Source organism: Chiloscyllium plagiosum, unplaced genomic scaffold (genome assembly GCF_037043375.1).
Source record: "Chiloscyllium plagiosum isolate Xiang-an unplaced genomic scaffold, Cpla_swu_hap1 HiC_scaffold_17, whole genome shotgun sequence".
Taxonomy (NCBI): Eukaryota; Metazoa; Chordata; class Chondrichthyes; order Orectolobiformes; family Hemiscylliidae; genus Chiloscyllium; species Chiloscyllium plagiosum.
In genome coordinates, this window is record NW_028270155.1 from 76,905,357 (window position 1) to 76,977,445 (window position 72,089).

Genomic DNA, 72,089 nt, shown 5'->3' on the forward strand with positions numbered 1-72,089 from the left:
ATTTTGAGAGTAAAAAATTGGCAAATGGGAAAATGTGAAAATTCTTCATTTTGGAAAGGAGAATAGAACAGAGTGTTAAGTTAATGTGGAGAATTTGCAACACAATTACCAGGGCAAAAGTGGGACCAATTAGAAACCAAACGAGCAACCTGTTTATGCAGTCAGTGGATGTGGGCGAGACCTTAAATGAATCCTTCATATCTGCATTCATTGCCACTGGGCTTGGGGTGGTGAAGTTCAAGAATATGTTACGATTAATAAGGAGGAGGAATTAGGAATTAGATGCTCTAGTGGACATAAAGTTGCATAAATCTCCAGGGCCCGATGAGATGTATCCTAGGCTGCTATGAGATTGCTGTAGCTTTGGCAGAGATATTTAATGCTTTGCTGATTGCAGGTGAAGTGCCAGATTACTGGGGAATAGCTAATGTGGTTCCTTTGTTCAAGGAAGGTAGGAGGGATAGGCCAGGTAATTACAGACTGGTTAGTCTGATGGCAGTTGTGAGGAATTTATTGGAAAAAATGTTCTGAGGGACAGGATTCGTCAAAACTTGGAAAGGCAGGGTTTAATCAGGGATAGTCAGCACGGATTTGTGAGAGGGAGGTTTTGTCTGTGTAATTGAAGATTCTGAAAAGGTTGATATTGATGAGCTGAGTCCAATTGATACAGTTTACACGGACTTCAGTAAGGCCTTTGATAAGGCCCCACATGGAAGACTGCTCCAAAAGGGAAGAGCATATGGCTCATTAGCCAACTCTCTATCCATACCAACATAGCTAGCACCATGGGCTCTTACTTTATAACATTATCTTTTGATAGAATCCCTACAGTGTGGGAACAGGCCAGTAGGCACAGCAAGTCCACACCAAGCCTCCAAAGAATTACCCATCCAGACTCATCCCCTTAGTCTATGTTTACCCCTGACTAATGTCCCTAACCTGCACATCCTGGACAATATAAGCAAACTAGCACGGCCAATTCACCTAACTTGCACATCTTTGGATTGTGGGAGAAAATCAAGCAGATATAGGGAGAACATGCAAACTCCACACAGACAGTTGCCTGAGGCAGGAATCGAGCCCAGGTCCCTGTGCTGTGAGGCAGCAGTGCTAACCACTGTGCTGCTGTTTTGTGATGTTCGCTCTATTCACTCTAGTTGAAACTTCTTCAAAACAGTCTATAAATTATTTAGAGCCAAGCTGAATCTGTTTGACTGGACTTGGATTTTCCAAATAGTCTGCTATTCTTTAAGAATCGATTCCAATACTTTATCAATAGTGTATGTTAGGCTAGTTGGCCTACAGTTACCCACATTTTGCCTCCCTTCCCTCTTGTACATTTGACCTGGGACATAGATTTAAAGTGATTGGTTAAAAGATTAAAGGGGAGATGAAGGAAATGATTTCTTTGCGCAGCAGAGGACAGTAGGACTCTGGAACACTCAGCCTGAAAGGGGATTTGGACCAAAAACCCTCCACTAACATAAACAGAATCCAGAAATGCATCTCAGGTGCTATAATCTGCAGGGCTATGGACCAAATGCTGGGAAGTGTGAATGACCTGGATAGCCCATTTTTTAGTTGGCACAGATATGTAGGAGGCAGCATTGTCAGTTAACATTAACCCTTTCACTCTGAGGTGAACAGGTCAGGCATGGTAACAAATCAATTCTTCCTCGGTCACCTGGATGTCAGCACCCAATTTACCTTTCAAAACAATTCCTAATAATACAATAATATAATTAAGGGGCTCTGCTAACTTGGGATAAAATAGCAAGCCTTCTTGTCTGCTTTTGCAGCATCTTTGTGCTCCCACAGTGTTACTGTAAGAGGCTGATATCACCACACTTCTGACTTTATTTGCCCTGATAACTTTCAGCTTGCAATCCTCAGCTATCCTTCAGTTAATTCATTCAACCATCACGCAGTGGCAACATGCGTGAAATCCACGAAATTCAGGAAACCAGAAAGGACTGCACCAAATCAACTGTTGAGAAATGTCTCCTAATCTTAGATCTGCAGGAGTAATATGGACACAGAGGAGGAAGAGGAAGAAAATTATACCAGTGAGAAGGAAGAGGACAAAGAGAACTCCAAATCATTGTTACTGATATTGAAAAGAACATGTTAATAATGAAATAAAAACAGAATGGTCTGGGAAACTCAGCAGGTTTGGCAACATCTTTGGAAAGTGAAACTGAATTAATATTTTGAATCTTGTTATGACTCTTATTCAGTACTCTGGGGATATTTATACCTACTCGAATTGGCACAATGTCATTCTTTGTTTCCCAGAACGATTTGTTTTAGGGACTCAACCATTCACTGCATTTATTAAGTAGTTAGATATTGGAGCAGAAACTCTCAAAGCTGACTTTACAGATAATGTAAACACTACTGGCATCGTAACCAGTATAATATAATTATAAAGTCACTTCTAATCTTAATTCATACAATGGATGGGCAAAACTGTACGCTTCTTCCTTGGATCGCATACTATCTCTAACTTCCTTTGTAAGCTATGGATTGGCCCTCTTACCCATTTTGCTTTTGTGCTGGACAGGAATAAACAGTTGTTGCAGTTTTCCCATGCATTCCTTAAATGTTTGCCATTGCCTATCTACTATCATCCCTTTAAGTAACTCTCCCCAATCTGTCAAGGCCAACTTATATCTCAAATCTTCATAGTTTCCTTTATGATGATTCAGCACACTCATCTCCAAATCAATTACCTCACTCTCCATCTTGACAAAAAGTTCTATTATGTTATGGTCGCTCATCCCCAAGGGTCTCACACAGTTAGATTAGTAATGATTCCCTTCTCATTACACAGTACCCAGTCTAGGATGGACTGCTCTCTAGTTGGTTCCTCCAAATATTGGTAAAGAAAACTATCCCACATACACTTCAGGAATTCCTCCTCTACGGCATTGTGGCTAATTTGATTTGCCCAATCTATGTGCAGAGTAAATTCACCCATGATCATTGATATGAGCTTATCGCATGCATCTCTAATTTCTGGTTTAATGCCATTCCCAACCTCACCACTGCAGTCTCTATATGACACCCACTAATGTATTTTGCCCCTTGGTATTTTTCCACCCTACCCATTGTCATACTCCACATTGTCAGGGCTACTATTGTGTTAATTTTCTCTTTAACCCACAATGCCACTCCATCACCCTTTCCTTTTTGCCTGTCCTCCCCGACTACCGAATACCCTGGGACATTCAGTTCCTATCCCTAGTCACCCTGCAGCCATGTCTCCATAATCCCAATTATATCTTACCATTTACATCTATCTGCATGATTAGCTCATCCACTTTATCGCAAATGCTTCATGCACTAATGCACAAAGCCTTTAATCTTGTCTTTTTAACATTGTTTGCCTCACACTCAATATTTTTTCACAATAGTCCTGTTTGGGTTTTGTCCTTCGTTTCTCTGCCTATCATTTTTTGTGGTCCATTTTGCATGTTTTGTTTTTGTCACTGCTCCCTCCTTCTCTGAGTCCTTACACAGGCTCTCAGTCCCCTGATATATTAGTTTAAATCTTCCACAAACACTCGAGCAAACAGTCCTCCTGGTACACACTGCTGCCACTGTGCATTGGTTGTGGAAGGTGTGAATATGAAAGGTAGTGGATGGAGAGCAAATCAAATGGATTCTTTTGAGCTGAGCAAATGCATGACTAATCTGTCAGACCGTTTTTTCAATTTTAGCATGGGCTCCCAGATGTCAGTAAGAAGGATTTTCAAATTTGACAGGGTTGGGTTTAAGAGTCGGAAAAGTACTGGCAAAGCACAACAGGTCAGGCAGCATCCAAGGAGCAGGAGACTCGAAGCTTCGGGCATAAGCCCTTCATCAGGAATGTGGTGGAGGGAGGGCGTTGAGAGATAAATAAGAGGGTGGGAGGAAAGGTAGCTTGGAAGGCAATAGATAGATGCAGGTGTGGGGTGATATTGAGAGGTGTGAGGGGAGGGTGGAGTGGATAAATGGGAAGGACAATGGACAGTAGGACAGATCATGAGGGCAATGCCAAGTTGGAAGTTTCGATCTGGGATGAGGTGGGGGGAGCGGGAATTAAGACACTCATGAAGTCAATGTTAATGTAATTTGGTTCCTTTCCAATTTAATTCCTATATTTAAACTTCTTGTGGTATTGTACAACTTTGGCTTGATAGGCGAATTCAGAGAGCAGTTATGAGTCAATCACACTACTACAGACCTGAAGTCATATTTAGGCCAGAACAGAAAAGGGTGGCAGATTTCCTTCCCTCAAGGGCAGTCAAACTCGATGGGTTTTTAATAGCAATTTAAAATCTTTTCATTGTCATCATTATGGAGGCTAACTTTTAATTTTGATTTGATTAGTTTACTTTAAATTCCACTATCTGCTATTAAAAAGGTGTCAAGAAGCACTATGTTGAGAGTGTGAAAGACATTAGCAACAAATGTTTTAAAATATATTTTTGTGGACACACAATGAATAAAGATGACCCCTGCCATAGAGACAAATTATAAAACAACATGTATATATAAAACAACACATAGATATTGAGGTTGAGTTTACCAATGAAATTCCTCTTATGGTTGAGACAAGACAGTATAAAGAAACTATACTCTATTGTGAGTTCAGTTTTCTTCAAAACTATTTTGAAATTTTTGTTGAAGTGGATTTGAACATTGTGTATAATTTGAAAGTAGAATTGTCCATTCATTACTGTAATATAATTTAGAATTGATTCTAGCAATAAATCTTCCTAAGCAGGAGTTTTTGTTTCAGATGTAAATTCTGATGAGCCAACATCTAAATAATAATATCTTAGGATATTGAACTCAGGGTTCTAAGTATTGATTAGGTAAATTTAGAAAGGAAATTATTTTCTGCTATCATATACCTATAAATATATTCCATCCTGGGATAGTGTTGCTGGTTTCAAAACATCTAGAGGGAGAAGGAAAGATCTAGTCTATAGCTGGGAAAAGCTGTTTAAGCTCCTTTCAATGATCTAAAATGTCTCTTATTTGAGTTTTTAAACTAAAAATAAGCTTGACTGGGTATGTTAACTTTACAGCAAGAGTTGTGGTAAAGATAGTCCCAGTGCATTACCTAGGCTGTGCAGTGACATTACCTCTTCACCAACATCTCCTTGGCTGGAGAGTGGGGTCAAGCAGTTAAATAGCCTATCCTCCCATGTTCCTAGTTCATCTCTGCAACATTTGCTGCTTCATTTATCCAGGTGATTTCAGTTGTTTTCAGTGTCCTGCAGTTTACTGATAGTGGAGATGTGACAGTGAGATGATTCATGGACCGAATGGCCTGTTTCACACTGTAGGGATTCCATGATTCTATGATTCATGTTCCATGAATCATAGAATCATGGAATCCCTACAGTGTGGAAATAGGGCATTCGGTCTAAAATGTCCACACCAACCCTTCGAAGAGTAACCCACCCAGACCCATTTCCCTTACCCCACTACTCTACATTTATCCCTGACTAATGCGTCTAATCTGCACATCCTTGAACACTATGGGCAATTTAGTGTGTCCAATTCACCTAACCTTCACATCCTTGGATTGAAGCAGCTGGTGCAGTGGCTCCTGTATGAAGAAGGTTGAAATTCCCAAGAGAGATTAAATAATTAAATAATCAAAATTAACTGCTTACGCACATTTGATGGGTAATCGTTTGAAAGTCGAGATCATTGAGGATTATAAATGCTCACTTGCAGGCTCGGACATCAAAACATGTACAACAACCGACAGACATAATGCCTGAGTTTATACAATCTGTTTGCTACGACGAGTTTTTTAGCAGTTTCTTTTTTAATAGTCACATTGACACATGGCAGCTACTTTAGAATCTAGAGATAGTTCGTCCTACAGAAATAGCCAGTGATTATTTCCAGGCCATGTGTCATTTCTTCCTTTGAAGTGCATGAATGTCTTTATAAGGCAAATAAATTCAGTCTGCATATATTCTATAAGCCATATGAAGTGGCACGTATTAAGGATGTAGTACCAAGAATGACTGTGACCAATGTACCTCCGGTCAATATGTCTTTCAATGCTGTTCATGTGAGTAATTGACTATTGTACCATTCAATATTTAACTCCTCAAAGCTTATAGGGGAAATTTCCAGATGAAAACTCTTGTGTTGCCCTTTACTTTAATTTTAGTTAACCACACCATCTGGTGACTTTTAACTTGAGGAACAACAGAAATATTGAGCACATTCTACCACATGGTTCCATCATCAAACCCTTGTCTCCTTCTTAACCGACAAGTCATTTCTAACTCGTTGGCTAACATCAGGAAACTAAGGGTTCGGTTGTGGTTTGATCATTAATGCAACACAAGTCCAGAGGTATACTGAACCGAGCAACTTACTTTTGTGATGAAATAATCTTTTTTGCATATAAATTTGCATTTGTTCTGTGTAAGGAGGATTTGAGCTGCAGGGAGAGGCTGAATAGGCTGGGGCTGTTTTCCCTGGAACGTTGGAGGCTGAGGGGTGACTTTATAGAACTTAATAAAATCATGAGGGACATGGATAGGGTAAATGGACAAGGTCTTTTCTCTGGGGTGGGGGAGTCCAGAACTAGAGGGCATAGATTTAGGGAAGGAGGGTAAAAATTTAAAAGGGACCTAAGGGGCAACTATTTCACGCAGAGGGTGGTGCATGTATGGAATGAGCTGCCAGCGGAAGTGGTGGAGGCTGGTACAATTAGAACATTTAAAAGGCATCTGGATGGGAATATGAATAGGAAGGGTTTAGTGGGATCACCATTACCCCCACCTCCGTCTACCTCTTGCACTCTCAGCCAGCTTCCTCCCAGCCAACCGCCCCCCCCCCCCCCCATCCATTTATCTCTCCACCCCCTTGGTTCACAGTCTCATTCTTGATGAGGGGCTTTTGCCCGAAACGTCGATTCTCCTGCTCCTCAGATGCTGCCTGACCTGTTGTGCTTTTCCAGCACCACACTCTCGACTCTAATTTCCAGCATCTGCAGTCCTCACCTTCGCCGTAGAGGGATATGGGCCAAATGCTGGTAAATGGGATTGGATTAGGTTGGGATATCTGGTCTGCATGGACGAGTTGGACCGAAGGGTCTGTTTCTGTGTTGTACATCTCTATGACTCTCTGACTCTAAGGCAGCAATTTGAATATTGCAACATTCTGGCAACAAGTTATTATATTTGTTCATGTGGCTCTGTCATGCTTAGGAACAAGGGCAGGGATTGTTGCAAAATTTTCACTAGGTCATTTCGAACAGTTCAAGTGTTACTGATCATCAGCTTTACTTAGTTGGATGGAAATAGTCGAAGGATAAAGTTGGAGCATGAAGGCAGGGGGAGATGAGGCCCCATCTCAAAAAGGCACTGCTGCAGCAGGTTCCAAGTAGTTTACGTTGATGAGATGACCTGGGAGGAATCAAAGTGCTCAGGGTAGGGTGTTGGAAATGCCTTGGCGGATTTTTGTGAGATCTTAGAAGAAGGTGTGTGTGTGTGTGCGTGCGCGCTGATGGAGTAAAATTGCAAGAAAGGGACGTGGCTGAGAAAGATAATCTTGAAGCTGGTTGACAATCAGAAATTCATGCTTCCTACTGCAAACGTAAAGGCCCATTAAAAGAATTTTTCTATCAGAAGTGAAGAGAAGTGTTCAAATTATGAACCTTGTATTCTGCCAATCTTACTTGTTGCATGTACAGTACTTACTATTTTGGGGTTCAGATTTTATTGCCTTGTTAAAATATATAAGTGTGTGAGTAAAATGGTTATTTGTATAATTTGTATTAAAATGCATTTGTTTATAATGACAAGAAGTTGTTTTATTTTCAAGGCCAGTGTAAGAAAACCCTATCTTTGTAAAGAAAGGGGAAATGAGATGAAATCCATTTTTTAAGAACTTATATAACCATTTATTCTATGTAAGCCAGCAATCTGTGAATATTGTAACATTCTGGGAACAGGACATTCCGGTGGTCGCGATGTTCAACTGTCCCAATGATTGATACCATTGCATGTACTTAAGGACAAAGTCTGGGATTATTGCAAGGTTTTCAATATGTCACACAGAATAGTTCAAGGTTAACTCAATAGTCAGTTATAGATAATTGGTGGCACGATCCCAAAAAAATGTATTGCTGCAGTAGGCTCAGAGTAGTTAGGACTCTGGAGAATTCCTGGGTGCAGGAATGCAGGTGTGGCTACATGTTGGGGTTAGGGTTCAGGAAAATTCCTGGGGACTGTCAGAACTTAGACAAAGCCATGTGCCATCAACAGCTTAGTTCAGCTGAGAGTGAGGGAGATGGAAGCCCAACAGCAGTGATTGCTTTCTGCAGTTTTAGGAGAATTGCACAGTTAGTACTCATTTAGTAAAGCTAGTTGTCTGCAAAACAAAAGCTGGAATAGAGACTATAATTTGGACTGGATTTCAGTTTCAAGAAACGATAGGAAAGGAGGGTGAACTGTCTTTCTGATGAAGAGTCACTGGATTGAAACGTTAACTCTGCTTCCTTCCCACAGATGCCACCCGGCCTGCTGATTTTCTTCATAGAGTCAGACAGCAAGGAAACAAACTCTTTGTTCCAACCAGTCCATGCCAAGTATCATGTCCAACTAAACTAATCCAACCTGCCTGTACTTGGCCCACATCCCTCCAAACATTTCTTCTTCATGTACATATCTCGATGTCTTATAAATGTTCATTCCACACACGAAAAACTCTCAGTTTTAAAAAAAATTGCCCCACCTGTCTTTTTTAAATCTTTCTCCTCTCACCTTCAAAACGTACCCCTTAGTCTTGAAATTCCCCATCCTAGGGAAAAGGCACCTGCTGTTCACCTTATCTATACCCTTCATGAATTTATAAACCTCTATGAGGTCACCCTACTACAACTTCTGTATTTACTTTAGGTCTCCAGCATCCATGGTTTTGTTTTATGAACTGCCTTGATGAAGTAGCATTTGATGGAGTTCAGAAGCTAGGTATTTGAAAAAGAAGAAGTTGCAGAGCTTCTGATGATTGTGTAAGATTCACCTTGTGTATCTGCTGTCCTTGTCCTTACTGATGGAAGTTGATTGGATTTGCAAGGTACTGAATAAGAAGCCTTGGTGAATTTCTGCAGTACATACTGCAGATGATTCTCGCTGCTGCAACTGATGCAGAGCTTCTGATGATTGTGTAAGATTCACCTTTCTTGAAAGTGATGCCACTTTCAAGTAACTATGGACCTGTATCCCAAGGTATCTCAACAACACTCTCCACGGTTGTATATTAACTGTGTAGTCATGGTTTGTCCTGCCAAAATGCAACATCTCGCATTTATCTAAATTAAATTCGCTATTTGATGTGCTGTGTGGAGTTTTTAAAATTAATCATGAAATATGGGTGTCTGTAGCTGGTCCACCATTTATTACCAATCCCTAGTTGCCCTTGAAAATAGATTCTCAGATTTATATGGCATGGAAAGAGACACTTTGGCTCAATCAGTCCATGCTGACCATGTACCATAAACTGAACTACTCCCATTTGTCTGCATTTGGCCCATATCCCTCAAAACCTTTCCAATCCATGTACCTGTTCAAATATCTTTTAACCGTTGTCATTACGCCTGCCTCCACCACTCCCTCTAGCAGCTTGTTCCATATTTGCACCACCTCTGAGTGAAATGTTCCCCCTCAGGTCCCTTTAAATACTTGCCCCTCTCACCTTAAACCTATATCCTCTGTTTCTGGACTCCCCTATCCAGGGGAAACGACCTTGGATATTCACCTTAACTCTGCCGCTCATGATTTTATAAACCTCCCAAAAGTCACCCTCAATTTCCTACACTCCTGGGAAAAAGTCCCAGCCTATCCAACTTCTTTTTATAAATCAAACCCTCCAATCTCAGTAATATAGCTGTAAATCTTATTTGCACCCTTTCCAGTTTAATAACATCTTTGCAATAATAGGGCAAGCAGAATTGTACACTAATCCAAATGTGGCCTTATCAACATATTTTACATCTGTAGCATGATAGCCCAACTCCTGTACTCAGTGCTGTGACTGGTGAAGATAAGTGTGCCAAATGCCTTCTTCACCACCCTGTCTACCCATGATGCCACTTTCAAGTAACTATGGACCTGCATCCCAAGGTATCTCAACAACACTCTCCACGGTCGGACTATTAACTGTGTAGCCATGGTTTGTCCTGCCAAAATGCAACATCTCACATTTATCTAAATTAAATTCCATCTGCCATTCCTCTGCCCAGTGGCCCAGTTGTTCACGATACCATTGTACTCTAAGAAGATGGTAGTGAACTGCTTTCTTGAATGACTGCAGTCCACGTTTTGTAGGTGGACCGAAGATGCCCTGAGGAAGAGAGTTCAAGGATTTTAACCCAGCAACAGTGAAGGAATGAGAGTATATTTCCAAGTCAGGATGGTTGCTTAGAGGGGTAACTTGGCAGTCTCATGTATCTGCTGTCCTTGTCCTTACTGATGGAAGTTGATTGGATTTGCAAGGTACTGAATAAGAAGCCTTGGTGAATTTCTGCAGTACATACTGCAGATGATTCTCTCTGCTGCAACTGAACATTGGTGCTGCAGGGAATAGGGGTTTGTGGATGTAGTGCCAGTCAAGTGTGCTGCTTTAGTCTGGATGGTGTCAAGCTTTGTGAGTAGCATACCCATCCAGGCAAGTGAGAAATATTCCATCATATTCCTGACTTGTGCCTTGTAGCTGGTGGGCAGGCTTTGGGATGTCAGGACTGAGTTGGTCACTGCAGTATTCCTAGCCTCTGATCTGCTCTTATAGCCATAGTATCAATATGGCTATTCCAGCTGAGTTTCTGCTCAATGGTGACTCCAGGATGTTATTAGTGGGAGATTCAGTGATGGTAGCACCATTAAATACCGAAGAGTTGCGGCTAGATTCTCTCTTATTGGAGATGGCCATTGTGTAGCAATCGTATGGCACAAATCTTCTTTGCCACTTTTTAGCCCAAGCCAGGAGTTAATATTTCAGATCGAGTGACTGTTCCTCAGAATCTGACCTGAAACATTAACTCTGATTTCTCTCCACAGATGCTACCAGGCCTGCTGAGCTTTTTCAGCAATTTCTGTTTTTGTTTCTGATTTACGGCATCCGCAGGTTTTGTTTTGGTTTTTATTGTTAGACTACAGTCTGCCTGTTACCCACATTTATCACGTTTTAATTCTGTATTTTAGAGAAAACGTTGTGTAATTATTGTGGATTATTTTACTTGTTAATAAAGTTTATTGTTGTTTGTTGAAAATCATAGCAGTTCTGACTTTATTTTCTTAATAATCCTATAATATCAAACTTCATCTACTTCAAGCAAACAATATTACTGATCCTTAATCAGATCAGAACATAGCTTGGTCTGGATTCATAACGTGATCTCGGGGAGAGAAAATAAACTTTCTCCTTACTAACTCAAAATTGTTGACATTTTCAATTTCAGAAGAATTGTTTGTCATATTCAATGTTTTGTTATTGGACTAGTAACGTAAGAGATGGAAATGTGTTGCTGGAAAAGCGCAGCAGGTCAGGCAGCATCTAGGGAACAGGAGAATCGACGTTTCGGGCATTAGCCCTTCTTCAGGAAAGAAGGGCTAATGCCCGAAACGTTGATTCTCCTGTTCCCTAGATGCTGCCTGACCTGCTGCGCTTTTCCAGCAACACATTTCCATCTCTGATCTCCAGCATCTGCAGACCTCACTTTCTCCTCAAAGACTAGTAACGTAAAGCGAGTGTGAGAAGTCTTGTGTTTATTTCATTTGGCGCAGTATTCGGGCAATCTGCTCTATTTTAGTTTGTGGGAGTGGAGGCAGTGGTCACAGAGATTGTGCTTTGCATCCCTTTAGCCACCAGGCGGTGGCAGAGACCAGTCATGGTGAATTCTGCCTTGCTCTCCACAGGTTTGCTGGCTGAATCGGCAGCATCTGTCCAGCATTATAGTTTCTAAACGAAGGCTGACATTAAACTAAACGGTGACTGGAAGGATACTTTCTCATCTTACCATCCAAGTGTGAACTGATGCTGCGGATCAGACTTCCTTTGTAGAAACCCACAGAATTTCTTTTTCCCAATTGGAACAGCAAACGAGCGTTTTGCAGTGGGAGCCGAGGACCAGAGATTGACCTGCCATACTAATGCAGGAGCGCACGTTGAGCTGAATATCTAAACCTGATGGCCCCTGGCTGCCTGAATTGGGCAGCCAGGATTAAACCAATGCAATGAAATAACAGTTAAATTTTATTGATACGTTACACGGCGCAGGAACTCAACTGGTTATGGGTACATTCAGGATATGTCCATTTGGGGACAGTTGTGCAATTTTACCTCAATATTGGTGACCAGTAGATTAGCTGCACCGATACCGACAGTCCTGACGCCCCACTCCTGGGAGGGGAGGTGGAATTGACATGACTCCCACTATTACTCCATTTAAGACATTGTACTCAACGTTTTGACAGCTCTGTCAATGAGTCGAAGGATATGGTGCTGGAAAAGCACAGCAGGTCAGGCAGCATCCGAGGAGCAGGTGAATCAATGTTTTGGGCATAAGCCCATCATTAGGTTCCTGATGAAGGGCTTATGCCTGAAATGTCGATTCTACTGTTCCTTGGATACTGCCTGACCTGCTGTACTTTTCCAGCACCACACTCTTGGCTCTAAATAACCTGCTTCCATGCTGTAGGGATTCAATTATTCTATGACCTGCCCTATTCTACACAACTGGCACTATTAATTTTGCTTTCTCTCTGATAGGGGATGCAATGCCAAAGAGCTTACTCGTACTAGCAGCAGGAATATGTTCCTCAGGGTTGTTGCAGTTGCTGGGATTTCTCTGGTGGCTGAATGATAGCCTCTATCTTCAGTTGTTAGGGACATCCTCCCCAGTGCAGATCCTCCTACGAGCTCTGTTGTGGTGCTGTTCTTGCCATGTTTCATCAGCTCCTGTTTGAACCCACTATTCCTCGGGATTGGGTGACTTCCAGAGGGTTTGAGCAGCAGGCAGGCGCTGTAGAAGTTCTCTGAATCTATCTTGATTACTGCTTTGCCATTTTGGACACTGATGAGAATGATGGTTCCAGGGTAATAATTTCTCAGATGAATGTTGCATGTTCATGTCTCCAAGGGGGCTCAGTTGCACACACAGGGGTGAATGGGTGGATGGGCCATTGAGAGAAGAAGAGTGTCAAATGCAATAGTGGTATGTGATCCATTAGTTACAGAAATTGACAGGCCTTTCTGTAGCCATTGAGTAACTCCAGGATGGTATGTTGTCCCCTTGGTGCCAGGATGGTACCAAACACATTCAAGAAATTCTTTTTGAGATTGTAGTCCAAATTCATACCAATGGCAGGCAGAAATAGGGATGAGAGCTTGAACGTAGTGGCACAGTGGTTAGCACTGCTGCCTCACAGCACCAGAGACCCGGGTTCAATTCCCACCTCTGGTGACTGACTGTGTGGAGTTTGCATGTTCTTCCCGTGTCTGCATGGGTTTCCTCCGGGTGCTCTGGTTTCCTCCCATAGTCCAAAGATGTGCAGGTCAGGTGAATTGGCCATGCTAAATTGCCCATAGTGTTAGGTAAGGGGTAAATGTAGGGGTATGGGTGGGTTACGCTTCGGCGGGTCGGTGTGGACTTGTTGGGCCGAAGGGCCTGTTTCCACACTGTAATCTAATGTGGGCGGCACGGTGGCACAGTGGTTAGCACTGCTGCCTCACAGCACCAGAGACCTGGGTTCAATTCCCACCTCTGGTGACTGACTGTGTGGAGTTTGCACATTCTCCCCGTGTCTGCGTGGGTTTCCTCCGGGTGCTCCGGTTTCCTCCCACAGTCCAAAGATGTACAGGTCAGGTGAATTGGCCATGCTAAATTGCCCATAGTGTTAGGTAAGGGATAAATGTAGGAGTATGGGTGGGTTGCGCTTCGGTGGGTCAGTGTGGACTTGTTGGGCCGAAGGGCCTGTTTCCACACTGTAATGTAATCTAAGTAGGAAGTTAATTGAAAAACAAGACTTCTGAGACTCTAATTTCAGGATTACACCTAATACTAAATTTGGTAACTATGGCAATTATATAGATATTCATATGAACATATGGCCAAAACAATGGCTTCTGAGGGAAGAGGTTAGATTTCTGGCTTAATTGGAACCAGTAAAATGAGGATGGATCAAACCTGAGCAGGACTAGATCTAATTATTCTAATAGGGAGATTTGCTCATATTGGGTATGGTTTAATCTATCTTCTCAGAAAGTTTGGAACCAGGGAGGAAATTCAAATAAGAAAGGATAGCCAAGCTTGAAATGTAAATGGAGTAAATGAAAGTAGAAAGGAGCAGAAATGCAAATATTAGTTCGAGTCAAAGTACAAAATAATGTGTGCAATGCACAATTAAAGGCTTTTTATGTGACTGCACATCAGATTGTCACCATGGTGAAAACATTGATGGTGTAAACAGCTGTGATCTGGTTGTCATTGTAGAGATGTGGCTGCAGGGTGACCAAGACTAGAACCTAAACATTGAAGGATATTAACAGTTAAGAAGGACAATATGCCTGAAAAGGGGTGCGTGATGCTGATAGTAATGAATGAGATCAGGATATTAGAGAGAGAGGAAGTTAGACCAAAAGATCCACAATGTTTGAGTGGATCTAAGAAACACTGGGCTGCAAATTTTGATGAAGTTTGATTATGGGAAACCACACAGTGGAGGTAATTTAGCACTTGGTATAAATAAGGGCATTAGTGGTCCATGTAAAAAGGCAGTACTTAACTGATGACTGCAATATTCATATCGTTTGTCCAGATCTAAAGATCACCAAATGTTGTGGATGACAAATCTCTAGAATATGTGCAAGATAACTTCATAGAGCAGTATGTGAGACACCAATGAGGGAATAGGCTATTTTAGATCTTATATTTTGCAAGTGGATAATTTGAAATCTTGTTATAAAAGAGGTTTTAGTGAAGAGAAACCAGAATATGATGGAATTATCTATTTATTTCTAAATACAGCTCTAAAAGCTAATTTCTTAAAATCTTAACAAGGAAAGCACTAAGGTGTGAGGGGTAAGTTGACTTTGGTAGGTTGAGGAAATGCATTAAAAGGTATGATGATAGGCAAGCAGAGATTAATATTTAAAGAAATAATATTTGGTTTGCCACAAACACAGGTTCCTTCAAGGCATGCAAACAGGACAGGGAGAATGGATAAACAGTGGTTAGCGAAGAAAGTTAAAGGTTGTGTCAGATCAAAGAAAGAAGCTTATGAAGTTACCAAAACAATGGTAAACCCGAGGATTCAAATTACTTTCGAACTCAGCAAAGCAGGATGAAGTGACAGAAAGAATAGAATGTGGGTGCAAAATAAAAAGGAATAGCAATGTACTGGAAAAATGCTTCTACGAGTATGGAGGTAGGAAAAGATTAACAAGTAAATGGTGGGTCCTTTGCAATCTGAAATAAAGAACTTATGATAGAGAATAGAGAAATTGTAGAGACGCTAAATAATTGATTTATATCTGTCTTACATAGAACTGGATGCAAATCAAACCTCTTAGATATAATAGAGACTGTAAGACCATAAAACATAGGAGCAGAATTAGGCCATTTGATCCATTGAGTCTGTTCTTCTGCTTTCTCCCCACATGAACCCTTGATCATCTTCCCAATCAAGACATAATCTATGTCTGTCTGAAATACAGACTCAATGTTTTAGCTTGCACAGCCTTCTGTGGCAATGAATTCCATAGACTACTCACTCTCTGGCTAAGAGATTCCACCAATCTCAGTCCTAAAGCGTCATCCAGTGGATAAAAAGCAGAACTGGACAAAGACATGAAAGTTAATAAATTCCTAAGATACAATAATCTATATCCCAGAGTGGTGGCGAAGAATGAGTTGCATGATGATTTTCAAAATTCTATAGATTTCGTAATGATGCTGGCATATTGGAAAGTTATAGATGTAAGTCCATTATTTAAGAAAGGAGGGAGCGAGAAAATGTAGGAGCTGTCAATCTGTTAGCCTGATAGTAGCGATTTAAAAAAAAACATTTGTGGGGTATGAGAGTTGCTGACTGGCCAGTATTTATTGCCCATTTCTAGTTGTCCTTGAGAAAGTGGTGGAGCTATCTGCTTGAACAGCGGCAGGCCACCTGCAGTGGATTGACCTACAATGCCCTTAGGGAGGGAAATCCAAGATTTTTGACCCAGTGACAGTAAAGGAATAAAGATATATTTCCAAGTCAGGATGGTGGTTGGCTTGGAGGGAAACTTGAAGGTGGTGATGTTCTCATGCATCAGTTGCCCTTAACCTCCTAGATAGAAGTGGTCATGGGTTGGAAGGCACTGTCTCAGGATCTGTGGTGAATTTCTGCAGTGCATCTTGTAGAAAGTACACATTGCTGCTACAAGTGGATGCTTGTGGATGTAATGTCAGTCAAAGAGGCTGCTTTGTCCTGGATGGTGTCAATCTTCTTGAATGTTATTGGAGCTGCACCCATGCTGGCAAGTGGGGTGCATTCCATCACACTCCAGAGTTGTACCTTGTTGATGATGAACAGGCTTTGGGGAGTTAGGAGGTGAGTACTTGCCACAGTAGTCCTAGCCTCTGAACTGTTCTTTTAGACACTGTTTATTACTGAGTCCAGTTGAGTTTCTGATCAATGATAATTCCCAGGATGTTGGTAGTGGGACATTCAGTGATGGTGACAACATTGAATGTCAAGGGACAGTGGTTAGATTGTTTCTTATTGGAGATGGTCATAGCCTGGCATTTGTGTGGCATGAATGTTACATCTCATTTGTCAGCCCAGGCCTGGACGTTATCCAGATCTTGTTACATTTGAATATGAACTGCTTCAGTATCTGAGGAGTTCAGAATGGTGGAGAATATTGTGCGATCATTGGCCAGTGTTCCAACTCCTGACCATATGATGGAGGGAAGGTCATCGATAAAGCAGCTGAAGATGGTTGGGCCTAGGAAACAACTCTGAGGAACTCCTGCAGAGATATTGTGGACACAGGATGACTGATCTCCAACAGCCATGACCACGTGCCAAGTATGACTCTATCCACTGGAGAGTTTACCTTGTGATACCTATTGATTCCAATTCTGCTAGAACTCCTTGATGACACACTTTGGTTGAATGTAGCCTTGATATCAAGGGCTATCACTCTTACCTCACCTCTGGAATTCAGCTCCTTTTGTCCATGTTTGAACCAAGACTGAAATATCATTAGGAGCAGAGTGGCCCTGCCAGAATCCACACTGGGAGTCACTGTCCAGGTTATTGCTGAGCAGATGCTTCTTGATAGCACTGTTGATGACACCTTCCATGACTTTACTTACGATCAAAGGTAGGCTGGATGGGGCGGTGATTGTTTGGTTTAGATTTGTCCTGCTTTTGATGTACAGGACATACCTGAGCAATTTTCCACATTATCAGATAATTGCCAGTGCTGTAAGAACTTGGCTAAGAGAGTGGCAAATTCTAGAGCACCAGTCTTCAGAACAATTGCCAGATGTCAGGAACCATAGCCTTTGAAGTATCCCAGTGTCTCCAATTGTTTCTTGATATCAAGTACGGTGAATTAAATTGACTGATGACTAGTATCTGTGATGCAGTGGGCTACAGAAGGAAGCCAAGATGCACCATCCACTCAACACTTCTAGTTGAAGATTGCTGTGAATGCTTCAGCCTTATATTTTGCACTGATGTATTTGGTTCTTCCATCATTGACGATGCAGATATTTGTGGAGTCTCCTCCTCCAGTGAGTTGTTTAAGTGTGCACCACCATTCATGTCTGTGTGTGACAAGAATGCAGGTTTTAGATCTGAACTATTAGTTGTGAGATTGCTTAGCTTGGTCTATCACTTGCTGCTTATGCTATTTGACATGCAAGTAGCTCTATTTAGTAGATTCGCTAGGGTGGACACCTCACTTTCAGGTAAGCCTGGTTCTGCTCCTGGCATGCCTTCCTGTATTCTCCATTGAACTAGGGTTGATCTCCTGGCTTGATGGTAATGGTTGATTGTGGAGATTTGTTGGGCCATGAGATTGCAGATTGTGTTGAAGTACAATTCTGCTGCTGTTCGTTATCACCAGTAACTCATGGATGCCCAGTTTTGAGTCCCTAAATCTGTTCAAAATCTATTCCACTTAGCACAATGGTAGTGCCACATAACATGGTGGAGGTTATTTCCAATGTGAAGGCACAAGGTCTGTGCAGTGTTCGCTCTTACCAATACTGTTATGAATAGATCGGTAAGGATGAGGTCAAGTTTGTTTTTCTACCTTGTTAGTTCCCCCACCACCTACCGCAGACCCAATCTAGTAGCTATGTCATTTCGGATCCAACCAGCTTGATCTGTAGTATTCCTGCCAAACCATTCTTAGTGGTGGACATTGAAACCTCCCACCCAGAGTACATTTTGTGCCCTTGCCATCCTCATTGCTTCCTCCAAGAGTTATTCAACATGGAGGAGTGCATTGCCAACTGAAGGAAAATGGTACATGGCAACCATGTTTAAACTGTAACCACAAGACTTCATGGGTCTGGAGTTGATGGTCAGGACTGCCATTGCAACTCCCTCCAATTGTATAGCACTGTGCCGCCATCTCTGCTAGAGCTGCCCTGCTGATGGGACAAGACATATTCACGAATGGTGACACTGATGTCTTGGGCTTTGCCTGTAAGGTATGATTCATAAGTTTGGCTATGTCAAGCTGTTGCCTGACTGGTTTGTGAGACAGCTCCCCTAATTTTGGCACTAACACCCAATTGTTAGAAAGGAGGATTTTTGGCCTTTACTTTTTCTGGTGCCTCAGTCAATGCCAGGTGTCATTTCTTTGTTGAGGCTTTGCAATGATTGATACAACTAAATGGCTTGTGACATGATTTCAGGGGGCAATTGGGAGTCAACCACATTGCTGTGCATCTGGAGTCACATATAAGCCAGACCAGATGAGGATGGCAGATTTCCTTCTCTGAGGGAGGAAGAGAGCTTCTTCAAGGAAGGCATCCTTGCAAGAGGATTCACAGTAGGTTAAAATCAATGAAGAGCAAGTGAGGACTGCAGATGCTGGAGATCAGAGCTGAAAAATGTGTTGCTGGAAAAACGCAGCAGGTCAGGTAGCATCCAGGTAGAATCCTGAAGAAGGGCTTATGCCCGAAACATCAATTCTCCTGATCCTTGGATGCTGCCTGACCTGCTGCGCTTTTCCAGCAATACATTTTTCAGCTCTGATCTCCAGCATCTGCAGTCCTCACTTGCTCTTCGTTGATTTTAATCTACTGCGAATCCTCTTGCAAGGATGCCTTCCTTGAAGAAGCTCTCTTCCTCCCTCTACAAGGATTTCAGAGAGTCCCTCTCTCACTGCACCCCCCAGACCATCTCCTCTGCCCTGAAGCTCTTCAGCCACGTCCTCAAACAGACTCGCTACCACAGCCACATCTCCTTCCTCAGCACCTGTCTACGGAACCGACTGACCCCGCATGGACTCCGAACTACGTTCAGACCAACCAGGACAGCCAGTACCTACAGATTCCTGAAGAAGGGCTTATGCCCGAAACGTCGATTCTCCTGCTCCTTGGATGCTGCCTGACCTGCTGTGCCTTTCCAGCAACACATTTTTCAGCTCTGATCTCCAGCATTTGCATTCCTCACTTTCTCCTAGGGATTTTTCTGGCAACCAACAATAGTCTCATGATCATCAGTAGATCCTTAATTCCAGATTCTATTTTATTGAATTCAAATTCCGTTATCTATCATGGCGGGATTCAACCCAGGTACCCGGAACATTAGCTGATTATCTGGATTAACAGACCACCAATAATGTCACAACATAGAACATAGAACATAGAAGAATACAGCGCAGTACAGGCCCTTGGGCCCTCGATGTTGCGCCGATCCAAGCCCACCTAAACTACACTAACCCACTATCCTCCATATACCTATCCAATGCCCTCTTAAATGCCCATAAAGAGGGAGAGTCCACCACTGTTACTGGCAGGGCATTCCATGAACTAACGACTCGCTGAGTGAAGAACCTACCCCTAACATCAGTCCTATATCTACCCCCCCTTAATTTAAAGCTATGCCCCCTTGTAATACCCGACTCAATACGCGGGAAAAGGTTCATACTGTCGACCCTATCTAACCCCCTAATCATCTTGTACACCTCAATCAAGTCACCCCTAAACCTTCTTTTCTCTAGTGAAAACAGCCCCAAGTGCCTCAGTCTTTCCTCATACGATTTTCCTACCATACCAGGCAACATCCTGGTAAACCTCCTCTGCACCCGTTCCAATGCCTCCACATCCTTCCTATAGTATGGCGACCAAAACTGCACACAATATTCCAGATGCGGCCGTACCAGAGTCTTATACAACTGCATCATGACCTCAGGACTCCGGAACTCAATTCCTCTACCAATAAAAGCCAGTACGCCATATGCCTTCCTCACCGCACTATTTACCTGGGTGGCAACTTTCAGAGATCTGTGTACATGGACACCAAGATCCCTCTGCTCATCCACACTACCAAGTATCCGACCATTAGCCCAGTACCCCATCTTTTTGTTATTCTTCCCAAAGTGAATCACCTCGCACTTAGCTACATTGAATTCCATCTGCCGCCTTTCTGCCCAGCTCTGCAGCTTCTCTATATCCTGCTGTAACCTGCCACATGCTTCCTCACTGTCAACAACTCCTCCGACTTTCGTATCATCCGCAAACTTGCTCACCCAACCTTCTAACCCCTCTTCCAGGTCATTTATAAAAATGACAAACAGCAATGGTCCCAAAACAGATCCTTGCGGAACACCGCTAGTGACGGCACTCCATGAAGAAACTTTGCCATCAACTACTACCCTCTGTCTTCTTCCATCCAGCCAATTCCTAATCCAAACCTCCAACTCACCCTCAATGCCATATCTCCGTATTTTCTGCAGTAGCCTACCATGGGGAACCTTATCAAACGCCTTACTAAAATCCATATATACCACATCTACCGCTTTCCCCTCATCAACCTCCTTCGTCACCTTTTCAAAGAATTCAATAAGGTTTGTGAGGCACGACTTGCCCTTCACAAAACCATGCTGACTATCCTTGATCACATTATTCCTATCTAGATGTGCATAAATCCTATCCCTTACAATTCTCTCTAAGACTTTGCCCACAACAGAAGTGAGACTCACCGGCCTATAGTTACTAGGGCTATCCCTACTCCCCTTTTTGAACAAGGGAACCACATTTGCTATCCTCCAGTTTTCTGGGACTACTCCTGTAGACAAAGAGGACATAAAAATCAAGGCCAATGGCTCTGCAATCTCCTCCCTTGCTTCCCAGAGAATCCTAGGATAAATGCCATCAGGCCCAGGGGACTTATCTATTTTCACCTTTTCCAGGATTTCCAACACCTCTTCTCTACATACCTCAAAGCCATCCATTCTACTTATTTGTGCCTCAGTATTCTCATCGACAACAATGCCCTGTTCCTGAGTGAATACTGAAGAAAAGTATTCATTCAGTGTCTCCCCAATCTCTTCCGCCTCCACACGCAACTTCCCCCTACTATCCTTGACTGGACCTATTCCTACCCTAGTCATTCTTTTATTCCTAACATACCTATAGAAAGCCTTAGGGTTTTCCCTAATCCTATCTACTAAGGACCTTTCATGTCCCCTCCTTGCTGCTTTTAGCTCTCTCTTCAGGTCCTTCCTGGCTACCCTATAACTCTCAATCGCCCCAATTGAACCTTCACGTCTCATCTTGAGATAGGCCGCCCTCTTCCATTTAACAAGGGATTCCAATTCCTTATTAAACCACGGCTCCCTCGCACGACCCTTTCCTCCCTGCCTGACAGGTACATAATTATCAAGGACACTCAATAGTTGCCCCTTGAACAAGTTCCACATATCATTTACACTCTTGCCTTGGAGTCTACTTTTCCAAGCCACACATCCTAAGTCATGCCTCACCGCATCATAATTTCCCTTACCCCAGCTATAATTCTTGCCCTGTAGTACACACTTATCCCTCTCCATCACGAGAGTAAAAATCACCGAATTATGGTCACTATCCCCAAAGTGCTCACCTACCTCTAATTCTAACACCTGGCCTGGTTCGTTACCCAGAACCAAATCCAGTATGGCCTCACCTCTTGTTGGCCTGTCTACATATTGTGTCAGGAAACTCTCCTGCACACATTGAACAAACACTGACCCATCTAACGAACTTGAGCTATAGCTTTCCCAATCAATATCAGGAAAGTTAAAGTCCCCCATAACAACCACCCTATTACTGTCACTCATCTCCTGAATCACCTTCCCAATCCTTTCTTCAATGATTCTAGGACTATTAGGAGGCCTGTAAATAACTCCTAACAGGGTGACCTCACCTTTCCTATTCCTAACCTCAGCCCAAACTACCTCAGATGGCAAGTCCTCATCCATCGTCCTTTCCACCGCTGTAATACTATCTTTGACAAGCAATGCCACACCTCCCCCTCTTTTACCCCCACCTCTGACCCTACTAAAACATTTAAATCCCGGAACCTGCAACAGCCAATCCTGTCCCTGTTCTAGCCATGTCTCCGTAATAGCCACAACATCGAAGTCCCAGGTACCAACCAACGCTGCAAGTTCACCTACCTTATTTCGTATACTTCTTGCATTGAAGTATACACACTTCAAGCCACTTTCCTGTTTACAGGCACCCTCCTTGGAAATTGATGCCATGTTCCTCACCTCCCTACACTCCAGGCCCTGCACCCTGAAGCTACAATCTGGGTTCCCATGCCCCTGCCGAGTTAGTTTAAACCCCCCCCAAGAGCACTAGCAAACCTCCCCCCAAGGATACTGGTTCCCCTCAGGTTCAGGTGTAGACCATCCTGTTTATAGAGGTCCCACCGTCCCCAGAAAGAACCCCAGTTATCCAAAAACTGGAACCCCTCCCTCCTGCACCATCCCTGAAGCCACGCATTTAATTGTTCTCTCTCCCTATTCCTCGAATCTCTATCACGTGGCACGGGTAACAAACCAGAGACAACAACTCTGTTTGTTCTAACTCCAAGCTTCCAACCTAGCTCCCTGAAAGCCTGTCTAACATCCTCAGCACTCCTCCTACCTATGTCGTTGGTGCCAATGTGGACCACGACTTCGGGTTGCTCCCCCTCCCCCTCCAGGACCCGGAAAACACGATCAGAGACATCACGTACCCTTGCACCTGGGAGGCAACATACCAAACGTGAGTCTCTCTCGTTCCCACAAAACCGCCTATCTGTGCCACGAACTATTGAGTCCCCAATTACTACTGCTCTGCTCTTCTTCACCCTTCCCTTCTGAGTAACGGGGACAGGCTCCGTGCCAGAGACCTGAGCCCCGTTACTTACCCCTGGTAAGTCATCCCCCCCACAAGTATCCAAAACAGTATACTTGTTCTTGAGGGGAATGGCCGCAGGAGGTCCCTGCACTGGCTGCTTCCTCCCAGTCCCCCTCACTGTAACCCATCTATCTGCCATCTTTGGAGATCACCAACCTCCCCATTGTGGTAGTGTGGAAAACAGTGTAGCATTTTTTACACATTCAGTTGATGTGATCTTTGCTTGCTCAGTCACCAGTGTCCTAATGAAGGTAATGGTGAACTGCATCAGCATCTACAAGACATCACCTTCCATATTCGCAACTGCTTAGAAGTGGAAGCACAGCAGATAGAAGGGCTACCTACAAGCTCTGCCTCCAAGCCACCTGACTTGGTAGAATATTGTCATTTCGACACAGTTACTTTGTTCCAATCCTGGAAGTCCTTCCTTAACAGCATTTAATGGCTATACCTGCCCCAAAGGGAATGCAGCAGTTTATGAAGGCAGATCACCACATATGAGGGACAACTAAGGTTGAGCGATAAATGTTTACCCAACCAGTGAATGCCGTATTCCAAAAGTAAATTTAAAAAACTAATGGTCACCAAACTTAGGATGAGGATGCTGACTTAAGGGAAAGGATGGAAATATCCCTGAAAGGATATGTGTGATATTTACAAGAGTGATGAATGGGATGAAGATTTTTCAGTACAGTGGTAACTAGGAGCTGTGATTGGCTTCCTTAAAGGAAGGGAGAATGAGGGAGAGTTAATGGAAATAAGCATGATCGTGATAAGTTCACCAACCATAGCATGGGCAGCACAGTGGCTCAATGGTTAACACGACTGCTTTGCAGTGGGAGGGGCCCGGGTTTGATTGCAGCCTCGGGCGACTGTCTGTTTGGAATTTGCACATTCTCCCCGTGTCTGCATGGGTGTCTTCTGGGTGCTCCAGCTTCCTTCCACACTCCAAGGATGTGCAGGTTAGGTGAATTGGCCATACTAAATTGCCCATATTGTTCAGGGATGTGTAGGCTAGGTGCATTAGTCAGAGTTAAGATTAGATTAGATTAGATTACATTACAGTGTGGAAACAGGCCCTTCGGCCCAACAAGTCCACACCGACCCGCCGAAGCGAAACCCACCCATACCCCTACATTTACCCCTTACCTAACACTACGGGCAATTTAGCATGGCCAATTCACCTGACCCTGCACATCTTTTGGACTGTGGGAGGAAACTGGAGCACCCGGAGGAAACCCACGCAGACACGGGGAGAACGTGCAAACTCCACACAGTCAGTCGCCTGAGGCGGGAATTGAACCCGGATCTCTGGCGCTGTGAGGCAGCAGTGCTAACCACTGTGCCACCGTGCCGCCCAAGTTAAATATAGTTAAATGTAGTTAAATATAGAGTAAAGGAATGGGTTTGGGTGGGTTACTCTTTGGAGGGTCAGTGTGGGCTTGTTAGGTTAAAGGGCCTGTTTCAACACTTAGGAATTCTAATAGACAGTATGATGCTATCGTTAGCATGCAAGAACTTGGAGATACATGTTAATATTCTGGTCAAAAGAAGCAGAAAGAATGCGAGGAAGTAACATTTTTACATATTTTTGGAAATTGGCTGAGTAGTATGAATCAGAGAGTAGGGACTTTGTTTTGCAAAGTTAAAAATAGGATCTCAGGAACTAGTCCATCTTAGATTCAAAGCTTATATTTCCATGTTCTACAGCTCACTGGATTTGTTTCTCCTCCCATTCCTCTTAGTGGGATCATACCTTGCATCTTAACTATCTCCTCTTTGAAGAAGTCATACCAAATTTGAACTGTTAACTTTGTTTCTCTCTTCACAGATGCTGCCAGATCTGCTGAGTTTCTCCAGTCTTCTCTGTGTTTGTTTCAAATTTCCAGCATTTGCAGTATTTTGATTTTATTGTAATAAACCTGAAATTCACCCAGGATCTGAAGCAAATTGTACTGTGAACTGACTTTGAACTTTCCAGAATTTAAAGAAACAGTATTTCAAATTTGTAATCTTCACTTGGAATCAATATGAGTCCTTTTTGATTTGATTTGATTTACTACTGCTCTATGCACCGAGATACAGTGGAAGATTTTGTTTTGTGTGCAATACGGACAGATCATACCATTCAAAGTGCCTTAGGGTAATAAAACAGAGTGAGGAATACAATGTTACAGCTGCAGTAAAGGTGCAGAGATTGAAATCAACAATATATTTAAAATTTCAGAGGTTCATTTAGAAGTCTAATAACCACAGGGAAGAAGCTGTTCTTGAATCTGTTTACATGTGTATACTACTTTTTATACCTTCTCCCCAATGGAAGGGGAGGGATGCTACTAAAAGAGATTAGGGAGCCAGACGGGGTTTTCTGACAATCTGCAATGGTTTCATGGCCATCATTAGACTCTCAATTCCAGATGTTTGTTGAATTCAAAGTCCACAACCTGTCATGGCAGGATTCAAATCCAGGTCCTTAGAAACATGACCTGGGTCTCTAGATTGATGAATCAGCAATAATACCATGAGGCCATCATCTCCACTGCAGTTGCCACTTCCACTATCAGTTCATTCCGCATTTGAACCACCCTCTGTGTGAAAAAATTACCCTTCTTGTCCTTTTTAACTCTTTCTTCTTTCACTTTAAATATATGACCCCGAATCTTGAACTCCCCCAGCCTAGGCAAATCCATCCTTGCTATTCACCTAATCTATGCTCCTTATGATTTTATAAGGCTCTATAAGGTCACCCCTCAACCTCTTATAATCCAGTGAAAAAAGTCTCAGCATATCCAGCCTCTCAAAACCTGTGAGGGAATCAAGTTCTGAAATACATCAACCATGACTTTATAGAATGGCAGGGCTGAATGACCTGCTCTTAATGTGTAGATTCCTACCTGCTTCATTAATGCTCTTTGGGAAGGGAAATCTGCCATCTTGACACAGTTTGAGTAACGACGTGGTTCATTCTTATCTGCCCCTCTGAAATGGCCCTCACAAGACATTCATTCCAAGAGGTAATTAAATATGAGCCACACATGCCAGCCTTGGCACTGACTTCCAAACCTCATGAACAAATATTTTTTAAAAAGATGCAGACACACAGACTCCAGGAGAGGGGAGCTAGTGTCTCTCTCATGCCTCTTTCCATACCTCCTGATAGTCTGAATACATCTCAGTTTTGAGCACCTGCTCTGCTCCACTACACCTGTAATGAAAAGTGAGAGAATGACCAGTGTGTCCAGAGCCTGCAGCAACCAAGTGGGGCTAGTTTCGTTGGAGATTATGTCGGCATGGACTGGTTGGACTGTATGACTCTATAACGTAACATCGCTGATTTGGAAACACTTTGTTTTTTCTCATTCTTCTTTTTTATTTTTCAGTCTATGATGTCACCACACTTTTTCTTTCTAATCGCAATAGTATAGGAGACTCCAGGGTCTGAACATCTACCAATACCTAGTGTTTTGAGCAGCTTTGATTTTCTTCATTTGTCCAGTGCAGACCCTGACTTCAGCAGGCTGAGTTGCAATCTCTGGGATATCCTAACAAAATCGCTCCCGAACCTATGGACCCCCACTCCCTTGCTTTTAGTTATGTCTTTTAGATGCTGGTTTAAATCTACCACTTACATATCGACCGCCTCAGCCTGTCCACCCCTTCTCACCCACTCCAACCTCTCACTCTCACAGCCCTCCACTCCCTCCGCTCCAACCCCAACCTCACCACCAAACCAGTGGGCAAGGGCGGGTGGGGGACCGCAGTGGTAGCATGGCACACTCACCTCTACCTCGCTGAAGCTTGATGCCAACTCTCTGACACCTCTTCCTAATGGACCCTCGACCATGACCCCACCTCCCATCACCAAGCCATCATCTACAACCTCATCACTTCAGGGGATCTCCCAACCACAGCCTCCAACCTCATAGTGCTCCAACCCTGCAGTGCCTGGTTCTATCTCTTAGCCAAAATCTACGAACCTGATTATCCCAGTCGACCAATTGTCTCTGCCTAGCCCTGCCCCACTGAACTTATCTCCTCATATCTCAATTCCATCCTGTCCCCTTGGTCCATGAACTCTCCACATATGTCCAGGACACCACCCACACCTTCCACCTTCTTGATGACTTTTGATTTCTCGGTCCCAAACACCTCATATTCATTATAGACATCCAGTCCAAGTACACCTCCATCCTCTATGATGAATGCATAAAAACCCTCTGTTTCTTCCTCTGCCTCCAACCCAAACAGTCTCCCTCCACCAATGCTCTCATTCGATTAGTGGAACTGGTTCTCACCTTCAACAATTTCTCATTTGAATCCTCCCACATCCTATGGACAAGAGGGGTAGCCATGGGCACCCGCATGGGCTCCAGCCATGCCTGCCTCTTTGCAGGCTATGTGGAACAGTCCATCTTCTGCAGTTACACTGCCACCATTCGCCACCTTTTCCTTTGCAACATTGATGACTGTATTAGCACCACCTCGTGCTCCCACGAGGTGACTGAACAGTTAATCAACTTCACTAACACCTCTCACCCTGACCTCAAATTCATATGGACCATCTCCGAGACCTCAATCCCCTTCCTGGAACTCTCCATCTCCATTTCCGGCGACTGACTCAACATCGACATCTATTTCAAACCCACCCATTCCCACAGCTAGTTTATCTACACCTCCTCCCACACCCCCTCCTATAAAAACACCATCTCTTACTCCCAATTCCTTTGCCTTTGCTGCATCTGCTCCCAGGAGGAGCAATTCCACTCCAAGACTTCCCAGATGTCGTCCTATTTCAGTGACTGCAGTTGCCCCTCCTACATGATCAACAATGCCCTCACATCTCCTTCACTTTCCATGCCTCCACCCTCAAACCCCAAACCCCCAACCACAGGAATAGAAACCCCCAGTCCTCACATTCACCCACAAATCTCCAGATACAGTACTTTATCCTCTGCCATTTTTGCCATCTACAGTCAAAGCCCAACACTAAAAATATATTTCCCTCTCCAGCCCTATCTGCATTCTCCACCAACCCACCCACTACAGCTGACACCTTCACCACTACTGCACAAAGTGCAAAACCTGCACCAACTCCTCTCCCATAACCTCTGCCCAAGGCCTGAAGCATCATTTCAAATCTGGCAGAGATTTTCCTGCAAATCACTTTATTTACTGCATCATTACTCTCAATGTGGTGTCCTCTACATCAGGGAGACAGAAAGCCAACTCACAGAGCAGATCAGGGAATATCTCCGGTCACTTACACCAAGCAACTGCACAGTCCTGTGGCCAACCATTTCAACTCTTCCTCGCATTCCCCCAAGGACATGCAAATCCTGGGCCTCCTCCACTGCCAAATCAAAACCACCAACCAACTGGAGGAAGAATGCCTCATCATCTGCCTTGGGAACCTACAGCCTATATGAACATTGACTTCACCAGCTTCCAAATCTCCCCACCGCCCAGCTCATCCTAGATCCAACCCCCAACTCGGTACTTCCCTCTTGATCTTACCTATCTGTTCATCTTCCTTTCCACCTATACATTCCACCTTCCCCACAAACCTATCACAATTACCTCTTACTTGCATTCACCAATCACCATTCCACCTACCGTCCTCCAAGCCCCAATCCCACCCCTTTATCTCTCAGCCCCCTTCCCTCTCTACATTCCTGATGAAGGGCTTATGCCCAAAACGTTGACTCTCCTGCTCCTCGGATGCTGCCTGACATGCTGTGTTTTTTCCAGCACCACACCTTTCAACTCCAATTCTTGGAACAAGAATTCCTTAGATAAATCTATGTCAAACATCTTTTTAATTATCTTTCAAATCACCTTGAGACATTTTGTTGCATTAAGATAATAAACAAATTCATGTTGCTGTCACCTGATGTCAGTTTCCCTTTGAAAAATGCTTCCGGATTCATAGATTCATGTATCATACAGCATGGATTCAGACCGTTGGGATTAACTAGCTCCACAAATTAAACTAGTTCCACCTGCCTGCACTTGACCGATATCCCTCCAAATGTTTCTTATTCATGTACTTAACCACTGTCTTTTAAATGCTGTCACTCTATCTTTATCCATCACTTTCTCAGGCAGTGTTTCACAAACAAACCACTCTCTGTGTAATAAAATTGCCCCTCGTGTCCTTTTAAATCTTTCTTGTCTCACCTGAAAAATATGCTTCTTAGTATTGAACTCGCCCACCCTAGAGAAAATACTCTTGCCATTCACTTTATCTATGCCCCTCTTGATTTTATAAATCCCAATGAGGTCAGCCCTCAATCTCTGACACTCCAGGCTTGCCAGTCTATTTTTATATTTCAAACCCTCCATTTCCAGTCACATCCTGGCAAATCTTTCCTGAACCTATATATATGTTAATTTTTTAAAGTATTATTGAAAGCTCTTTGCAGTGCTTTCACATTCAAAGTAATACATAGCACCTTGTCTGGATGGGGAGGTGTAAACATGCTAATTAATTTTAATAAAAATCAAAAGATCTGCCAAAGGTGTAAATCAAACAACAGAAATTAAAACAGCAATTACGGGAAAAGCTCAGCACATCTGGCAACACCTGTGCAGAGAAATCAGAGTTAATGTTTCAATTCGAGTGATCCTTCCTCAGGACTCAAATTTTCTAAATAATTTGAAATTGGATCTATTCACCAATGGTTTGAAAACCTATAGGTTCAGGAAGAAAGGAAAAAAGACATTGGGTAAATGTGCTAAGAACTAACTATTCCTGGAGGATAGATATCATAATGGATTGGTTATACTAACACATTTTTGACTATGTATAACTATAATAAACAAGCATATCTTCTATGAACCTCTTATTGCAAGATTCAAAACATTTGACAGACTATATTCCACAAAGCACCCAAAGGTCATATTATACAAACTTCCCTGAAAATGTGCTGTGTCCACATTTAACCTTGGATATTCCTGAATGGAATATCTTAGATTCAGCTCTCCTGCCAGCTGGGCCATTTTCTTACTGAGTAGGAATACTTGAACTGAGATACATTTTAATAATTGCATCAATTAATGGGGAGTTTGCTGGAGTCAGTTGCAGAGCTAAATGAGAGGCTATGTGGCAATTGGCTGAAGGGGCCAAATAGCTAATGAGAAAAGACTAAGAAAGATGGGGAAAGAAAAGCAAACTATCCACTTCTAGGAGCATACCCCCACCTCCCCCAAACTCCCCCCCCCACCGCCAACTGACCAGGGACAAAGACTCAGGAGGCAGGCAGAATTCAGGCAAGTGGCAGACTTTTATTCAAGTAGAAACCAGTTAATGATGGAGAGGGCTAAAGGATTTTCCCCAAATCTGGCCTCGATGTGAGAACACAATTATTCCCTTAATCTTTGGCTCAGGTTGGAGGCGAGATCAATGACACATTCAAATCTTTACAGTGAAATATAGCATTTTTATACATTTTGTGTTACAATAATCACATTCAGCATGGTCACAATGTTTTTCTCTCTTATTCCATATGCCCAATCCCGTGAAACAGCTAATCAGTGATGGGCATTCCTATGACAGCCTCAGGTTCCCATGATCTCATGGCATTTAACAGACATTGTATTCTTCAGGCCTTGGAATCTTTTTGTGCATCCTATTAATTAACAGTCCAAAGTTACTGGTTAAACTCCTCTAGTATGTCCCAGACTTGCTTATCTCTAAGGACTGCTGTAATTCTGTTATTCATAGTATTTTCCACTGCTCCATCTATCTATATATATGACGGTTGGTTTTAACAAACTGCTATAGGATTCATAATATTAGTTTCTGTTATAAGTTAGTTACAAAGTGTAAAGTTATATACCTACTTCTACTGTTAGCACTTTGTGATTAATAAGTTTCAGCCAATCTATTTCATTCAGGGTGTATTACGCATCTTTTTAGAGATAAGAGAAAACATTTCTTGAGACTAATTAACATTTACATCTATGTTTAAATGTTTTTCCCCTAATGCTTCTGTTATACTTTGGTTGTACATGTATCTATGCTCATGCTGAAACCTAACTCTATGATTAACTGAAGAATCTTTAACTCGAACCTATTTCTCATCATTGTGAATAACTGCAAATAAACAAACAATTATTTTTTTTAAAAACTATATCTGATTAAAAACTACAGCTGATTAATAAGTTAAGTTGGTTGGTTCATGAACTGTTCTAACTGGTGCTGTTCACATAATGGGACAATATGCCTTTATGAACGAGAGTGGAATCTGTCATTTTGTGTCTTAAAGTTGGAAGAGACTGTCTTATTCTGTTGAACCCTTTCGGCCAATTTGTGTCTTTCAACATGAGCCGCCCTTACACCACCGAAAATAAAACAAGTTTTACAAGACAATTCAATAATAGAAGGTATAATTACGCAACATGATTGTTTAGTAGAGATGCACCTTACTGATCTAACTGTGAAAGTTACAGTGGGGGTTGCAAGTCCCTTTACAAAACTGCAGTACACATTGCATATGTGACACAGCACCTGGATGGGCAGAATCCAAGACCAGGAGGGTCAGGTTACTGGAGACTGTGGAATAAATGACTGCTCGATTCTACAAATGTTTGGACTCAATATTGAGTTGAACAATTTTAGGGTCTGAGGCAACTTCTGCCATGTCCTAGCCCAATCCCCACACACCAAGTTGGACCGAAGGGTCTGTTTCCATGCTGTACATCTCTGACTCTGACTCTAAATCTTGTTATCACATAGTCTGCTATGATACAAAACCCATTGTTAGCCACTAGTTGACCCCATTAGTAGCTATTCATTCTCCCAGACTGATCGTTACTCATTCCTTTGTTTGCCCAACTGTTCTAGTCTCTCTTCGGGCTCTGTTCCTGCCTGCCGTTCACATCTTACCCCCTTCCACATCTGCTCCCCCCCCCCCCCCCCAAACACCCCAAATCTCCATCTTCTGCATGTCACCAACTTTTTCCTGCTCGCTATCAGTTCTGAGGAAGGGGCGACTGGACCTGAAATGACCTGTCCACAGATGCTGTGAGATCCGCTGAGCTTTTCCAGCAACATCTGTTTTCCATTGGGGCTGGACCGTTGTTCCGAAGTATTTCAGCTGGTGCATAACTCTGTGCGCAAGAAATATGTCGCTAGTCTAACGTGACATGATTTTTAAAAAGTTATCATCAAATAAAATCCGTGTTAGGCATCAGCGCTGAAAATTGCAAATGTTCATTCGTTCCAATTCACCTTTATTTCATGCAAAAAGATGTGTGCAATTCGAAACCAAAAGAGAAGATGCTGGAAAATCTCAGCAGGTCTGGCAGCATCTGTAAGGAGAGAAAAGATGGGGTACTGGGCTAATGGTCGGATACTTGGTAGTGTGGATGAGCAGAGGGATCTTGGTGTCCATGTACACAGATCTTTGAAAGTTGCCACCCAGGTAAATAGTACGGTGAAGAAGGCATATGGCGTACTGGCTTTTATTGGTAGAGGAATTGACTTCCGGAGTACTGAGGTCATGTTGCAGTTGTATGAGACTCTGGTGCGGCTGCATCTGGAGTATTGTGTGCAGTTTTGATTGCCATACTATAGGAAGGATGTGGAGGCACTGGAACAGGTGCAGAGGAGGTTTACCAGGATGTTGCCTGGTATGGTAGAAAGATCGTATGAGGAAAGGCTGAGGCACTTGGGGTTGTTTTCATTGGAGAAAAGAAGGTTTAGGGGTGACTTGATAGAGGTGTACAAGATGATTAGGGGTTTAGATAGGGTCGACAGTGAGAATCTTTTTCCACGTATGTAGTCAGCTATTACAAGGGGGCATAGCTTTAAATTAAGGGGTGGTAGGTATAGGACAGATGTTACCCGTGCCACGTGATAGAGATTCGAGGAATAGGGAGAGAGAACAATTAAATGCGTGGCTTCAGGGATGGTGCAGGAGGGAGGGGTTCCAGTTTTTGGATAACTGGGGTTCTTTCTGGGGACGGTGGGACCTCTATAAACAGGATGGTCTACACCTGAACCTGAGGGGAACCAGTATCCTTGGGGGGAGGTTTGCTAGTGCTCTTGGGGGGGGTTTAAACTAACTCGGTAGGGGCATGGGAACCCAGATTGTAGCTTCAGGGTGCAGGGCCTGGAGTGTAGGGAGGTGAGGAACATGGCATCAATTTCCAAGGAGGGTGCCTGTAAACAGGGAAGTGGCTTGAAGTGTGTATACTTCAATGCAAGAAGTATACGAAATAAGGTAGGTGAACTTGCAGCGTTGGTTGGTACCTGGGACTTCGATGTTGTGGCTATTACGGAGACATGGCTAGAACAGGGACAGGATTGGCTGTTGCAGGTTCCGGGATTTAAATGTTTTAGTAGGGTCAGAGGTGGGGGTAAAAGAGGGGGAGGTGTGGCATTGCTTGTCAAAGATAGTATTACAGCGGTGGAAAGGACGATGGATGAGGACTTGCCATCTGAGGTAGTTTGGGCTGAGGTTAGGAATAGGAAAGGTGAGGTCACCCTGTTAGGAGTCTTTTACAGGCCTCCTAATAGTCCTAGAATCATTGAAGAAAGGATTGGGAAGGTGATTCAGGAGATGAGTGACAGTAATAGGGTGGTTGTTATGGGGGACTTTAACTTTCCTGATATTGATTGGGAAAGCTATAGCTCAAGTTCGTTAGATGGGTCAGTGTTTGTTCAATGTGTGCAGGAGAGTTTCCTGACACAATATGTAGACAGGCCAACAAGAGGTGAGGCCATACTGGATTTGGTTCTGGGTAACGAACCAGGCCAGGTGTTAGAATTAGAGGTAGGTGAGCACTTTGGGGATAGTGACCATAATTCGGTGATTTTTACACTCGTGATGGAGAGGGATAAGTGTGTACTACAGGGCAAGAATTATAGCTGGGGTAAGGGAAATTATGATGCGGTGAGGCATGACTTAGGATGTGTGGCTTGGAAAAGTAGACTCCAAGGCAAGAGTGTAAATGATATGTGGAACTTGTTCAAGGGGCAACTATTGAGTGTCCTTGATAATTATGTACCTGTCAGGCAGGAAGGAAAGGGTCGTGCGAGGGAGCCGTGGTTTAATAAGGAATTGGAATCCCTTGTTAAATGGAAGAGGGCGGCCTATCTCAAGATGAGACGTGAAGGTTCAATTGGGGCGATTGAGAGTTATAGGGTAGCCAGGAAGGACCTGAAGAGAGAGCTAAAAGCAGCAAGGAGGGGACATGAAAGATCCTTAGTAGATAGGATTAGGGAAAACCCTAAGGCTTTCTATAGGTATGTTAGGAATAAAAGAATGACTAGGGTAGGAATAGGTCCAGTCAAGGATAGTAGGGGGAAGTTGCGTGTGGAGGCGGAAGAGATTGGGGAGACACTGAATGAATACTTTTCTTCAGTATTCACTCAGGAACAGGGCATTGTTGTCGATGAGAATACTGAGGCACAAATAAGTAGATTGGATGGCTTTGAGGTATGTAGAGAAGAGGTGTTGGAAATCCTGGAAAAGGTGAAAATAGATAAGTCCCCTGGGCCTGATGGCATTTATCCTAGGATTCTCTGGGAAGCAAGGGAGGAGATTGCAGAGCCATTGGCCTTGATTTTTATGTCCTCTTTGTCTACAGGAGTAGTCCCAGAAGACTGGAGGATAGCAAATGTGGTTCCCTTGTTCAAAAAGGGGAGTAGGGATAGCCCTAGTAACTATAGGCCGGTGAGTCTCACTTCTGTTGTGGGCAAAGTCTTAGAGAGAATTGTAAGGGATAGGATTTATGCACATCTAGATAGGAATAATGTGATCAAGGATAGTCAGCATGGTTTTGTGAAGGGCAAGTCGTGCCTCACAAACCTTATTGAATTCTTTGAAAAGGTGACGAAGGAGGTTGATGAGGGGAAAGCGGTAGATGTGGTATATATGGATTTTAGTAAGGCGTTTGATAAGGTTCCCCATGGTAGGCTACTGCAGAAAATACGGAGATATGGCATTGAGGGTGAGTTGGAGGTTTGGATTAGGAATTGGCTGGATGGAAGAAGACAGAGGGTAGTAGTTGATGGCAAAGTTTCTTCATGGAGTGCCGTCACTAGCGGTGTTCCGCAAGGATCTGTTTTGGGACCATTGCTGTTTGTCATTTTTATAAATGACCTGGAAGAGGGGTTAGAAGGTTGGGTGAGCAAATTTGCGGATGATACGAAAGTCGGAGGAGTTGTTGACAGTGAGGAAGCATGTGGCAGGTTACAGCAGGATATAGAGAAGCTGCAGAGCTGGGCAGAAAGGTGGCAGATGGAATTCAATGTAGCTAAGTGCGAGGTGATTCACTTTGGGAAGAATAACAAAAAGATGGGGTACTGGGCTAATGGTCGGATACTTGGTAGTGTGGATGAGCAGAGGGATCTTGGTGTCCATGTACACAGATCTCTGAAAGTTGCCACCCAGGTAAATAGTGCGGTGAGGAAGGCATATGGCGTACTGGCTTTTATTGGTAGAGGAATTGAGTTCCGGAGTCCTGAGGTCATGATGCAGTTGTATAAGACTCTGGTACGGCCGCATCTGGAATATTGTGTGCAGTTTTGGTCGCCATACTATAGGAAGGATGTGGAGGCATTGGAACGGGTGCAGAGGAGGTTTACCAGGATGTTGCCTGGTATGGAAGGAAAATCGTATGAGGAAAGACTGAGGCACTTGGGGCTGTTTTCACTAGAGAAAAGAAGGTTTAGGGGTGACTTGATTGAGGTGTACAAGATGATTAGGGGGTTAGATAGGGTCGACAGTATGAACCTTTTCCCGCGTATTGAGTCGGGTATTACAAGGGGGCATAGCTTTAAATTAAGGGGGGGTAGATATAGGACTGATGTTAGGGGTAGGTTCTTCACTCAGCGAGTCGTTAGTTCATGGAATGCCCTGCCAGTAACAGTGGTGGACTCTCCCTCTTTAAGGGCATTTAAGAGGGCATTGGATAGGTATATGGAGGATAGTGGGTTAGTGTAGTTTAGGTGGGCTTGGATCGGCGCAACATCGAGGGCCCAAGGGCCTGTACTGCGCTGTATTCTTCTATGTTCTATGTTCTATGTTCTATGATAGGTTCTTTACTCAGCGAGTCATGAATTCATGGAATGCCCTGCCAGTAGCAGTAGTGGACTCTCCCTCATTATGGGCATTTAAGCGGGCATTGGATAGGCATATGGAGGATAGTGGGCTAGTGTAGGTTAGGTGGGCTTGGATCGGCGCAACATCGAGGGCCGAAGGGCCTGTACTGCGCTGTATTCTTCTATGTTCTATGTTCTATAAAAGAGCTGACATTTCGAGTCTAACTGCCCCTTTGTCAAAGCTGTGTACAATTCGACTTGCCGCTTTCCATTCCGCCGTTGAAACAATTCCTCCAAGTGAATGTGCGAGCAGTTGATGACATTAGGTATGTGACTGTTAACAAGAAAACAGGTTGAAAACGAAGCGGAAGCGTTGCATGCATCAACAGATCATGGGTTAAGTCGAAATTTAGTTATTCTTTTTTTTTAAAAAAAACGATGTTCAAACTTATTTCTTAAAAGATGCGCTCTCGATTCATTGTCAGAATCTACATCTGAGTGGGTGTGAGACTTCCGTCTAGCTCCTGCTTTGTAGGTATTGCTGCAAACCTCAGACGTTATGTAATTTCATTGATTAATTGAGACAACTGGCAGCTCTGTCACGGCATTACATCGAGGTTTCTTCAGAAAGCATTAATAATTCTCAGTTAAGGGAAGAATTAAGATATATGCATATGGAATGGAATGTGAGGTAGATGAGGAGCAGTGAGCAGCTAGGAAGACAATGCAATGTTAGCTTTAACTTCAGTATGCAAGAGCAACATTTCTGTTCCTTCCTAACAATGACGATTTGGTCAAGTCGCTCCAATAATACCAATTGGCTCTCACAAGGTTTTAGTCCAAGGTTAAATACAGTCAGAAAAGCATAAAAGCTTTGACAAAGGGTCAGTTAGACTCGAAACGTCAGCTATTTTCTCTCCTTACAGATGCTGTCAGACCTGCTGAGATTTTTCAGCATTTTCTCTTTTGGTTAAATACAGTCAATTGCATCTGAGAGGCGGGTAAGATTCTGAAACTGTAAGAGCTTAGGGATGGATTTAGGCTAATCGGCCCATCAACCTTGTCCACCATTCGATCATGGCAGATATGTTTCTCAACCTTATTCTCTCGTCTACTCCCCAGAACCTTTGATTCACTTACTAGTCAAAAACCTATCCATCTTTATCTAAGATCCACTCAACATTAATAGTAGAAATATTAGGGATAGCAGCTTTGGGGCCATACTGCAGCATATGGTTAGTTGGCCTTGGAGGTAGATGCACCAGGAATGAGAACGAATTTGGGATTGAGATGTGACCTCGTAGAGATTCATAAAACCATGAAGAATATTCTTAGGATTAATGGTAGGTATTTTACCCTAGAACGGGGGATTTTAAGACAAGGGGAAGGTGTACATTTTTAAGGTAAGAGGAGAGAGATTGAAAAAAAGACGTGGGGGACAACTTTTTTACACAGAATCTGGTTCGCGGGTGGAATGAACTTTCTGCACAAGTGATGGGTGTGGGCACAGTTACAATGTTTAAAAGACACTTCGATAAGTACATGAATACAAACGGTTTGCAGGAACAGGCAGGGGGGGCTAACTTAGTTTGGGTTTAGATCGCAGTCTGCCTCAATGCTCCATGACTACATAACTTAGAAGTAATTGCAGAAGATTTTTTTCTTTATCCCTGGAACTAGCAATTATAACTTTTGGTCTCACGCAGCTAATCTGCAATCAATAAATGGCAATCACACAGAGCTCAGCACTGAGCAATAGAGTAAAGAAAACCGACTAGAAATATCCCAGGCTGGAAATGCATTACGTAAAAGCTTTTTCAGACCACACAGGTTTTGTTAAACGTGAACTTGTACCCATCACCTAGAGCATGTGAAAGGAATGAACAGCAATAAACAGTGAAAGGAGACTGTGTTTTATGGAATTGTTAGTGAAGAATAGGAAACTCGGAGCAAGGAATGGGGGAAGAAAGGGAATATACAATGAATCATGTTAAAGTGCCCAAGTCAGTGGATATGACAACTGGTTTAGCTAGATTACATCTCAAAAGTATACGGAAACACATTACCAGAAAGAAAGGTAGATGAAAAGGATTATTTATAAATCAGCGTCAGGAAGGACTTTTTGGATCAGGAAACTAAATACTTAAGTTTCTAGCAACGAATTGATATGACAACTGAAGAAGACCCAGGGCAAATAAATTAGTAACACAGAGCATCAACTTAGTAGACTAAGTCTTTACTAAATGTGTAGTGAAATGCTGTATAAGATATAAACCGGACTAGATGAGATATACAGTCATCAGATTGATTTGTTTAAACTTGGAGAATAGATTAAAAAAATGACAGTTTTCTTTAAAAGGAACCACACAAAAGCCTATAATATGACACAACAAACATTCTATCACGCTGAGGATATCACGCTGAGGATATCACACAGGGAGTAAAGAATGGGGCTCATAGGATAATCGACTGGGTGAAGGTTATTGAAGAGTTTAAATCTGGTACACCAATAATACGAAGGAGGAGAAAGTGAGGGCTGTACATCAGAGTCGAGAATGTGATGCTGGAAAAGCACAGCAGGTCAGGCAACATCCAAGGAGCAGGAAAACCTTCATCAGGAATGGTGGTGAAGGGCTTATGCCTGAAACGTCGATTCTCCTGCTCCTTGGATGCTGCCTGACCTGCTGTGCTTTTCCAGCACTACACTCTCGAAATCAATAATATGAAACATGCCATGCGATGCAATCCAAACTATTTGGAGATACACTGTATACAAAAACAGACTAAACCTTTAGCTCTGCAGGTCGATTCTAAGAGCACAATATTTTTCTTTGGCTTGTGCATTCATAATTGACCAGGAATCAACAAGTTATGAATCTGTAATGGACCAAACAGGCTTCAGAGAAAATTCTATGTTGTCACCACACGCTGTTATATCTGATGAATAAGATGCTCCAAACTGGAAATCCAAATCTGGGTAATTTCAACTGCTCAGAATGCGAATACTTGAAAAGATGTAGTACTGGCACATTAGTTTCATTTAGCTGCACTCGAAATGAAATTAACATGGGATCATGAGCCAGTTCCATCCATTCCACTATTTAAATGTTATTTAAATGTTATCTCTAACAGTAATATGTCAGTGACAGTGCAGGGTCTGAACCAGAACGGGATCTGTGACAGTGCGGGATATGTACCAGTACTGGGTCGGTGACAGAGTGGGGGGCCTATACCAGTACTGGGTCTGTGAGCCCAGGGTCTGTGACAGTGGGGGTCCGTACCAGTACTAGGTCTCTGACAGTATGGGGTCTGTACTAGTACTGGGCCTGTGACAGTGAGGGGTCTGTACCAATACTGGGTCTCTGACAGTATGGGGTCTGTACCAGTACTAGGTCTGTGACAGTGCGGGGTCTGTAACAGTACTGGGTCAGTGACAGTGCGGGGTCTGTAGCAGTACTGGGTCTGTGACACTGCAGGGTCTGTACCAGTACTGGGTGTGTGACAGTGAGGGGTCTGTACAGTACTGGGTCTGTGACAGTGTGGAGTCTGTGCCAGTACTGGGTCTGCAACAGTATGGAGTCTGTACCAGTAGTGGGTCTATGACAGTGTGGGGTCTGTACCAGTACTACGTCTGTGACAGTTTGGAGTCTGTACCCGTACTGGGTCTCTGACAGTGCGGATTCTGTAGTAGTACTGCGTCTGTAACAGTACAGGGACTGTACCAGTACTGGGTCTGTGTCGGCGTGGGGTCATGTATCGGTACTGGATATGTGAAAGTTTGGAGTCTGTACCAGTACTGGGTGTGTGACAGTGTGGGGTCTGTACTCGTACTGGGTCTACGACAGTGCTGGGTCTGTACCAGTACTGGGTCTGTGACAGTGAGGGGTCTGCAGCAGTACTCGGTATGTGACAGTGTGGGGTCTATACTAGTACTGCGTCTGTGACAGTCTGGGGTCTGTACCAGTACTAGGTCTCTGACAGTGTGGGGTCTGTACCAGTACTGGGTCTGTGACAGTGTGAGGTCTGTACCAAGGCTGGGTCTGTCACAGTGTGGGGTCTGTACCAGCACAAGGTCTGTGTCGGTGTGAGGTCTGCATCTGCACTTCATATGTGACAGTGTGGAGACTGTCCCAGAACTGTGTCTGTGACAGTGAGGTGTCTGTTCCAGTACTGGGTCTGTGACAGTGTGGAGTCTGCACCAGTATTGGGTCTGTGACACTGCGGGGTCTTTACCGGCACTGGGTCTGTGACAGTGAGGGGTCTGCACCAGTATTTGTCTGTGACAGTGTGGAGTCTGTACCAGTACTGGGTCTGTGACAGAGTCGAGTCTGTACCAATACTGGGTCTGCGACAGTCTGGTGTCAGTACCAGTACTGGGTCTGTGAAAGTGTGGGGTCTGTACCAGTACTGGGTCTGTGACAATTAGGGGTCTATACCAGTACTGGGTATGTGACAGTGTGGACTCTGTACCAGTACTGGGTCTCTGACAGTGTGGGATCTGTACCAGTACTGGGTCTGTGACAGTGCTGGGTCAGTACCAGTACTGGGTCTGTGACAGTGTGGAGTCTGTACCAGTATTGGGTCTGTGACAGTGTGGTGTCTGCACCAGTACTGGATCTGTGACTCTGCATGGTCTGTACCAGTACTGGGTCTGTGACAGTGTGGGGTCTGTACCAGTACTGGGTCTCTGACAGTGTGGGATCTGTACCAGTACTGGGTCTGTGACAGTGCTGGGTCAGTACCAGTACTGGGTCTGTGACAGTGTGGAGTCTGTACCAGTACTGGGTCTGTGACAGTGTGGGGTCTGTACCAGTACTGGGTCTCTGACAGTGTGGGATCTGTACCAGTACTGGGTCTGTGACAGTGCTGGGTCAGTACCAGTACTGGGTCTGTGACAGTGTGGTGTCTGTACCAGTATTGGGTCTGTGACAGTGTGGTGTCTGCACCAGTACTGGATCTGTGACTCTGCATGGTCTGTACCAGTACTGGGTCTGTGACAATTAGGGGTCTGTACCAGTACTGGGTATGTGACAGTGTGGAGTCCGTACCAGTATTTGCCTGTGACAGTGCGGAGCCTGTACCAGTAATGTGTCTCTGACAATGCAGGGTCTGTAGCAGTACTGGATCTGTGACCCTGCAGGGTCTGTACCAGTACTGGGCCTGTGTCGGTGTGGGGTCTGTACCAGTACTGTGTCTGCGACAGTGCAGCGTCTGTACCAGTACTGGCTCTCTAATAGTGTGGATTCTGTACCTGTACTGGCTCGGTGACAGTGTGGGGTCTTGACTACTACTGGGTCTGTGACAGTGTGGAGTCTGTATCAGTACTGGGTCTCTGACAGTGTGGGATCTGTAGCAAGACGGTGTCTGTGACAGTGCAGGGATTGTACCAGTACTGGGTCTCTGACAGTGTGGAGTCTGTACCAGTACTTGGTCTTTAACAGTGTGGAGTCTGCACCAGTAGTGGGTCTGTGACACTGCGGGGTCTGTACCAGTACTGAGTCTGTGACAGTACGGTGTCTGTACCAGTACTGGGTTCTGACAGTACGGGGTCTGTACCATACTGCTTCTGTGACAATGCAGGGTCTGTACCAGTACTGGGTCAGTGTCGGTGTGGGGTTGTATCTGTACTGGGTCTGTGACAGTGTGGAATCTGTACCAGGACTGGGTCTGTGACAGTGTGGGGTCTGCACCAGTACTGGGTCTCTGACAGGACGGGGTCTGTACCATACTGCTTCTGTGACAATGCAGGGTCTGTACCAGTACTGGGTCAGTGTCGGTGTGGGGCTGTATCTATACTGGGTATGTGACAGTGTGGAGTCTGTACCAGTATTGGGTATCTGACAGTGTGGAATCTGTATCTGTACTGGGTCTGTGACAGTGTGGGGTGTGCACCAGTACTGGGTCTGTGACAGTGTGGAATCTGTACCAGTACTGGGTCTGTGACAGTGTGGACTCTGTACCAGTACTGGGTCTGTGACAGTGTGGACTCTGTACCAGTACTGGGTCTGTGACACTGCAGGGTCTGTACCAGTACTGGCTCTCTAATAGTGTGGGTTCTGTACCTGTACTGGGTCGGTGACAGTGTGGAGTCTGTACAAGTACTGCGTCTGTGACAGTGTGGGATCTGTAGCTGTACTGTGTCTGTGACAGTGCAGGGACTGTACCAGTACTGGGTCTGTGACAGTGTGGGATCTGTAGCTGTACTGTGTCTGTGACAGTGCTGGGTCTGTACCAGGACTGGGTCTGTGACAGTGTGGGATCTGTAGCTGTACTGTGTCTGTGACAGTGCAGGGACTGTACCAGTACTGGGTCTGTGTCGGTGTGGGGTCGTGTATCTGCACTGGGTATGTGACAGTGTGGCGTCTGTACCAGTACTGGGTCTCTGACAGTGAGGGGTCTGTCCCAGTACTGGGTCTGTGACAGTGTGAAGTCTGCACCAGAACTGGGTCTGTGACAGTACGGGGTCTGTACCGTACTGCTTCTGTGACAAAGCAGGGTCTGTACCAGTACTGGGTCAGTGTCAGTGTGGGGCAGTATCTGTACTGAGTATGTGACAGTGTGGGGTGTGTACCAGTACTGGGTCTGTGACAGTGTGGGATCTGTAGCTGTACTGTGTCTGTGACAGTGCAGGGACTGTACCAGTACTGGGTCTGTGTCGGTGTGGGGTCGTGTATCTGCACTGGGTATGTGACAGTGTGGCGTCTGTACCAGTACTGGGTCTCTGACAGTGTGGAGTCTGTACCAGTACTGGGTCTGTGACGGTGAGGGGTCTGTCCCAGTACTGGGTCTGTGACAGTGTGAAGTCTGCACCAGAACTGGGTCTGTGACAGTTAGGGATCTGCACTAGTACTGGGTCTCTGACAGTACGGGGTCTGTACCGTACTGCTTCTGTGACAAAGCAGGGTCTGTACCAGTACTGGGTCAGTGTCAGTGTAGGGCAGTATCTGTACTGAGTATGTGACAGTGTGGGGTGTGTACCAGTACTGGGTCTGTGACAGTGTGGTGTCTGCACCAGTACTGGGTCTGTGACAGTGTGGATCCTGTATCAGTACTGGGTGTGTGACAGTGTGGGGTCTGTACCAGTACTAGGTCTCTGACAGTATGGGGTCTGTACCAGTACTGGGTCTGTGACTGTACGGGGTCAGTACCAGTACTGGGTCTGTGACAGTGTGGGCTCTGTACCAGTATTGGGTCTGTGACAGTGCGGATCTGTACCAGTAATGGATCTGTGAAAGTGAAGGGTCTGTAGCAGAACTGGATCTGTGACAGTACGGTGTCTGTACCAGTACTGTGTCTCTGACAGTGTGGATTCTGTATGGACAGTGTGGATTCTGTACCTGTACTGGGTCGGTGACAGTGAGGGATCTGTTCCAGTACTGGGTCTGTGACAGTATGGAGCCTCTACCGGTACTGGGTCTGCGACAGTGCAGGTCTGTACCAGTACTGGCTCTCTAACATTGTGGAGACTGTACCTGGACTGGGTCTGTGACTGTGTGGAGATTGCACCAGTACTGCGTCTGGTGCAGGGTCTGTACTACTACTGGGTCTGTGACAGTGTGGAGTCTGTATCAGTACTCGGTCTCTGACAGTGTGGGATTTGTAGCAAGACTACGTCTGTGACAGTGCAGGGACTGTACCAGTACTGGGTCTGTGTCGGTGTGGGGTCGTGTATCTGCACTGGGTATAAGAAAGTGTGGAGTCTGTACCATTACTGGGCCTCTGACAGTGTGGAGTCTGTACCAGTACTGGGTCTGTGACAGTGAGGGGTCTGTCCCAGTACTGGGTCTGTGATCGTGTGGAGTCTGCACCAGTAGTGGGTCTGTGACACTGCGGGGTCTGTACCAGTACTGAGTCTGTGACAGTACGGTGTCTGTACCAGTACTGGGTCTCTGACAGTACGAGATCTGTACCATACTGCTTCTGTGATAATGCAGGATCTGTACCAGTACTGGGTCAGTATCGGTGTGGGGCTGTATCTGTACTGGGTCTGTGACAGTGTGGAGTCTGCACCAGTACTGGGTCTGTGACAGTGCAGGGTCTGTACCAGTACTGGGTCTGTGACAGTGTGGCGTCTGTACCAGTACAGGGTACTGGGTACTGTCACATGCCCAGTACTAGTATAGACCCCTAATTGTCACAGACCCAGTACTGGTACAGACCCTGCAGTGTCACAGACCCAGTACTGGTGCAGACTCCACACTGTCACAGACCCAATACTGGTACAGATTCCACACTGTCAGTACAGGGTGTGTGACAGTGTGAGGTCTGTACCAGTACTAGGTCTCTGACAGTGTGGGGTCTGTACTAGCACTGGGTCTGTGACAGTGAGAGATCTGTACCAGTACTGGGTCTCTGACAGTATGGGATCTGTACCAGTACTGGATCAGTGACAGTGCGGGGTCTGAACAGTATTGGGTCCGTGACAGTGCAGGGTCTGTACCAGTACTGGGTCTGTGATAGCGTGGAGTCTTTACCAGCACTGGCTCTCTAACAGTGTGGAGTCTGTACTTGTACTAGTTCTGTGACAGTATGGAGTCTGTACCAGTACTGCGTCTGTGACAGTGCAGGGTCTGTACCAATACTGGGTTGTGACAGTGTGGAGTCTGTACCAGTATTGGGTCTCTGACAGTGTGGGATCTGTAGCAGTACTGTGTCAGTGACAGTGCAGGGACTGTACCAGTATTGGGTCTGTGTCGGTGTGGGGTCGTGTATCTGCACTGGATATGTGACAGTGTGGAGTCTGTACCAGTACTGGGTCTCTGACAGCGAGGGGTCTGTCCCAGTACTGCATCTATGACAGTGTGGAGTCTGCACCAGTAGTGGGTCTGTGACACTGCGGGGTCTGTACCAGTACTGGGTCTGTGACAGTTAGGGATCTGTACCAGTACTGCATCTGTGACAGTATGGGGTCTGTACCAGTACTGGGTCTCTGACCGCGCGGGGTCTGTACCATACTGCTTCTGTGACAATGCAGGGTCTGTACCGGTACTGGGTCCGTGTCGGTGTGTGGTTGTATCTGTACTGGGTATGTGACAGTGTGGAGTCTGCACCAGTACTGGGTCTGTGACAGTGTGGAGTCTGCACCAGTACTGGGTCTGTGACACTGCAGGGTTTGTACCAGTATTGGGTCTGTGACAATTAGGGATCTGTACCAGTACTGGGTATGTGACAGTGTGGAGCCTGTACCTGTACTGGGAGTGTGACAGTGTGGGGTCTGTACCAGTACTAGGTCTCTGACATTGCGGGATCTGTACCAGTACTGGGTCAGTGACTGTACGGGGTCAGTACCAGTATTGGGTCTGTGACAGTGTGGGCTCTGTACCAGTGCTGGGTCTGTGACAGTGCGGATCTGTACCAGTACTGGATCTGTACCAGTACTGTGGCTGTGATAGTGTGGAGTCTGTACCAGTACTGGGTCTGTGACAGTGAGGGATCTGTTCCAGTACTGGGTCTGTTACAGTGCGGGCTCTGTACCAGTATTTGGTCTGCGACAGTGCAGTTTCTGTACCAGTACTGTGTCTGTGACAGTGTGGAGTCTATACCAGTACTGGGTCTGTGACAGTGTGGGTTCTGTACCAGTACTGGGTCTGTGACAGTGTGGGGTCAGTACTAGTACTGGGTCTGTGACAGTGTGGTGTCTGTTCTAGTACTGGGTCTGTGACAGTGTGGAGTCTGTGCCAGTACTGGGTCTGCGACAGTGCAGCGTCTGTACCAGTAGTGAGTCTCTGACAGTGTGGTTTTTGTACCAGTACTAGGTCTCTGACAGTGCGGGGTCTGTAGCAGTACTGCGTCTGTGACAGTGCAGGGTCTGTGCCAGTACTGGATCTCTGACAGTGTGGAGTCTGTACCAGTACTGGATCTCTGACAGTGTGGAGTCTGTACCAGTACTGGGTCTGTGACAGTGTGGAGTCTGCACCAGTACTGGGACTGTGACAGAGGGGTCGGTAGCAATACCGGGTCTGTGAATGTGTGGAGTCTGTACCAGTAGTGGGTCTGCGACAGTGCAGCATCTGTATCAGTACTGGGTCTCTGACGGTGTGGAGTCTGTAGCAGTACTGCGTCTGCGACAGTGCAGGGTCTGTACCAGTACTGGGTCTGTGTCGGTGTGGGGTCTGTATCTGTACTGGGCATGTGACAGTGTGGAGTCTGTACCAGTATTGGGCCTCTGACAGTGTGGAGTTTGTACCAGTACTGGGTCTGTGGCAGTGCAGGGTCTGTACTAGTACTGGATCTGTGACAGTTTGGAGTCTGTACCTGTACTGGATCTGTGACAGTGTGGTGTCTGTACCAGTACTGGGTTTGTGACAGTGCAGGGTCTGTACTATTACTGTGTCTGTGACAGTGTGGAGTCTGTCCCAGTAGTGGGTCTGTGACAGTGAGGTGTCTGTACCAGCACTGGGTCTGTGACAGTGTGGGGTCTTCACCAGTACTGTGTCTGTGACATTGTGGAGTCTGTACCAGTAGTGGGTCTGCGTCAATGTGGAGTCTGTACCAGTACTGGGTCTTTGTCACTGTGTGGTCTGTACCATACTGGATCTCTGACAGTGTGGGGTCAGTACCAGTACTGGGTCTGTGACAGTGTGGTGTCTGTACCAGTACTGGGTCTGTGATAGTGTGGTGTCTGTACCAGTAATGGGTCTGTGACAGTACTGGGTAAAGTTTGTGAGAAGATTTGTATCTCGGGTGCTCGTTGTTGTAGTTCTGTTCGCCGAGCTGGGAATTTGTGTTGCAGATGTTTCGTCGCCTGTCTCGGTGACATCCTCAGTGCTAGGGAGCCTCCTGTGAAGCGCTTCTGCGATGTTTCCTCCGGCATTTATAGTGATTTGTATCTGCCGCTTCCAGTTGTCAGTTCCAGCTGTCCGCTGCAGTGGCCGGTATATTCGATCCTGGTCGATGTGTTTGTTGATGTAATCTGTGGATGAGTGCCATGCCTCTAGGAATTCCCTGGCTGTTCTCTGTTTGGCTTGTCCTATAATAGCAGTGTTGTCCCAGTCCAACTCATGTTGCTTGTCATCCACGTGCTTGTCATCCACGTGTGTGGCTACTAAGGATAGCTGGTCGTGTCGTTTCGTGGCTAGTTGGTGTTCATGGATACGGATCATTAGCTGTCTTCCTGTTTGTCCTATGTAGTGTTTTGTGCAGTCCTTGCATGAGATTTTGTACACTACGTTGGTTTTGCTCATGCTGGGTATGACAAACAGGAAGACAGTGTGGAGTCTGTCCCAGTAGTGGGTCTGTGACAGCGAGGTGTCTGTACCAGCACTGGGTCTGTGACAGTGCGGGGTCTGTACCAGTACTGGATCTGTGACAGTGAGGGGTCTGTACCAGTAATGGGTTTGTGACAGTGAGGGGTCTGTTCCAGTACTGGATCTGTGACAGTGAGGGGTCTGTGCCAGTAATGGGTCTGGTAGCCAGACAGATAATGTATGTCAACCAGACATGGAAAAAACCATATTATTAACGTATTATTGACATTGGAACTCTTGTTCAGTAAATTGAACAGGTTGCCGAAAAGTAGCGAGAACAAAGGTAATATGCAGAAAATACACCGCAGTTTAACTGATATGTACCAACAAGTATTAGCTTTAACAGGCAGTGCAATGTTTTGAAACGTGCCTAATTTTTAATTGTATCATCTCTGTTCCACTTAGAAATTGTCTTTGGATGTCGATTGAACAGATACAATTTCGCAACAAAATAATGTAAAACTGCAAGAAAGAGCAATGACCGGTTGTATTGCCCGATTCGCTTCTTTTCTGCTGAAGAGAGCAACGGTGTTTTTACATCCCAGAATGGCTGCCTAAATAACCGTGAATGTGAGACTAGTACGCGTTATGTAAGAGAGGGAGGGAAACTGAATGTGTGCGTGTCTATCGCTATGCATGTGTGTATGAGGAGAGAGTAATGTGTGAAAGAGTAACAGAGATAGGTATCTGAGTTAGAGCGTGGTGTGAGTATGAAATAGTTTAGAGATGGGGCAGTAACTCAAAGTGAGATTTGCGATACACAGTGCACCTGAACTACTAAAAAACCGAAAATAAAAACTGGATGCTCATAATTAGAGATATCCCTGTATGAGACGCAGGCAGTGAAAGATTAAGGTGCGTGTGGGTGAATGGTGGTTAGGTGAATGAGAGAGGGAGAGCTGCTTGTTGGACGCGGCACTAATTAAGAGATAATTACTGGATAAGTGAGTGTGAGATCCCTGTGCAATGAACAACGGCTGAGAAATGATTGTGATAGCAACACGGTCTGAATGATGATACTGCAAACGAGTGCTGCATGTGTAAGAGGCAGCAAGGAGAAATTGAAGTGTCAGGTGACAGTGATGATGTGGAGGTGGCGGTTGGATTGGGTGGACAAGTCGCACGACACCGAGTTACAGTCCAACAGGTTTATGTGAAATCTTATGCTCCCTGGTCAGGACTTCACCTGGTGTCGTGTGACACAGTGAGTGCGAGGTGGGTGTTAGCACTGAACGACACGTTAGCATTCAGTGATAGGGTTCATTTTTGTTCTTACAGTACGTACTGAATTGATAAGAAAGTAAAGGGTCAGCCAATGTCTCGCGCATCCATCCGTGCAGATACCGAATGTCACTAATGAAGGATGATGTAATTTGTTTCCTGCATTTAAAAAAAATTCCTTTAATCTCGTTACAATGATGGAAGCAACAAATGATTCCCTTACCTTTAAATGATCCACAATGAAGGCGGTCCCCAACACCATCACCACGATCCCCAAAATCAAACGGAAGATGTTAATGGTGTGGAACCGGCCAGCTGAAGGATAGAGATTCAATGAGGAAATATAGAGAAACTATTAGACGCAGAATGTTTGTGTGTATGTCTTTACATAAAGGGAGGGAGAACAACAGAGAGGGAACTGGAGACAACCAATGTGTTAGACACAGAACTGTGCGCTTAAGAGTTTACTACAATGCAGCTGAGGGGTAGTACTAAAATGCCCAGAACCTTTCTCCATGAGTTCCGCGGAGTTTACACTGAACATTGTGTACATCAGGGAACCTCAAGAATATTCTCCCCTTGGTCTTTTATTGGATCTGGTCTCTGACACTGCTAAACGGGAGCTAAAGCTAATTCTCATCCTCGCGTTAATTTCTAATGCAGTGCTCGATGGTAACAATACCCAGTCAACGGAAAAGAGGAAGCTGGCATTTACATAGCGCCGTTCAGGCCCCTTGAAAGCCAATGAGCTACTCGAAGTGTGCTCGCCGCTGTAATAAAGAAAATGTGACGACCATTTTGTATACGATTTCCCAAAAAGCAATGTGAGAGTGAGCAGATCATTTGATTCTGTCGTGTGGATTGGCAGGATAAATATTCGCTTAGGACTGATTTATTATCATTAGGGATGGAACCGCGTGTCAGACAGGGGAACTGGGTATTGATCTGCTAACCCCGAACATGGCGCGGATTGAATGCAGTTTGTGGTCATTTTAAGCTGACGGCTAAGCAATACTTTAAAATATTGGCGTCAAGTTTGATTTCGGCTGGAGTCCCAAGTGTGCGGGAATGAATCGGACCCTTGTATTTTTAATATTGCAGATTAGTGTAGACAGAAATCCCGTCGCTGGTTCCAGTATATAACAAAGATCGTGATTAAATCAATACTGAAGACCCGTCGCCCTTACCGTGGTTTGGAACCGTGTAGCTGATATTTGCCGGGACGCCGAGTGCGAAGTGAGAAACCTGGCAGGTATAGACTGAGCCCCTCTCCGGAAGACTGAGCTCGCTGGAAACTTGAAATAAACCCTCTTCGTTTAGGATTTTCCTGATGTTGATGCCAGACGTGATTTCGGAGAAATTTTTATACCACACGAGTTCAAGCTGCCCCGGGAAGAAGCCAGCTGTTGTGCAGAGGAGAGCGAGGAAGGGCGAGTCGAGGCGGGTTATCTTCAGCGGGGTTGGTGGCACTGGAACACAATAACATTCAATAAATCAATATCGGAAGTTGTGTGTGGGTTGGACAGAAGACAGAACAGCCTTTCAAAAGGCACAGGCATTTCTTGAATTTTGGAGGGAATTCTTTTTTTTAAATCAACCTATTAATGCTAACAACTAAAGTTTCAATTCTGAAAGTTAGAATCGATGTACGTTCGTTAAACCTCCCCTTCCTTTGCATTCGGATAAAAAGTGGAGATAAATAGAGTGGACCATGTCAGAATGGGCAGCCGCTGATAATGTTGGACGAGACACATACTCTACACACGCAGCTCAGAGTCTGCATTGGATTAACAGTGGTCAAATCAGACAAAGTCAGAGTCCATACTAAAAAAAAGCGGTTTCATCAGACACCCTCGGTCTGTTGTCCATTGAACAATCACTGGTTCAACCGGACACAGGCAATCCAGCGTCTATTAAATGCTTACTTTTTTCCAAGAGACATTCTCAATCCATAGTTTGTATTGAATTCTAATTGGTCCCATCTAAGTCTCAAACCCAAGTCCAAGTCCAATGAGATGCTCCGCAGAGACGGGACTTTCTCAGGGACACTATCCATGGCACTGCACACAAGGCCGTTGAGAAGAAACAGGGGAAGCCACAAGACTGGTTGGAAGCGAGCTCAAGTAATCTCACCGCTGTCAAGGAGGCAAAACGTGTTGCGCCACTCCACCCAGGCAACACTGTCTGCACTAAGGACACCAAGACACAAGTGTAATGTGCACCCATAATGTTGCAAAGAAAGGAGTTTCAGGATTTTGATCCAGAGACACTATAATAGGAATGGTGTTATATTTACAAGTCAGGGTGGTGACAGGCTTGGAAGGGAAGTTGTATATGGTCGTGTTGCCATCTATCTGCTGCTGTGAGTTTTGAAGGTGCTGTCGACGAATATTGGGTGAATTCCTTTACTGCGTCTTGGAGAAGGCACACACTGATGTGACCGGACATGTTCATATGTAAAACGAAATCCAGGATTGTCACAGAGCATCGGTCATGGAGGGAATGGTGATGCATGTGGTGCCAACGAAATAGGCTGCATTGCCTGAATGCATTGTCAAGCTTCTTGGGTGTTGGTGCAGCTACATTTAATTCGGCAAATGGGACGTCTTCGATCATATTGTCGACATGTGCTTGATAAATGGTGGATAGGATTTGGGGAGTCAGGAGGTGGATCACACATTGTTGGATTCCTGGCCTTCCATTTGCACTTGTAGATATTGTATTTGCATGGTTAGTCCAGTTCAGGGCCTCGGCAACCCCCAGGATGATAATGTCTTGTAAAATAAATGAAAAGGCATTTTTCTCGGAAATATTTCGCTGGAGTTGTAAGCAGTCTTTCAGCTATAAACGATAGCTAACTAAGTCAGCTATTAGCAATGTCATCGGCTAAATTCCAAGTAGAAGTTCAACGATTAGAGATTTTCACAAAATGCTTCCCTTGACTGTTAAAGTTATATGCGAAATGAATTTGCACTCTTTTTTTTCCTTTACTGAGAATTAAAAACCCTATATCCTTCAGTTGATTATTTCTAATGAACTTGTCCTTGAAACTATTTGGTCCATCTTCTTCTCAATCATTAGTTCCCGATTGACACTCAAACACGCTCATAGAGATGTACATCATGGGAAAAGACCCTTCGGTCCAACTCGTACATGCCGATCAGATATCATAACCTAATCTAGTCCCATTTATCAGAAGTTGGCCCATATCCATTCAAACCCTTCCTATTCAATTACACATCCAAATGATTTTTAAATGCTGTAATTGTCCCAGCCTCCACCACTTCCTCTGGCAGCTCATTCCATACACGTACCACTCTCTGCGTGAAAAAGTTGCCCCGTAGGTCCCGTGAAAATGTTTCCCCCTCACCCTAAATCTATGCCCTCTAGTTCTGTACTCTCCCATCCCAGAGAACAGACCTTGTCTATCTATCCTATCCATGCGCCTCATGATTTTATAAATCTCGATAAGGTCACCCATCAGCCTCCAACACTCCGGGGAAAACAACACTATTCAGCCTCTCCCTGTAGATCAAATGCTCCAACCCTGGCGACAGCCTTGTAAAGTTTCTGAACTCCGTCAAGTATCCCGGCATCATTCTGAGAGGAGGGAGACCAGAACTGCACACACTATTCCAAAAGTGACCTTACCAATGGTCTGTACAGCCACAATATAACCTCCCAACTCTTATAGTCAATGCACTGACCAATAAAGGAAAACATACCAAAGAGCTTGTTCACTATCCTGTCCACTTGCGACTCCACTTTCAACTAACTAACTCCACTCCAAGATCTCTTTGATCGTCAACACTCCGTGCATAAGTCCAACCCTGATTTGCCTTTCCAAAATGCAGAACCTCGCATTTATGTAAATTAAACTCCTTCTGTCACTCCTCAGCCCATTGACCATCTGATCAATATCTCGTTGTTCTCTGAGTTAATCTTCTTCACTGACCACTACGCCTTCAATTTTGGTGCCATCTGCAAACTTACTAACGAGACCACCTATGTTCACATCCAAATCATTTATATAAGTGACAAAAGTCAGTGGGCCCAGCACCGATCCTTGTGGCACACCATTGGTCACAGGCCTACAGTCTGAAAGGCAAACCTGCACGATCACCCTCTGTCTTCTATCTTCAAGGTGGTTCTGTATCCAAATGGCTAGTTCTTGCCGAATTCCGTGCGATCTTGCTAACCCGTCTACCCTGAGGAACCTTGTCGAACGCTTTACTGAAGTCCATGGAGATCCTTTGGAAAAATATGTTGGCTTCCCAGCCGCGAACGCTTTGTTCACGCAATGTGAATTGAAACAACAGGCGATCTTTGCACACACTTCTCAGGATTGCGTTTAATCATTTTCTCATCGAATCTTTGCTCCATGCTTCAAAACCACATTTTCAATTAACAATATCCTGTTGCAATCCCACTCAACATCGGGTATGGATGATGCCATTATCCACTTCAAAGGTAGAGTTCCTTTACATTTGAAGTTGGTGCGCAGACTTGAGAAAGTGCCTCCAGCACCCAGCCATGCTTCAGGAACAAAAAAACTGCAGACTCCAAATATATTTCCATTATTCTACCTTAATGTACGTAGACTGATTGCACCAAGCTAACGAGGTAAAGTGCTCAGAGAATTTTACCCTGCTTCATAAAATCAGGACTTAAGGGGAGACTCAGTCTATGAGGAATGTAAATAATTACCAAACGTTACAAGTAAAATTGGGGATTAAGAAAAATAAATTTAATCTCCAAGTACTCAGTAAACATCTCATCAAAATCATACTTGGAAGCAGCGCAAGTACATTTCTCGTTATAATGTCATTTTAGAAGCAGACCAAATAACACTCTCTACTTCTCAGTTAAATGTTGAGAGCACTTAAAAGTATTCAAGTATCCAATCCGTTAGCGTGAGGAAGCACAACATTTCTGAGACACCATTTAATAATTCGTTCTCCGGTAGCATACATTTGAATGTTTTCCTAAAGCCCGTTCTTCTTTTGGAGGATAATTATTTAACTCTCGGTTTAATTACTCATACCGTGCTGTAGCTGCATCCGTTTATGATCACTTGCACCTATTTGATAATCGATTTTGAGAACCTGACATTTACCTCTTTAAAAGAAAAACACATCTTTCCACGTTGAACTCCATGACAAATCCAATGCATTGCATTTCCGATGGCTACCTAAATCAAGTGGTGCATAATTTAGGATACATTATCTGCTTTTAAATAGTCGATATAAAACAAGATTAAATACATTACACGGCCTGGCTAACTTTGATTGACCGCGGACGGCAAGTCTGATGTACACCAGCACAAGTTCGGTCTAAGTGTCCTTGAACTGAAAAAAAAACCAAGCCCGCCTTTCGACACCAAACTATTAGCAGACTCCTTGCTGCTCTTGTGATCTATTATCGAGGTATACCTGCCTAATTTAACGTTGTTCATTTCTCCTCAGTGACACTCACCGTGTACGATAAGCTTAGTCCCATTCCCATTGAAAGTCTTCCTGCCGAAGACGCTGATGCTACAGTAATAGATTCCGGAGTCCCGGAAGCTCACATTCAACAGATGGAACTCAGCAGATGCTTGCTTGAACGGTAACATTATTTTCCTTTCGTCTGCTGTTGGGTCCAAAGTTTTGGTCTGCCCGTCTTTCCGCCAAGAGACATCCACCGATAATTTGCGATCGAAAAGCGGGATGGAGCAATACATTGACACATTTGCACCTTCCACTGCAGTCAGGCACGCAGGGATTTGCGTCACAGGCAAAGGGGTTTCGCCAGTATCTACCAGAAATATACACAAACATTAGTTGGTCATGTTTCATGTCCTGAAAAAGGAAAAGAGGTAAAATAATGGGTAAGAAATTTAACGAAAGAAAATCAAATAATTAATCATGAAAACGACGCTGCCTGTTTTGAGTTCCCGGTATTTCCATTCATATTCCTATCCGCTAGGTGAGTGACAATATTTATAGACCTGTATAAATGATTCCCAGGGCTGAGAGATAGCACAGCATATGGAACACAGGCATCTTGGGCAGGGAAGATCTCGAGCAGGAAGACAGCAACAGCCAGCGAAAATCGGTGGAAAAAGTGTAACCATCTGGGACTCCCTGGTGCATTCAGGCATCGACTCTGTGTCTGAGACAACCTCAATGAATTGGTTCTGTTTAAGGCGGATCGACGGAAGTAGGTGTTGCAAGATGAGGATGGCTCAGGTCTGATTGGTGACCAAGAGAATTTGAAATATTTTCGCATGACGTGAAAGGTTTCTAGTTGAGACAACACTTGTCTGAGTTCAGTGTTGTCCGACCTGTGGCAGTTGGGAGCGCGGTGGGGATCTGGCCCAGAGGTGGTGATCAAATAGAAATGCATGCCCTGATCTTACAGTTGGACCGGATGCCATGTCCTTGAATGACTTTGTTGAGGGAAAACAGGGAGAAAGGAGTGGTCAATGGTCAATGGTTTGTGTTTATGGCCCAGTAGAGCCACGTAGGTGCAGTAAAACCACCCAGTCCGGGAGAATCTGATACAATGACTAGATAAGGTGGATGAAAATGAATGGAGCCTATCGATTTCAACTGCACAGTTGAGGGCAGGTGGAGATGAAAGATGTGATGGTATTCTCTGTTAAAATCCCGAAGAGGTGATGGGAGCCGACTTGGAAGGGATTCAATGGTCAACAGAACATTTGTGAATTTCTTTATTTTGATTTATTCAAATTTCAAAGTTTATTCTTGATTTATTCAAACTCACTTCTGATTAATGAAGTTTCAGCATAAAATTGTTGCAAACATGCTCATAGTTTTGGAAAGTGCGAAGAATATTGCATTCAGAGATACTTCCAAGTAAGGAGGAGTCAATGAACAGGCTCTGAGATAAGTTTTGAATGTTGGACAAGGGAGTTGTGTTTGGGGTGAAGACGTCACTGAGGATGATATAATATAAATCAAATTGGTTGGAGGAATGAAAGTTGAATAATGAGTTATTTGTGATTATTAAGGTTGAAAGAGCAGGAAAAAAAAGGGTGGAATGATTTTGGAAAGACCATGTGAGCTGGGAGAGGTAAAGGCAGGAAAGAATCCAGTGACAAATCCAAACGGGAGAAACACTGAGGACGCTGCAGTATATGTTTGAATTTCTTTCCCAGAGGACACAAGTATGCAAGATTTTGCATATTTTTGACAACAACAACTATACCAGCCTTTCTTCTCCAATTTGTTTTTCAGATTAAACTTCAGTTTCACCATCTGTCGTGGTGTAGGTGAACATGCGTGATTGCTAACCCCATGACACACCATTATGGCACTTGCGCCAGATCTTACATGCAAAACGTTTAAATTAAATGCAGCAGATTTATTCAAACTCATAACTGATACTGTTCACCTCCTTCTGTTCGACACCTGTTTGATTTAACCAAGCTATGCCAACGGTAAAAGCCGCGTGAAAGCCACTTTACTAATGAATGCAAAAAAAAGTTGGAATTGAAAGACTGATATGATGTTCTTGTAACACGGTGATTGTTATTTTCAAAAAAACATTTCTTTACGTACAAACTCCAGTACAGCCCCAATTTTTTTCCTTTTTTTAAAATCATGTTCACAAATCTGCATGACTTGACTACGCCTTGGTATGTTCTCTATCGCCACAGAGGCGCTTTCAGTATTAATTATTAAGGGCACTCTTCTACTAGTGGCACAGTGGTTAGCACTGCTGCCTCACAGCGCCTGAGACCCGGGTTCAATTCCCGCCTCAGGCGACTGACTGTGTGGAGTTTGCACATTCTCCCCGTGTCTGCGTGGGTTTCCTCCGGGTGCTCCGGTTTCCTCCCATAATCCAAAGATGTGCAGGTCAGGTGAATTGACCATGTTAAATTGCCCGTAGTGTAAGGTAAGGGGTAAATGTAGGGGTCTGGGTGGGTTGCGCTTCGGCGGGTCGGCGTGGACTTGTTGGGCCGAAGGGCCTGTTTCCACACTGTAATGTAATCTAATCTAATATTTACCCTACCTTTTTGAAAACCTTTTAACACGGTAGCATTGGTTACCAGCGCTGATTGGTTGTTCTGTCTCAGCAATGTTATATACTCCAACTCAAGTTGGCTCAGGTATTTATTACATCATTCTTGATCTGTTGTAGTTTAAAGAATGACGAGCAATACTGTCCATGAAGAACGATTGATACTCATTCTGGAACCTCTGGTGATGGGATTACATCATCAGTTCAGATGTGGCCATGTTAGGAATATATGGCTCTGGGTGATCCATGCCTCAATGTAAGGTGATGAGATCGGATGTTGCACATACAGGGTGATGACGTTTTTTTTCTGTATGTAGAGATGGTGGCTTACGTGGATGAATGTACAGTGCAACACTCAAAATGTGGATTGTAGTGTGATGGGAAGTCATTTCCAAAATTTTATGTTCAGTTGTGTTATAAATAAATGATCCCCCTTTTTTGATGCCACAATTCTGCGACTGGCTGGTAGGGCGATGACGTCCACTTCAGGATGAGCGCAGTCTGGAGGCGACCAGGGCAGGGATATAGAGTGATGAGTCTATTCTTTGCCATGAGCAGTGATGCTGGATCCATATCAGCACTCGAGGCTGCTGGAGTAAATTTCATGAAGACAAGGCGACATGCTGCTCTCTGTAACTGACTCCCGTGATATGTGCTACATGAATGATTTTATTTGCAGATTTTGCCCATTTCAAATTGAGTTCAACAATTACCTTCAGCAAACCATGGAGTGGAGAATCAGCGATGGTAATGCATTGAATTTCAAAGGCCAGTTGTTAGATTCTATCTTATTGGAGATGGTCATTTTCCAGTAGTTGAGTGGCGGATTTGTTACTTGCCAGTTGTCAGGCCAGGACTGGATGCCATCAATATTTTGTTACAATTGGACGTGGACTGATTCAGTATCTGAGAAATGGTCGGTGGAGCTGAACTTTGCACAGACATCAGCAGTTATTCATTATTCTGACATCAGGATGAGGGAAAGATGACTGACTCCTGATCAGCTTCACGATCTTTCATTGTGTGAGGTAAGACTTCAATGAGCAGGGAGCTTTCACCTCGTTTCTAATTGGGTTTATTTTCCTGGGACTCCTTACAATGGCTCAGTGCTGACCTTCTCCCAAGAGTAGTTACTTTCACCCCCTCTCTGGACTTTAGCTTTTTCTGTGTTTGAAAGGAAGGCTGTAATGAGGGCAGGATCTGTGTGGCCCTGGCGGAGCCTAAAGTGGGCGTCACTGAGCAGTTTATCAGTGAGCAAGCGCTACTTCATAGCACTGTTGATGATATCTTCCAACACTTTATTGGTGAAGGGCTGGTGACATGGAAAGTTATTTCAAATGGTTTGTAAAGGTTTGTAATACCTTTTGCGTGCATGGGCATACCGCAGATGCTTTCCCACATTTTCACAAAGATACCAGTGTTCCAGTCGTCGGGGAGCAGTTTGTCTTAGGTTGGGACAACGTCTCATTAGATTAGATTAGATTCCCTACAGTGTGGAAAGAGGCCCTTCGACCCAACCAGTCCTCACCGACCCTCTGAAGAGAAACCCACCCAGACCCATTCACACTCTGACTAATGCACCTAACACTATGGTCAATTTAGCATGGCCAATTCACCTGACTTGCACATCGTTGGACTGTGGGAGGAGACCGGATCACCCGGAGGAAACCCACGCAGACACAGGGAGAACGTGCAAACTCCACACAGTCAGTCGCTCGAGGCTGGAATCGAACCTGGGACCCTGGTGCTGTGAGAACACAACTCTTCAGTATTATTGCCGGAAAGGTGTCAGGTCCCATAGTCTTTGTAGGACCTAGTCCATTGAAACGTTTCTTGACATCACATCGAGTGATATTTTAGTTGGCATTTACGATGCTGGGAAGTACTTGAGGATATCAAGATGGTTCATCGACATGTTCCTTTTTCTGAAGATTGTTATATATTGCTAAGCCTTTTCTTTTTCGCGGATTTACTGTGCTTCCTATTCATTGAGTTTGGGGTGTTTGTGGAGCTTCCACCACCAATTACTTGGTTAATATCAACCAAGAGCAGTTACTTTCACCTCCTCTGCGGAGTTTAATTCTTTCTGTGTTTGAAAGGAAGTCTGTAATGAGGCCAGGATCTGTGTGGCTCTGGCGGAACCTAAAGTGGGCGTCACTGAGCAGGTTATCACTGAGCAAGTGCTACTTCATAGCACTGTTGATGACATCTTCCAACACTTTATTGATGAAGGACTGGTGACTGATGGAATGGTATTTCAAATGAGTGGGTTTGTAATAACGTTTGCGCACATGGGCATACCGCAGATGCTTTCCCACACAGATACCAGTGTTGCAGTCATCTTGGATCAGTTTGGCTCAGGTTGTGACAAGTTCTAGAACACAGCTCTTCAATACTATTGCCAGAAAGATGTCAGGTCCCATAGTCTTTGCAGTACCTAGTCGCTTGAAACGTTTCTTGACATCATGTTGAGTGATATTTGTGATTGGCATTAATGATGCTGGGAAGTACTTGAGGCGACCAAGATGGTTCATCCACTTGCTCCTTTTGATGAAGATTATTATATATTTCTAAGCCTCTTCTTTATCATTGATTTGCTGTGCTTCCTATTCGTTGGGTTTGGGGTGTTCGTGGAGCTTCCACTTCCAATTACTTGTTTGATGTCAACCATTATTTATAACTGGATGTGATAGGATTGCAGAGTTTTGATCTGATGTGGAGTCCTCTCTTCGAATTGATGTTTATGCTGCCTGACATGCAATTTGCCCTGTTTTGTAGCTTTGTCATGTTTTTATCCCATATTGAGGTATTCCTGGTGCTGCTCTTGACATTCCTTCCTGCGCATTCTTGGAAATTGCATTTGGTTCCCTGGCTTGATCGTGTTGATAGAGTGGTGAATATGCTTTGCCATACTTTGTCAATGGCCCACAGCACCTCATGGATACTGTGTTTTCAGTTATTATACCTGTTACAAATCTACCTCATTTTGTAGGATTGTGGTGCCATATAACACAAACGTGTGGATGCTCATTCAAAGATGTGACTTCACATTCTCAAGAACAGTCAGTGGCCTCTCGTATGGATACAGTTATGGTCAAATGTATCTGCGACAGTCAGGTTGTTGAAGCTGAGGACAGTTTTGTCCTCTCTTTTTGCCCACTTCCTTCCCAAAGGCCAATAAACCACTTAACCACCTTTTGTACTAGGCCAACCTGGATAGTACTTGGGCTACCGAACCCTCATGACAATAGACATTGAAGTTGCTCGCTCAAGGTACACCCAGCACTCTTGACCCAGTCACTGCTTTCTCCTAGTGCTCATCAACAGGGATTCTTGTTGACTAATCTTTACCGGCTTGCATGACATCACTGTTGTCGCAGCACCAGGTCTGACATTAAATTTTAACCTGGTTCAGAATCAATGAAATTAAATTGTTAATCTTGTTTAGTCTCATCGCTTCTGATCAATCGTGAGGCATCATCAACAACATTGGGACAGAGTGCTTTTGTAACATTTGTTTATGATATTTCAGCTTCGTCTACTCATGTGGCTGATCAATTCTTGAGTCCGCTTGATAATGCTGAATAAATGAAGGGTAGTTAGCGCACTGTAATAGCTGTTTTCCTGTCTACGAGATGCCCTCATTTCATTGATCCTTTACTACGTTTAACTCAGCTGCTTCTAGACGCCCGGAGTAACCTTGTCCTGTTGTCGGCTCCACACTAACGTCCCAGAACAGAACAAAGACTATCGAGAGCTAAAGATGGGAATGCTGGAGAAACGCAAGAGGTTTGCCATCACTGTTGGAGAGAGAAACAGAGTTCATGTTTCCTGTCCGGCATGAGTCTTGTTCCAGAAATCCAGTCCACAGACATCTTCTGAATTTATTCAGCAGTTTCTAATTTTGTCTTGAATTGTCACCATACTCAGGTTTCTGAGTTTACTTCCCCACCCAAACAGCAAATGGAATAGTATTGATGTTTGTTTTCGACTTTTGTCAATTGTCAATAATGACCATTCAGTACTGCTGTTTTGCCAGAATGGTAATCAGTTAATAATCATATTGTTTTGGATGGAGCTCCAAGTTGCCCATTGGTGGCATTGGAAGCCAAAATTGATAATAAAGTCACCAAGAGAGGAAGGTGGTGGCAAATAAATAATCTAATCAAAATTAGGGAAGTTGAAAGCCTGACTGTGGTTGGATTGAACACGTTCACTCTGAAATAATTTCTGGAACAGGAAAATGAGTTCCTGAGACCTTCGCTAATGGAAACAAATGTCAACACAACCCCCTTGTATCCGTTGAGGTCAAACGAGTTAGTTGCAGCTAAAGGAATACTTTAGTTTCGATTCTTAATGTTTGATTGGCTTTCAATGTGTTAAACAAAACCTGCTATTCATGGAAATGATTAGTCGTTGCTGGGTTTGTGAGGGGGATAAATGGGAAGTGGAAGAGTACATTGTTCAGGAAAGAGTTGAGAAAACAAGGAACCGCGAACCAACTAGCTTGGCGGTCATGTTAGGAAATTGCTAAACTGGTTTTTGAGACTGTTTCACTAGACGTTTGGAAAGCTACAGAATGATGAGGCAGGTTCAACGAAGATCTATACATGAAAAACCGTATTGATAAAGCCACTACCTTTCTTGTCGATGCCACTATTCGGAGAGATGAGAGGGATATAGGGTCATAGAGTCATAGAGATGTACAGCACGGAAACAGTCCTTTCGGTCCAACTTGTCTGCGTCGACCAATTATCCGAATCTAAGCTCATCCCATTTTCTAGCACTTGGCACATAACCCTCTAAACTCTTCCTATTTATATACCCATCCAGATGCCTTTTAAATGGTGTAATTGTACCAGCCTCCCCCACTTGTTCTGGCAGCTCATTCCATACATTTACCACCCTCTGCATGAAAAGTTTACCATGTAGGTCTCTTCTATATCTTTCCCCTCTCACTCTAAACCTTTGCCCTCAAGTTCTGGACTCTCCCACAACAGGGAAATACTTTGTCTATTTATCCTATCCATGCCTATCATGATTATATAAATCGCTATAAGGCCACCCCCTCGCCTCTGACTCTCGAGGTAAAACTGCCCCAGTCTATTCAACCTCTCCGTATTGCTCAAATCCTTCAATCCTGGCAACGTCATTGCAATTCTTTTCTGAATCCTTTCAAGTTTCACAATATTTGCCCATATTGCAGAATTGCACGCAATATTCCTATATTCCAACAGGAGAGACCGAGAGATTTCTTTGAAGAATTGCAAAGCATTAGGTGCATACTTAAGAGGGAAGTCAGGAGTGCAAAAATGGGACATGAGATAGCTTTTGCAAATAGGATGAAGGAGAATCCAAAGGGTTTTTTGTTGATACATTAAGGACAAAAGAATAACTGAGGAGAGAATAGGACCTCTCAAAGAGCAGCAAGGCAGACTATGAGTGGAACCGCAGGAGATGGGGAGATACTAAACAAATGTTTTGCATCAGTGTTTATTGTGGAAGATATAGAATGTGGGCAAATAGATGGTGACATCTTTAAAAATGTCCATATTGTAGAGGAGCATGTGTTGGATGTCTGGAAATGAATAAAAGTCGATAAATTCCCAGGACCTGATACCTAGAACTCTGTGGGAAGCTTGGGAAGTGATTGTTGGAAAAACTGCTAAGATATTTAGATCATCAATAGTCACTGGTGAGGTGCCAGAAGACTGGAGGTAAGCTAACGTGGTGCCACTGTTTAAGAAAGGTGGTAACGAAAAGTCAGGGAACTAGACAGCAGTCAGCCTGACATCAGTAGTGGGCAAGTTATTGGAGGGAATCCTGAGGGACAGGAATTACATATATTTGGAAATGCAAAGACTGGTTAATAATTCTCCAAGCATTGTGAAAAAATAAATCTTAGAATCAGTATAACTAAATCGCAGAGATTATTAAGCTTGTTGAACAGTGTGGCGTCTGATCCACCACAAGGCACTGTCAACAAAAAATAGCCAGAATGCTTTTATTCACATCTCTGGCTGACATGTTTGCGTCTTCTGTAGTCACAGGTGAGGTCTGGAAGACTAGAGGGTTGTGAATGTTATGCCCTTATTCAAGAAGGGCCTCAAAGAAAAACCTGGGAACTATAGACCAGTAAGCCTAACATCTGTGGTAGGTACGTTTCTTAAAACGATTCTGCGGGATAAGATATGTATATATTTGTAGGTCATGCTGCGGTTGTACAGGACAATGGTTAGGTCACTTTTGTAATATTGCATGCAATTCTGGTCTTCTTCCTGTCAGAAAGATGTTGTGAAACATGGAAAGGTTCAGAAAAGATTTGCAAGGATGTTGCCAGGCTTGGAGAATTTGAGCTATAGGGAGAGGCTGAATAGGCTGGAGTTGTTTTCCCTGGAGCATCAGAGGCTGAGGGGTGACCTTATCAAGGTTTAGAAAATCATAGGATAAATAGACAAAGTCTGTTCGCTGGGGTGGGGCGTCGAGGACTAGAGAACATAGGTTTAGGGTGAGAGGGAAAAGATATAAAAAAGACCTAAGGGGAAACTTTTTAGCACAGAGGGTGGTACATGTATGGAATGAGCTGCCAGTGGAAGTGGTGGAAGCTAGTACAATTGCAACATTTAATAGGCATCTGGATGGGTATATGAATAGGAAGCGTTTGGAGGGATTGGGGTGGGGTGCTGGCAGGTGGGACTAGACTGGGTTGGGATATCTGGTCGGCATTAACGAGTTGGACCAAAAGGCTTGTTTCCATGCTGTACATATCAACGACTCTATGACAGGGTTTGATTAGGGATCATCGATATAGATTTGCGCATGCCTTGCTAATATCGAGCTTTTTTGATGAAGTGACTAGCAAGTAACGAGGGCAGGTTGGATGACATAGTCTATATGCATTTCCGTAAGGCCTTTGATGAGGTTTCACGTGGTAAGTTTCTCTAGAAGGTCACATGGCGTGGAATCCAGGGGGAGCAGGCAAATTGGATACACAATTGGCTCGATGGTAGGAGGCTGAGGGTAATAGTGGAAGGATGTTTGTCGGACTGGAGGCTTGTGACTAGTGGAGTGCCTCAGGGTTCGGTGCTGGGTCTATTACCGTTTGTTATTGATATCAACGATTTGGACAAGAATGTACAAGATATCATTAGTAAGTTTGTGGATGACACTAACATAGGCAGTATCGTGCACAGTGAGCAAGGTTTTTAGAAATTTGCAGCAGGACCTTGATCAGTTGGGAAATTGGCCAAGAAATGGCAAATGGTATTTAATATAGATAAGTGTGAGGTCTTGCATTTTGGGAAGTCAAATCAAGGTAGGAGTTTCATGTTGAACGATAAGACCTTAAGGATTGTCCTGGAACAGTGCGGCCTTGGAGATCAGGGGCATGGTTCTCTGCAAGTAGATAGGTAGACAGGGCACTGAAAAAGGTTTTTGGCAAACTGGCCTTCATTAGTCAGTGCATTGAGTATAAAAGTTGAGAAATTATGTTCCAGTTGTACTTGGCGTATTGTGTTCAGTTTTGGTCACGTTGTTATAGGAAGGATGTTGTTAAACTAGAAAGGGTGCAGAAGAAATTTGCAAGTTACTTTCCAAGACTCAACTGTCTGAATTGGCCAAGCTAGGACTTTTTACTTTATAACAAAGGAGACTGAGGTTTTTTTTAAGCGTACAAGATCTAACGAGACATGGATAGGGTGAATGAGCTCAGCCTTTTTCCCAGGGTTGGCGAATCACAGACTCGAGGGCATCACTTAACGCTTAGAGGGGAAAGAATAAAAGCGAACCTGAGGGGCAACGCTTTTACACTCAGTGTGGTACTCATATGGAACGAGCTGACAGCAGAAGTGGTTGAGGCAGGTACATTAATAACATTTAAGAGGCATTTTGACAAATATATGGTTAGGACAGTCTTAGAAGGATATGGGCCAAGTATATGGAAATGGCTGTGCATTAAGGAGCGTTCCCATAGCCTATTATGAAATCAAGAAGTCATGGTTGGAACAAAAAAATGAAAATTGTCTTTACTTTGGATGCATTAGTACTTATTTTATAATTCACGTGATTACAATGAGCCGGATTAATTGTGGCGATATTTTATTCTATTTCCATAAATGCACCCAATAATAAATTATTATATGGTAAATCATTTGACTCATGAGATTTGAGATTATTTATCAGCATGAATTGGATATTGCTCAACAAATGGAAAGCAGAAAATGGATGTATTTTCATTCGTGGCTGGGATTTACCAATGCATCATCACAGGGGTTTGTGCTAGAGACACAGCTATTTACAGCATAAGCTCTATCAGTGACTGATATGAAGTGACCTCTAATATTAAATCCATATTTTCAATCAGTGGACAGGTTGAATTAATGGAGAAGAACGGTATCGCTGGAGTACATTGTGTGAAATGTGAAGCTACACCATTTTGAAATGATTAAGAATGAATAGCAAAACTTTCTTAAGTTGGAATGTAATGGGAAGATCGCGCTTTACTGTAACCTGGGAGGCCTGTAGACAAGCTACAATGAATAAAAATTCCAACACAGTAAGTAAACAGAGAATCGGATTGCATTAAATTTTATTAGACAGAAATAACAGCAAATAATTGAAGATTTTATACATTTGTGCACTGCCTCAGTAAGACAACACTCAGTGTATTCTTTTCAATTTTGATTTCTTTACTAACGAAATTCCCAGTTTCAAGACTATGCATTGCATGCTTTTTAGATTCACTCGCGATGTCAGAATACTATTCTATTGAGGAAGATTTAATTCATAAATCTATATTCCCCGGAAATTAGTATAATCCAACGCGAAATCATTAAAGTGAAAACAAAAATGTCTTCATCAGCTTAATTGATGTTGCAAGTTTTTGCTCTTGGGTAAGAATGGAACCTGATCTCTAAAAGAGCTGCTCATTCAGGACCCGGATGAGCAGCTGTTCCTCCCCCAACCCCCTCCCCACCCACAGTGTTGTAAGGTCCATAGAAGCTTCTACGTTAGAGGAATATGATTTTCTCAGCATAGAAGACACTTCTAAATGGCAAGGTGGACGATCCTGCTCCATTTTTTGGATTGTTTCAAAAGCATCTGACACATCTAAGTATTGTGAAAATACCCCACAAATTGAACTATTCAAGACAGATAAGTATACATTTTTGGGTATACTATGTGAATCATGGAATGTGCTGAAAATGTAGAAAGATGGAATGGAGGTGATTATCATCAAATATCCGAATAAATAGGGTAGTCTCATTCTTATTTCTTTTGATATATTGCATTAAATTTAAACAAAATATTAACGGACTGGGCACGCAGTAGATATTTGCATATATGGACAACAGTGAAGTTAGAGGCCATAAACAAAAGAGAGAGGCTAATAAAAATAATAAATACGTTCAGGCGAAAGCACAACACCTAGAGAATGTATAGGGTGTGTAATTCGTTATCACAATGAATGGATTGACGTGAGGATGGATTTAAGGTAAATCCAGACCAGTTCACGTGGTATCCCTGAATAGAACACGATTGCGTTGTAGTTTGTGAAGTAAAGTGAGTTGGGAGGATGATGGTGTGGAGCATACAAAATGGCTTAGTCCTGTTGGGTTCCCGTGCTGTAAAGATTAAGATCATCCGCTAAGCAATGCTATGCGACATGACTTACCAAGTACATCGTCTGATCAAATAAAATCTAATTGGACAATGGTCTTCAACATTCTGCATTCCCATTTGAAATGTATGCCAGTAAGGCATTTATTCCATTGCTTTTGCAGGAATCTAGAGATTGAAGACTAAACTAACGTTCAATTGCCAGAGGCGAGCAACAGTTACATAACCTGCACCTTCCACCAACTCAATCACCATCACCAACTTCCATCAATCACAGTATAGTTCACAAAGAACCCACCACCTGCAGAGATATTAATAGAAGATTATCTCATTGTGATTTGTGACGCAGGGTGGGAGGATGTTTGTGTAGAACATAAACTGTGACTGAGGCCTATTCAGTTCCAGTTCTGTAAACAACAAGATTAACCGCTAAGTAATGCGAATAGTGAATAACAAGTAAATAACACGTGACTGGACAGCGGTCTTCACTGCTTTTCGCTCCCATTTAAAAATCGTGACAGAAGGACATTGATTTTCTTGCTTTTGCACGATTCGTGAGGTTTGCACAAAATAAAGCAAAAGTTTATTTGTCAGGATCTTGCTTTCGTTACAACTCCCACTCCTTCTTCCACTTCCATTCAGTGACAGTGTAGTCCATGAGCAACCTACTGCATAAAGTTGCTGTTAGTATTCAACTAAAACAACTTCCCTGAATAACTGTAATTTCATCGAACATTGTTGGAGTTCATGGAATCCAGGGGTTTCCGCTTCCCTTGCACATCTTGACTTCTGCATACTCGTTCCATTGTTTTCGTCTTGCCCTTTTCTCGAAAGTGGTGAGATTTCAAGACGCATACATCAGTTCACCAACTGTCCCGTGCTTAGTCTGCGTGGTAAACAATGTAATATGAGGAAGTCTTCTTACTCTGTTTAGTAAAACCATTCAGGTTGTCGGTGAACATTACTGAGATCGTATTTGTGTTTGAGCGATCTCGGTTGGAACCAACTGTTAATTTTCAATACAGTACAGCGCATAGACAACTCTCTCTTCCTCCGTTAGCGGTCTCCTGATTTTTCTCGGTTCGCTGAAGTTGAGAACAGCATAAATCGGACTCACTGCCTCTCTGTCGCGTTTGATCTGGGGAGAAGTTTGCCGAAACTTTCGCCACACGTGAATTTTGAAAAAGAAAGTACTATAAACACAATAGTATTACATGTTGGGGGGTGATCAGTAAGAGCATATCAGGGCTGTGTGATCACCGGTGCCAAGCACAGCAGCTCTTATAGAAACATTCATTTACAACCCAAGTTTACCAAAATTATTCTTAATGTTTGATTGGCTTTCAATGTTTCAAACAAAACCCCGCTCTTCATGAAAATGATTAGTCGTTGCTGGGCTTGTGAGGGGTTTTGGGGGGTGAGTGGGAAGTGGAAGGGTACGTCGTTCAGGAAAGAGTTGAGAAAACAAAGAACCACGAACTAGAGTAGCTTGGCGTCGTGTTAGGAAATTGCTAAACTGGTTTTTGAGACTGTTTTAACTAGACGTTTGGAAAGCTACAAGATGATGAGACAGGGTCAACGAAGACTTATATATGAAAAACCGTATTGATAAAGCCGCTATTTTTCTTGTTGATGCCATTATTAGATGAGAAGGTTATAGGGTCATAGAGTCATAGAGATGGACAGCACGGAAACAGACCCTTCAGTCCAACTTATCTGCGTCAACCAATTTTCCTAATCTAAGCTCGTCCCATTTGCTAGCACTTGGCCCATATCCCTCAAAACCCTTCCTATTCATATACTCATCCAGATGCCTTTTAAATGATGTAATTCTTCCAGCCTCCATCACTTGATCTGGCAGCTTATTCCATACATGTACCAGCCTCTGCGTGAAAGGTTTGCCCTGTAGGTCTCTTTTATATTTTCCCCCTCACCCTAAACCGTTCCCCTCAAGTTCTGGACTCTCCCACACGAGGGAAATACTTTGTCTATTTCCTCTATCCATTCCTCTCATGGTTTTATAAACCTCTATAAGGTCACCCTTCAGCCTCTGACTCTCCAGGGAAAACAGCCCCAGCAGGTGTATACTTAAGAGGGAAATCAGGAAGGCAAAAAGGGAACTTGAGATAGCTTTGGCAAATTGAATGAAGGAGAATTCGAACTTTTTTTTGTTGATACATTAAGGGCAAAGGGTAACTAGGGAGAGAATAGGACCTCTCAAAGGCCAGTAAGGCAGCCTATGTGTGGAACCGCGGGAGATGGGGTAGATACGAAATAAATGTTTTGCATCAGTGTTTACTGTGGAAGATATAGAACGTGTGCAAATAGACTGTGGCATCTTTAAAAATGTCCATATTGCAGAGGAGCAGGTGTTGGATGTCTGGAAACGAATAAAAGTCGATAAATCCCCAGGATCTGATTAGGTATACCTAGAATTCTGTGGGAAGCTGGGGCAGCGATTGTTGGGAAACATGTTGAGATATTTGGCGAGGTGCCGGAAGACTGGAGGTTAGCTAAAGTGGTGCCACTATTTTAGAAATGTGGCAAGGAAATGCCAGGGAACTAGACAGCAGTCAGCCTGACATCAGTGGTGGGCAAGTTATTGGAGGGAATCCTGAGGGACAGGGATTACATATAGTTGGAAAAGCAAAGACTGGTAGTGAATGCATTAAAAAAAACTCCAAGCATTTTGAAAAAAAAAATCTTAGAATCAGTGTAACTAAATCGCAGAGATTATTAAGCTTGTTGAGCTGTATGGCTTCTGATCAACCACAAGGCACTGTCAACAAAAAAAAAAGCCAGAATGCTTTTTTTTTACATCTCTGGCTAATATTTTTGCATCTTCTATAGTCACAGGTGAGGTCTGGATAGACTAGAGGGTTGTGAATGTTGTGCCCTTATTCAAGATGGGCCTCAAAGAAAAACCTGGGAACTATAGACCAGTAAGCCTAACATCTGTGGTGGTTACGTTACTTGAAAAGATTCTGAGGGATAAGATATGCATGCATTTGTAGGTCATGTTGCGGTTATACAGGACATTGGTTAGGTCACTTTTGTAATATTGCGTGCAGTTCTGGTCTCTTTCCTATAGGACGGATGCTGTGAAACTTGAAAGGCTTCAGAAAAGATGTGCAAGGATGTTGCCAGGCATGGAGAATTTGAGCTATAGGGAGAGGCTGAATAGGCTGCGGCTGTTTTCCCTGGAGCGACGGAGGCGGAGGGGTGACCTTTCCAAGGTTTATAAAATCATGAGGGGCATGGATACGATAAATAGACAAAGTATCTTCGCTGGGGTGGGGTGTCGAGGACTAGAGGACACAGGTTTTGGGTAATACGGGAAAGATATAAAAGAGACCTAAGGGGCAACGTTTTCACACAAAGGGTGGTACGTGTATGGAATGAGCTACCAGGGGAAGTGGTGGAAGCTAGTACAATTGCAACATTCAGAAGGCATTGGGATGGGTATACGAATAGGAAGAGTTTTGAGGGATGGGGCAGGGTGTTGGCAGGTGGGAGTAGATTGGGTTGGGATAACTGGTCGGCATGGACTAGTTGGATCAAAGGGTCTGTTTCCATGCTGTACGTCTCAATGACTCAATGTTAGGGTTTTATTAAGGATCATCGACATGGCTTTTGTGCGTGGGAGATCCTGCATCGCAAATATAGAGTTTTTTTGAAGTGACCAGCAAGTGACGAAGGCAGGGTGGTAAACATAGTCTATATGGATTTCTGTAAGGCCTTTGATGAGGTTTCACGGTGTAAGTTGCTCTAGAATGTCACATGGCACGGAATCCAGGGGGAGCAGGCAAATTGGATACACAATTGGCTCGATGGTAGGAAGCTGAGGGTAATAGTGGAAGGATGTTTGTCGGACTGGAGGATTGTGACTAGTGGAGTGCCTCAGGGTTCGGTGCTGGGTCCATTACCGTTTGTTATTGATATCAACGATTTGGACAAGAATGTACACGACACGATTAGTAAGTTTGTGGATGACACTAACATAGGCAGTATAGTGCACAGTGAGGAAGGTTATTAGAAATTGTGGCAGGATGTTGGTCAGCTGTGAAACTAGGCTAAGAAATGACAAATGGGGTTTAATATAAATGTGAGGTCTTGCATTTTGGGAAGTCAAATCAAGGTAAGAGTTTCATGTTGAACCCGGGTCTCTGGCGCTGTGAGGTAGCAGTGCTAACGGTGGCACAGTTGGGAAATTATAAAAGTTGGGAAATTATGTTGCAGTTGTATAGGACGTTGTTGAGGTTGACTTGGCGTATTGTGTTCAGTTTTGGTCACGTTGTTATAGGGAGGATGTTATTAAACTAGAAAGAGTGCAGAAGAAATTTGCAAGAATGTTTACAAGGCTCAACTGTCTGACTTGTAGGGAGACGTTGGCCAAGCTAGGACTTTTTACTTTATAACAAAGGAGACTGAAGGGTTTTTTGAAGTGTACAAGATCAAAAGGAGCATGGATAGGGTGAATAAGCTGTCTTTTTCCCAGGGTTGGCGAATTGCAGACTAGAGGGCATCACTTTACGCTTAGAGGGTAAAGAATAAAAGTGAACCCGAGGGGCAACCTTTTTACAGCGAATGTGGTGCTCATATGGAATGAGCTGACAGCAGAAGTGGTTGAGGCAGGTACATTAATAACATTTAAGATGCATTTGGACAAATACATGGTTAGGACATTCTTAGAAGATCTGGGCCAAGTGCATGGAAATGGGTTCCAGTTGATTGACATTTTGGTCGGCATGCGCTATTGACTCTACGACTCTATGAGTCGATTTCTTTCAATGATCAAGATGTCAGGGGCCGTGACTGACCACATCCTTCTTGTAATTTTTATTTTTCTCCATTTAATTTTGAAATCAAATTCAATTTTTCTTCTTTCTGTGGCTGCTCCTTGGTGGAGAGAAGTTGCCGGGAGTTGTTGAGTGGCGGATCCCGTTCACTCCTGGTGACGATGGTTGAGCAACTATTCCGGCTTCGATGGATTGGGGTTGGTTCTTTTCCTCTGATGCTTCGGCGGCGTCTGCAACTGCGATGGAGTTAATCGATCCTCGGAAATTGAGAATGAGCCTCAGTCATTGAGGCAGGAACAGTCTCCCCGATATGGGGGCGGCTGGAGTGTTGGTAGCGACGAGGCAGCTTTGGCAGAGGCGTCGTTGTGCATCCTGTGAGTAAGTCGGGTGGGGTGTGGTGTGTGGAGATGCGGGGCTGTTTCAGTGTGCTTCCTCCTCTGTATTGCAGCATCGGGAACGGCTTTTGGCAGAGGCAGCATTCTGGGTCTGGTCAATTCTGGGGAGGGAATGCCGAGGGTGCTTCAGCGTGCTTCCTCCTTGTCTCTGGTCCAGCTCAGACGGCTGTATGGTAAGGCGCGTTCCTGTAGCCTTTTATGAAATCCAGAAGTCATGGCTGGAACAAAAAAATGAAATTCGTCTTAACTTTGTATGCATTAGTACTTATTTTATAATTCATATGATTACAATGTTGCCGGATTAATTGT

The 72,089-nt window shown here is 43.9% G+C and overlaps 1 protein-coding gene across 1 annotated transcript; it reads right to left on the reverse strand.

The window, feature by feature from the left end:
* Positions 1 to 30,720: 30,720 nt before the first annotated feature.
* LOC122558644 (SMH class II histocompatibility antigen, beta-1 chain-like) lies at positions 30,721 to 55,050 on the reverse strand. The gene is made up of 5 exons (XM_087995577.1): positions 54,930 to 55,050; positions 54,416 to 54,736; positions 50,128 to 50,409; positions 49,164 to 49,255; positions 30,721 to 31,050 (listed from the first exon to the last, which is right to left on the reverse strand). The coding sequence occupies exons 1-5, from the start codon at positions 54,982 to 54,984 to the stop codon at positions 31,024 to 31,026; spliced, it is 777 nt and encodes a 258-aa protein (XP_087851703.1). The 5' UTR covers positions 54,985 to 55,050; the 3' UTR covers positions 30,721 to 31,023.
* Positions 55,051 to 72,089: the final 17,039 nt, after the last annotated feature.

Excerpts from the sequence above, each read along its gene's own strand:
- LOC122558644 (XM_087995577.1), bottom strand. The coding sequence starts at position 54,984 with ATGCCTGTGTTCCATATGCTGTGCTATCTCTCAGCCCTGGGAATCATT. Across the intron at positions 50,410-54,415 it reads GACTAAGCTTATCGTACACG|TGCCACCAACCCCGCTGAAG; the intron begins GTGAGTGTCACT and ends ATTGTGTTCCAG. Across the intron at positions 31,051-49,163 it reads TCATTGTGGATCATTTAAAG|GATGCACAAAAAGATTCCAA; the intron begins GTAAGGGAATCA and ends GTTAATTAATAG.